Source organism: Camellia sinensis, chromosome 4 (genome assembly GCF_055761805.1).
Source record: "Camellia sinensis isolate YWXY chromosome 4, ASM5576180v1, whole genome shotgun sequence".
NCBI lineage: Eukaryota > Viridiplantae > Streptophyta > Magnoliopsida > Ericales > Theaceae > Camellia > Camellia sinensis.
Window position 1 is genome coordinate 20,604,789 of NC_138964.1, and position 72,089 is coordinate 20,676,877.

The 72,089-nt window shown below is 37.5% G+C and overlaps 1 protein-coding gene across 2 annotated transcripts; it reads right to left on the bottom strand.

The window, feature by feature from the left end:
- Nucleotides 1–13,082: 13,082 nt before the first annotated feature.
- LOC114259723 (uncharacterized) lies at nt 13,083–22,134 on the bottom strand. 2 transcript variants are annotated; one of them, XM_082924400.1, is made up of 7 exons: nt 21,746–22,134; nt 21,397–21,530; nt 18,506–18,719; nt 17,935–18,009; nt 16,936–17,018; nt 13,483–15,788; nt 13,083–13,351 (listed from the first exon to the last, which is right to left on the bottom strand). In XM_082924400.1, exons 2-6 carry the CDS (start codon nt 21,458–21,460, stop codon nt 15,472–15,474), a joined length of 753 nt encoding a protein of 250 aa, XP_082780526.1. In that variant the 5' UTR covers nt 21,461–21,530; nt 21,746–22,134; the 3' UTR covers nt 13,083–13,351; nt 13,483–15,471. The 2 variants fall into 2 exon arrangements, with proteins under 2 accessions (XP_082780526.1, XP_082780527.1); XM_082924401.1 differs by having other exon boundaries at nt 13,483–15,779; nt 21,746–22,131.
- Between the last annotated feature and the right edge of the window lie 49,955 nt (nt 22,135–72,089).

Below are 72,089 nucleotides of genomic sequence, written 5' to 3' on the forward strand. Positions count from 1 at the left end.
GTAATCCCAGGTAACTCTTCTTAGTATTTTGACTCTACCTGTTGTAATCATATGACCTCCAGTTCTACTATCTTTTCTTCCTTATCTTCATCTCCTCATATTCCCTCAATACATACTGCTGATGGTTCCCTCATGTCTGTTCGTCATGTTGGTATTGTTTCCACCTCTTCTTTATCTATACCTCAAGTTTATCATATCTCTGCTCTTACCTTAAACCTTATTTCCATTGGTCAATTATGTGAACTTGGTCTAACTGTCACATTTTCTGCTACTGATTGTTTGGTACAGGACCCTCAGACGGGGCAGACTATTGGGATCGGCCGTAAGCATGGACGTCTCTATGAACTCATTTACCTTTATGTTCCTGCCTCTCCTCAGATCGCTGCTCCTACATCTACTTCCTCATTATCTCCCTTTCATCTTTGGCATTGTCGCTTAGGGCATATTTCTGTTAATCGCTTAAGGTCTTTGGTTTCTAGTGGACAGTTGGGTCATGTAATTCCCGATAATTTCGATTGTATACCCTGTCAACTTGCCAAACAACTTGCTTTATCCTTTAATAAAAGTACTTATGTTTCCCTTGCATCTTTTGATCTTATACATTCGGATATTTGGGGGCCCTCCCTTACTACTACTATGGGGGGATCCCGCTATTTTGTTGTTTTTATTGATGATTTTTCCCGGTTTACTTGGCTTTTTCTCATGAAAAATAGGTCTGAACTTAAACACATTTATTATCGATTTGCCCAAATGGTCCACACCCAATTCTCCAAAACCATCAAAATTTTTCGCTCTGACAATGCTATGGAATATCGGGATTCAGATTTCCTTTCCTTTCTTCAGCATCATGGTACACTGCCTCATCGTTCTTGTGCTGGCACGTCCCAGCAAAATGGTCGCGCTGAACGGAAACATAGGCATATTCTTGACACTACTCGCGCTCTCCTTCTCTCTTCTTCCTGCCTTGAAAACTTTTGGGGGGAAGCTGCCCTCACTGCTGTTTACACTATCAACTGTGCTCCTACCCCTGTCATCCATAATCAAATTCCCTTTGAACGTCTGCATGGCACTCCCCCTCCTTACGCCAATCTCCGGGTTTTTGGCTTTGCCTGCTTTGTTCTACTTCAATCCCATGAAAACACCAAGCTTGAACCTTGTTCTCGTCTTTGTTGCTTTCTTGGGTATGGAATTGAACATAAAGGCTTTCGCTGTTGGGATCCTCTCTCTAAACGTCTTCGTATCTCCCGCCATGTCGTTTTCTAGGAGCACCAAATGTTTTCCTCGCTATCCTCCTTTCACTTACCCGGACTTTCCACTACTGTACTGTTTACTAATCCTTCCATAGATCTTTTCTCTGCTGATTTTGATACAGGTTCCTCCTTCATCGAGACGCCCTTGCTCACTCCTGATCCTGTCCAGCCTGCTCTCCCTGAAGGTCTACCTCTTATTACCACACCTCCTTCTCCACCGGTTCTTCCTCCCACCGATCCTCCTACGGGTCGACCACGCCGGGTAACTCAACCTCCTATCCATCTTCGTGATTATATTGTTGGATCTGCTGCCTTCTCTACTTATGAACCTACCTCCTATCGTGAGGCTTGTACTAATCCTCTTTGGCAGCAAGCTATGACTGATGAACTCCACACCTTGGACAAAGCTCATACTTGGGATCTTGTTGATCTTCCTCCTGGCAAGACTGCAATTGGCTGCAAATGGGTTTACAAAATCAAAACACATTCTGATGGCTCTATTGAACGCTACAAAGCTCGTCTTGTTGACAAGGGTTTCAACCAAGAATATGGCATTGATTATGAGGAGACATTTTCTCCTGTTGCTCGGCTTACCTCTGTTCGCAGTTTATTTGTTGTTGCTGCTGCTCGCCACTGGGGGCTCTTTCAGATGGATGTCAAAAATGCTTTCCTCAATGGTCATCTTCTTGAGGAGGTCTACATGCAACCTCCACCTGGGTCCACTTTTCAACCTCATCAGGTTTGCAAACTACAGCGTGCTCTCTATGGCCTCAAGCAAGCGCCTTGTGCTTGGTTTGCTACGTTCAGTTCTACCATTCATGACTTCGGATTCACCTCTAGCTCCTATGACTCTGCTCTTTTTATACGGACTGCTTCTCATGGTACTACTCTTCTTCTTCTGTATGTAGATAATATGATTATCACTGGAAATGATGAAGCTGGTATTCTCCACCTCAAACAGTTTCTCTACCAACAGTTTGAGATGAAGGACCTTGGTACTCTTAACTACTTCTTAGGCCTTGAAGTCTCTCATGATTCTACTGGTTCCTATTTGTCCCAGGCCAAATATGCATCTGATCTTCTGGCTCGTGCTGGTCTTACTGATTGCAAAACTACCTCTACTCCGGTTGATCCTCAGATTCGTCTCATTCCTCTCGATGGGACTCTTCTCTCTGATGCTACTCTTTATCGCCAGCTCGTCGGCAGTCTTGTCTATCTCACAGTCACTCGTCCTGACATTGCCTATGCTGTTCACATTGTCAGTCAGTACATGTCGGCTCCTCGCACTCCCCACTATACTGCTCTACTCCGCATCCTTCGCTACCTCAAAGGCACTCTGTTCCATGGCCTTCACTTCTCTGTTTCATTCTCTCTTGACCTGCGTGCCTTTTCCGATGCTGATTGGGCTGGGGATCCTACGGATCGACACTCCACCACGGGATTATGCTTCTTCTTAGGGGATTCTCTTCTTGCTTGGCGTCGCAAAAAACAATCCCTCACTGCCCGCTCTAGCACCGAAGCTGAATACCGAGCTCTTGCTGATACTACTCAGGAACTTCTCTGGCTTCGCTGGCTCTTTGCTGATATGGGTGTTTCTTCGTCTGATCCTACCCCTCTCTATTGTGACAATCAGAGTGCCATTCAGATTGCTCACAATGATGTTTTTCATGATCGCACCAAACATATTGAGATTGATTGTCATTTCATTCGCCAGCATGTTACCTGTGGTACTGTTCATCTTCTCCATATTGCTTCAGTCGATCAACCCGCTGATATCTTCACTAAGGCTCATCCTCCTGCCCGCTTCAATGATCTTGTTTCCAAACTCAACTTGGTTGATGCTTTCCCTCCTTGAGTTTGCGGGGGGATGTTAGTGTATAATTGTTAATTGTATAATTGTTAATTGTTAATAGCTTTACTTATTACTAACTTTAGCTTAAGCTTTAGCTTTATCTTTATTCTTTTAGCTTTAGTCTTTATACTTTCGGTGGTGGTGGGCTTTGGCATCCAATGCACCATATGTCTCTCTATAAAGAGAGAGTTCATTCTCTTTGTAAAACACATTATAATTGACAGACAAACATACATTGTCTCTCTCTCTCTCTCTCTCTCTATCCTCTCTCACTTCCTCAAACTATTATTTCAGGACCTATATACACGTCTCCCTAAATATAATATACCTATCATATATTTGAATGAATGTTCATGAAAAATTAAAAAGAAAAATTGCAAATACAAAAGGGGAAAAGAAAATTTACCTGGGGCAACGTAGCCAAGGGTACCCAAAGTCTGGGTTTGTGTTGCAATCCTGTTTTCAACTAAAATTTTAGAAATGCCGAAGTCACCCAAATGAGCAACCATGTCTTCATCTAACAGAACATTGCTTGGCTTCAAATCACAGTGAGCAATAGGCTCGGACTGACCATGATGGAGATATTCCAAAGCTAGTGCTACATCAAGCATGATGCTTACCCTTTGAAAGAAATTCAAGCAGTAGTTGTGAGAATATAACCACTTCTCAAGGCTTCCATTGGGCATGTACTTCAAAACCAATGCTCTTACCTCAGGGTTAGAGCATGAACTTATGACTTTAACAAGATTTCTATGACGGACTGTTCGCAACACTTGACATTCTGCATCAAAACTTCTGAAAGCTCCGTCAACTTGCAAATTTAGAATTTTTACTGCTACATCTGTCTCATCGGAAAGCATTCCTCTGTAAACAGAACCAAAACTTCCTACTCCAACCAAGTTTGCTTCGCTAAAATTACTTGTAGCAACACAAAGCTCCTGATATGAAATCAATCTATGCTCCACGGTCGATAACAATTCAACAGAATCAGGAGTCTGAACTTTACTTTGTTGATATTTTCTCAACATATATAAGAATCCAATAACTGCCACCAAAACAGTGGCTGCTACGACACACGTGAGCACAATTTTTTTCATATTTGATTTTTTGGTACCATGGTTGCACGGTGGGACTTGTAAATATGGGCTTCCACAAAGTGCTTCATTATGCAAGAAAGATTTTGCAGTGAAATTTGCAAAAGGTCCTCCACTTGGAATCTCTCTAGAAAACTTATTGAATGACAAGTTCAAATAACTGAGATACCTAAGTTTCTCAAGAGATTTGGGTATGCTGCCAGATAGATTATTGCAAGAGAGATCTATAGATTCCAATGCTATCAAATCACCAAAAGATTGTGGAATGGTACCTTCAAATGAGTTTCTTGACAGGTTTAGAGAGCTAAGGCGCTGAAAGGCCCCAATGAATGGCAATATGTTTCCCGAGATTTTGTTCCAAGATAAATCCATGTTTTCTATGACTTCCAACTTTCCTATATTCAGTGGTAAACTTCCTCTGAAATCGTTAGAAGATAAATTCAAGACTATTAGATTTTCAAGGCTCCAAAAGTTTGCGGGTATTGATGAGTTGAGGGCATTAGAACCTAGTAGCACCTTCTGTAGAAGACTAATATTTGCTATGCAAGGTGGGATTGGTCCAGAGAGGCCATTGTTTTGGAGTGACAACTCTCCTAACTTTTTCAAAAGACAAAGCTCTTTGGGAATGATTCCCTCCATCTTGTTTCCATCAAGATACAATCTTTGTAGGCTCTGTAATTTCCCAATTGTTGATGGGATGGTTCCTGTCAGACCATTGTTGTCCAGAAAAAGTGTATTCAAGTTTTCAAAATAACCGATTCCCCTAGGAATGTGACCCATTATTTGGCAATTAGATGCAACAAAAAGTAGAAGGGGACTTGTGCGATTTCCAATAGAATTTGGTAAGATGCCATTGAATTGGTTGTATTCAACAACCAAATTTTCCAATCTTCTACAATTTGTCAAAGAAGTGAGAAAATGAAGTTTCTGACTTCCAGGATCTCTTGTTAGCTGATTGTCTCCAACATTGATCTCCTGGAGTAGCTGCAAATTTCCAAAATTTGTCAGCATCGGTCCAGTAAATAAGTTGGCTTCTAGATTCAACCTTGTTAGCCTGGAAGAATTAGACAAATATGCAGGAATGTTTCCACCAAGTTGGTTGTGTTGCAGCTGAAGCAACATAAGATTTGGAAGCTGAAGCCCAGCAGTTTCCGGGAGTTTTCCAGAGAGATCATTAAAATCAAGGCAAATATATTGTAGGAAGGAGATGTTAAATATTTCTTGAGGTATTGCTCCAGTGAGGTAATTCACTTCAATATTAAATTCAATTAGTTTTGAAAGGCGACCCAAATCATTAGGAATGTTTCCATGAATATGGCCATCCCCTAAATACAGTTGCACCAAACTTGAAATGTTGCCCAGAGAAGGTGGGATGGTTCCAGCAATCTTGTTATTTCCAATATAAAACTTCTCAAGCTTAGGAAGACTCCCGATTCCTTCTACGATACTTCCATTTAAACTATTATTAAATAGAACTAGTTGTGTAAGCTCTTGACACAAGGGTAGCATAGAAGGGAGTGGGCCACTTATCTGGTTGTAAGCAAGAACTAACTCTTCAAGATTTGGACAATTGAGGCAAAGGTCATCAGGCAGAGTGCCAGAGATGGTGTTTTGTGGAAGAAAAATGTACCACAGTGAGGAGAGATTAAAGATGGCAAAAGGAATTGAACCTGTCAACCCGCTTCTCTCCACTGCCAAGTACTCCAATTTTGTGATGTTGCCAAGTGATAATGGAATGGTACCCAGAAGGTTGTAATTTTCACCTAAGGATAGATAACGAAGCTCAGGTAACATGCCCAACTCTGCTGGTATACCACCAGTGAAGTTGTTATCTGCCAGATATATCACTTGTAATCTTCGGCACTGGTGTAAACTTCTTGGGATTGTTCCTTCCAAGTAGTTGTATTGCAACCACAGTCCTTTCAGGCGATGTAAATGGCCAAACTCGTGTGCCAGGCTGCCATGGAAACTGTTGTTTTGTAGTTCTAACACCACGAGAAATGAGAGGTTAGAGAGGTGTGGGGAGATGGTGCCTTGAAGACCCATGTGTCCTAGGTCCAAAACAGTAACCCGTTGTCTACGGGTACTACAGGTGACCCCAATCCAATTACAAAAACTGGTTGAAGTGGTCCAATTGTGAGCCAAGACATTTGTGGGATCAAACTTGATTCCAAACTTGAAGGCAAGTAAAGCTGACTGATCTGTGGTGTTGGAAGAAGACATGGCCAACCAAACCATGAATGATTGTATTAACAACAATCTAAAGAGAGAGACTGGGTTATGCCCTTCCATAACTGGTTTGAGTTTCAGATAGAAAGCTAACAAAAACAAAACAGAATTAGAAGGTTGTTGTGGTTACTATTGTTATTAATATTCACTTTATAGAATTGGTAATGCAGTCATAGGATAGCACAAGAGTTGACTGACTTGACATGACTGAGCTATATAATACAAATATTCACACACAACAATACTTCCTATTCCTAAATAACTGTGAAATCAGGTTGGTGTCCATTATTGAGATTTTACGATCTTTCTTGGTTGTAATTTGGGAACCCTCAATTTTAGTTAAAAAGTCAAAAAGTTACTAAATTAGTCAAAAAGTCAACAATTCATATCAAAAAGTTAAATATTCTTTTTTCTCTCTACTTTTTGCACATCTTTTCGTAAAAAGGCAAAAAGTCATCCCAAACATATTAGTTTTTTTTAGCTCATATTTTAGAAAAATAGCCAAAAAGTTACTACATTAGCCTGTTCCCAAACGAGGCTTTAAGTTTACTTTGGTTCTACATGTATTAATTAATATACCAATTAGTATGTCATATGCTATGACATTATCACTTCAACACTATGATCTCACCCATTATACAAATTTCAAAAATTCAAAGCCTCTAAAATTATGCCATATCATCCATTAATACACTAATTAGTATACCAATTGATGCATATAGGATTATTCTTTAGTTTATGCTCGCAATGGTTTTTGGTTGGCTATGTAATTTGAATCTCAGAGTCACTTAGATTTAATTATATCTATCTTCAAAAAATAAAATAATATTTTTAAAATTGTTGGTCATCTATTTTTTTTTTTTTTAAATTCAGTGTATGTACGTATGAATATGTGTACAGACATACAGATGCATGTATAAGAAGATGTATATGTATGTGTGTACTCAGCATTTGAAAAAAAATTAATTAAAAAAAAAATAAAAAATTGATGTATGTAATAAAAAAATTCACTAAAAAAAATATTAAATGAAAATTCAAAATCTAATTTTGAAAACTGTATAACCAAACGAATTTAGGACTCTTTTTTTTAAGTCAAAAAAAAAAAAAAAACTTTTAACTACTTCTCTTACTTGGTCAAACTTGGTTGGATGTCAGGTTAGGAATAAGAAAAATGCTTGGGAGCACTAATTAGTGCTCCCACTAATTAGGTGGCAGTGGGTCCCGCCATTAATGATGTGATGTTTTGGTTTTGGAGTTGTATTTTTTTTTTTTTTTTACTTTTTTAATACATTAGTGCTATTAGTGGTAATGTTTTTAGTGAGATGAATCATTGTTGTAGGAATAAAATCCCACTCCAGACCCAATTTGGTCCACATATAAAGATAATACACCTTTTTTCAAACAGGCACCCTTGTTTTATTAAGCTCATATGAGTATCAATAGAGTGGGTAGTAAAAAAAAAAAAAAAAAAAAAAAAAAAGGAAAAACTCAATATAAAGTGACACAAGAAAGAATATATAATTGTATTTTTCGTAACATTACTATTCAATTAATAGGTCCATCAAAACATCTATTTGCAATAATAATGCAGCGAGCACTATAACATAATTAAATTTTTATAACTTGTAATGTATGCCGTAAAAACTTTTTTACGGCATGCACACAAATGTTGGTATATGACATGTTGTGAAAAGTTGATCGTCATTTACGGTATGCAGGTAAAGATGTAAAAAATAATAAATTAAACATTAATAGCATACTTTGAATGTCGTATATAATTTTTATGACATTTTTTTCATGCCATAAATAATTATATTTTTTATGGTATAATTTTATATGCCGTAGAAAGTTATTTTTAATATATTTATGGCATACTATGTATGCCACATATAATTTTTTACGGCATTTTCTTGAATGTCATAAATTATTACACTTTTCACGACATAATTTTGTATGCCATAGAAGGTTATTTTTAATATATTTCTGGCATACTTTGTATGCCATATATAATCTTTTACGGCATTTTCTTGCATGTCATAAATCATTATACTTTTCACAACATAATTTTATAAGTCATAGAAGGTTATTTTTAATATATATATATATATATATATAGAGAGAGAGAGAGAGAGAGAGAGAGAGAGAGAGAGGAAAAACAAATTCAAAGTTCATTACATGAATAAACTCAATATATGAACACATGATATCACTGAAGTTTCCACTTTAGTACTTGAAAAGTAAATTATAAGATCAAATAGCAAATTATATGTACAAATGAAAGGAAAAATTATACACAGAAGTCGGTCAAGTCTAATTCATTATTAGGAGTAGTAGAGAGAGTTAAAGAATCGATTAACTTGGCCACTATAGAAAGGCCCTGCCCAATACCAATGGTAGTGGTTTGAAGAGCAGAAGTTGCAACAGTAGCAACAAGTGCAAGCACACATTCCAGAATAACAGAAAAGCACCCAGCTTCCTGCAAAGCTAGGGCAAACTCAACAATTTGCGGAAACCAAGCCAATTTAGCATCACAACACTAAAGCCAAGTTTGGGAAGACTAAATAAGTGCATTTTTTACTTTTTATGAAATATGGGTTGGGTTTGAAGTGATGTGTTAGAGAGGTGATGTGACTTAAATAAGATGATGTGATTTAAATAGGATAGTGACTTTTTGACTTTTTGAATTTTTTAAGAGTTGCCAAACTTGGCCTAAAATAAATCCATCCACATGAACCCAGCATAAATAAACAAAGAAATAAAAACAGTAAAATAACAGATGCAAATGCAAGGCATCAACTTAGCCCAAATCCACTTTTTATAGCTTACTTTTACATGCCATAAATATATGAATTAACAACTTACATGACATGTATGTCGTTATTGAAAAAACATTAATGGCTTGCAACAAAAAAAAAAAAAAAAAAAAAAATCCGTAGAATGTATTAACTATGACATGCATTTGATGTATGCCGTAAACATGAAGCCGTAAATAGTTAACCAAGGATACCGCAACTAAGATTCTTTTCTAAACTTGTTGATTCATGAAGAATATCAAGAATAAAGGCTTAGCAACGATTGATTTCAAAAAATACTTAAAGTTGGAACAAAGAGTATAAAATACTGAATAACTCTAACGTTGTATTTGGTTGAAAGATTTAGGAAGGGATTTAAAGAGAAAAGGAAAAAGATAGGTGAAATGTGAATAAAAAAAAAAAATATATATATATATATATATATTACCTAGTTTCACATATCTTTTCCCTTTTCTTTTCTAAATTCTCCAACTAGCGTAAAGCTTACATCTAATACTTAGCCTTCGTTTGGGATGTGAGTTGGTTTTTTGGCTTTTTGACTATTTTAGCCTGGGGTTAAAAAGACTCGTTTGGGATAGGCTTTTTGGACTTTTGTGAGAAAAAAAATGAAATGATTATGGTTTGCATGCGACATTTTGTCTTATTAGGCTAAAAAGCCTATTTCGTTTTTTTATGGCTAAAATAACCCTAACCCAACCCAAACCTTTTTGCCAAACGGACCTAGCCTAGTAAGAAACAATCAGAATTAGCAATTTTGTAATGAGCAAAATAGAAATAAGAAAATACAACGAAAATAACTAAAAATAAAAATATCACAATAAAATAAAGAAATTAAAGTTGACGGAATCGAATTCCAAGATTTATGCTAGGAGTAATTAAAGTTGCAAATCTTTAAAAAAAAAAACAAATTCTCACAATTGAACGCCCTAGGGATGGAATTTGTTCAAAATCCCCTAGGGACCATGAAAATTCCATGGATGATGCTTAGAATCGCATTTTCCATCAACCCACAAAATTTTACACAATTCCGAACCTGGCCCATCTTTTGCCTTGCTTGTCCGTTTACTACAAGGCTTGGATGGCCAGCATGCTACATCAAGTAATATTTTTTTTAATTTTATATTTATTTTTTAAAGGGGACTACATCAAGTAATGTTAATGATTGAAAGTTCAGGCACAAAAAACAAATAAATAAAAAATAACGTGTAGTCTAAATTTATTCTAAATCTGAGTTTCACCGTATAGGGTTGAATATAGGGGTGAGCATGGTCCGGATTGGACCGGATTGCGGTAAAACTAGGACCAATCCGTTAGCTACGGTTCCTGAAAAATTGGAATCAATCCAATCCATTTAAATCGTGGAACCAATCCGAACCAATCCATTTAAACATGGATTGGATCAGTTTAGGATCACGGATTTATATAATTAAATAACAAAAAAATATATATAACACTTTAATTTCATAAAAATATAATTATAGCACCATATTAGTTTCACAATAACAACATGTCTTTTCATAATAACGACATACTGTTCTAGAATTTAAACAACTATAAGAAAACTAGTTCCACCATAAGTATTTAGACCATTACAAATTAATATTAAAACTAGCAAACAAAAATAATAAAAGAAGATACTATGTGAGTTTAGGTTTGGATTTAAGTTTTATATAAAATAAGAGAAGATACTATGCAGGAGGGTGTATAATAAAAATATAGACTATTTATATACGGTTCGGATCGGTTCCAATCCGGAACCGTGGGGTTCAATCCGGAACCAATCCGTGAACTACGGATTTTTAATTTTTCAATCTGGAACCGAACCACGGATTCAAAAAACCAATCCAAACCTACTGGATTGGACTGGACTGGATCGAATTACGGATTTCACGGATTTCTTGCTCAGCCCTAATTGAATATGGGCTACACTATTTTTTTCTCAATAGTTTTCTATATCTAAATTCGTAATTTCTAACAATGCTAGTCCACATGCTTCATAAGACTGGGATCAAGGTTCTAAATATCGGCCAATACGTGCCGTACCGGCCGGTTCGTAACAGAAAATGGGAGTGCCGAGTCGGATACTCACTGGTATATCGGTGAGAATGAATTTCACGTCCGTCGCGGCCGATTCCCGACACGTATCGGCTTGAATCCGATACGTGAGCGATATAGTTCCGATATAGTCCGATTCAACTGAAAACGAGTAAAGCATCTGGAAAAATAATTGAGGAAAGCAAATCACCTGGAAAAGCATCGTTGAAGGTTTTTCTCTCATGCTCTGTTTTTTGTTTTGGCTGAAGACTTCTTCAAATGGTTTTGCTTGGTGTTTGGTTTGTTTATAATTATGTTTTTTTTTTTTTTTTTTGTGGTTATTTTTTTATTTATATTATGGTATGGGATGGTTTTGCTTGGTAAGTTGTGTTTGGTTTGTTTATAATTTGTTTTTTTTTTTCTTTTTTCTGTGGTTTTTTTTTAAATTTATATTATGGTATGGGATGGGAATGAGATATATTTTAATATATATTTATAATATATATTTTAAGTTATATATTTTAAATTTTAATTTATATATTTATATTTTAATATATATTTTAATATGGGATGGGAATGAGATATATTTATATTTTAATATATATTTATAATATATATTTTAATTTATATATTTTAAAAGCTTGAGACTAAAATAAATACATATCATTTAGTTGAAAATGAGTCAAAAGTGCCTCTACATATTAAAATTTTGATTAAAATGTGATAAATTAAGGCTAAAAGAGTCAAAAAATACATAAAATTGAGTTTTAGAGGGATTGCTAATAATTTTTGAAATTTCACAGCCGCGACGCCCGATACCCGATACGTACTGGTCAATACTCCCGATACTGATACTCCGCGATCGATACCGTTACGTTACCCGATACCGCGATTTAGAACTATGACTGGGATTATATTGTTTTGATTGTGTGTGGTATGGAAGCCCTTATCTCGAAGGGTGGTGGGGAGTGCATGAAGACTGTGGAGTCAAGTCCAGCTCTTAATTTCCTATTAATAATCGAGAGTTAATTAACTTTGATCCCATTTGGCATTTTTATGATGCCATTGAAGTGAATTACAAGTCCAACTTTGAATTGCTTGATGTTGCTGTCATTTATTTTTAGTCTTTGATTGAAAAAGAAGGCTTTGTTTGCCTTTCAATTTTTGGTCGGCAAAAGTTATCCGCGACTAATATTTTTAGTCGCTACTTTGGTTGCCAATTGAGGGTCGGCAAAAGTAATTCGTGACCAAAATTATAGTTGGTCGGCAAAAGTTGGATTTCGCGACTAAATTTTTGGTCGCTAAATATTTAATTACCGCGACTAATTTATTTTGTCGCCAAAACACTTTGGTCGCGAAAAGTGATATTTTCCCGACCAAAAAGTTTGGTCGCCAATTATCACATTCAACGACCAAAAAGTTTGGTCGCCAATTGTGACATTCCGCGACCAAAAATTTTGGTCGCCAATTGTGACATTTCGCGACCAAAAAATTTTGGTCGCCAATCGTGACATTCCGCGACCAAAAAGTTTGGTCGTCAATTGTGACATTCCACGACCAAAAAAGGTTTTGGTCGCCATTTGTTACTTTTCGCGACCAAAACTTTTGGTCGGCAAAAGTGAGTTTCCACGACCAAGAATTGTTTTGGTCGGCAATAGATGTATTTTTTGCGACCAAAACTCTTGGTCGGCAATTGTCATTTTTTGCGAAAAAAAATAATTTATTTGTCGCGACTAATAAATTGGTCGCCAAAGCAGGAAAACAATACACCTGTAATTCCTAATAATTCATTCAATCCATAATAAACCTATAATTTTAAAGCATCCTTCAAATTAACTGAATCATTAACATTCGACACAATACATAATTCATTAACATTCGACACAATACAACTATTCTAAGTTTTCATTCACAAGTTACATCCATCTAGCATAACAAATTGAAACAATACATAATTCAGATTTACAGCATCAGGAAAATTGCTTAATCCACTAAGTTGCCTTGATAGCCAATCAAAAAATCCTTGCGCCCTTCCGTGCCACGCTTCGCATCCATCAAAGCAGTAGTGATGTAAGGCACCTAATAAAGAAATAGAATTGGAAAATTTATCAGAGAAGCATGATAGTGGCAGCAACACTGGATTGCAAACCCGTATCTTTGCAAAAATCAATTAAATCCTATAAACATGTACATCGTATTGAGACAACTACCTGGCATAATAAAACTGTACCTATTGTTGTACCTGCAAATTTCAGTACACGATGATTAATAAGCTAACAACCATAACAAATACAGGCATAGTTAACTATCAAAGCTCCATTGATTCAGTTCACTTTTATATATGATTTTTTAATAAAGTTGGTAAAGTTTATTTTAACGAATAATACCACAGATTAATTAAAACATGAATGATTCTGATGGTCTTAGCTTTAGATTAAACTTTGGGTTGTAGATGAGCAGCTTGAGCAGACATTCAATCAGCACTGATGATCAAGGCCCCTAATCTAAGTAATCACACACAAAAGATTAACGTGTACCAAAAAAAAATATAAATTTGCAGTTCACATAAATAAGGTGGCATAACATTTGTGCCTCCTTTCCGTTCTCTTTCCCAAGACATCAAGGGAAAGCATATTCATCCATTCTGCTACCCTACCTACCAGATATGATATGAATGAATACATCTGACGAGTTTTCCTTAAAAATAATAATAGAGATAAAACAAACTTCTCTCTAGTGGATGCATATTTGTGGACAGGGAGTGAGTTTAGGTACTATAGTGCAAAAGTGAAGTGGATGCATATTTGTGCACCAAAGGCTGAAGAGGGCTTGGGATTCAGAAATTTGAGAGAGTGGAATAAGGCCACTATGCTAAGACAACCTTTGTGGGCTTTAAGTAAGAAAGCTGATTCTTTGTGGGTTAAGTGGGTCCATACTTGTGTAATTAAGGGTAAGTGTCTTCCTACTGAGGCATCTTGGACTGTCAGGAAGTTTTTTGAACTAAGAGCTGTGGGGCAGCCTTTGATCAAGCATATCATTGGTGATGGGACTGTTACATTTCCGCGATTTGATAATTGGCATCCCTTGGGTCCTTTGAATAAGAAATATGGGGAAAGGGTTGCTTTTCATATGGGCATGGCTGTGAATAGCAGAGTTTCCTCTTATCATTAATTTTGGGAATTGGAAGTGGCCTAGAGGTAGAAGAGTGGTTATTACTGAGATTAAAGCTAATACCCCCGCTAGCTTCGTATCGAATCCTAATAGGCCTGACTCAGTGTTTTGGCTACCCTCTAGTAATGGTGAATATACTATGGCTTCAGCTTGGCAAGCAATTCAAATGGTATTCCCTATCGTCCCTTGACATAAATTGGCATGGTTTCCTCAAAATGTTGCTAAGTGGAGCTTTGTGCAATTGGTTGCTGTTCTGAGATTGAAGCTAATACCCTGCTAGCTTTGTATTGAATCCTAATAGGCCTGACTCCGTGTTTTGGCTACCCTCTAGTAATGGTGAATAGCTTGGCAAGAAATTCAAACACTATACCCTATCGTCCCTTGACATAAATTGGCATGGTTGCCTCAAAATGTTCCTAAGTGGAGCTTTGTGTAATGGGTTGCTGTTCAGTGAGGACTGGCTACAATGGATAGAATGTTTAAGTGGGGGATTGTTTCAGAAAACAAGTGTGTATTGTGCAATGGGTTTGATCACGATCATTTATTTTTTTGTTAATATTTTTCAGCATATACTTGGACTGTTCTTTTGAGGAGAATTCTTCCTGGTAGAAGAATGCCTGACTTTTGCTGAAGAGTGTGGAGGTAAGGCTATTACAGATTATGTTTACAGGTTGACCCTTGCTGGTACTATGTATCATGTTTGGAAGGGAAAGGAGTCAAGAAGATAGAAATGGGTGATATTAGAGCTAATCTTAGCTCATTAAGGAATGTAAAATTTTGTCCTAGTGCTAGAAACTGGAGTTGTGTCATGTGAAGTTTGTTTTATTGCAAACCATCCCCAGCCCTTCCCATCAATGTTACGGGAAGGACTTGAGAAAGCTCCTCTTGGAGATTTAACTTCTCTCTAATGCAAGCAGTTAACTTCTTTTGACTATTATTTGAATGAGGTGTCCAGATAAAAAAATTGACTATTATTTGAATGGAAGAATTAAATTGAAATTGGACATAAATTGTAAAGATTAAATTATTTAAATTGAAACTATAGAGACTAACGTGATTAAATTTAGGTCAAAATATATAAGTGAAAAGTATAATTTATCTAATATAAAAAAAAAAGTTTTAATAGTGCAAACCTTGTGAATAAAATTTTTGGTCATTTTAGCATCCTTGGCAGTGGCAGTGGATACCTTTTCTACAAAGAGAGCTGCTCCTTTCAATATTTCATTATCTGGAAGCTTCTCCGCCATGTCCGCCGACACCTTCTCCGCCGTGGTGGCGACCTTTTCCACTACCTCTGCCACAATTTCAACTTCTTCAACAACTGCTTCCACCTCTCCTACAACACCTATATTTACAATTGACTAACAAGATTAAGGTTTTTATAAGACTAATTCTCATTTTAATTCTCATAATTTTAATTTTAATTTTAAATTTACATTTTTTTATTTTATTGCTATGTGGTCCTTCTGTAACCTATCGTTAGAATTTTAAACAAATAAAAATCACGTGCAAAAAAAGAGGGACCAACATGAAATTAAAAAAAATAACTAGGAAACACCGACATAATGGATAAATTATACCAGTGGTCCCTGCAGTTTGTTTTTTTAATTTTTTAATTTCACTTTAGTTCCTTTAGTTTTTTATGTATTTTTTTTTTATTCAAAATGTTAATGACACATGATAAAGGAATCACATTGTAATAAAATTAAAAATGTAAGATTCAAATTATTCCAACTGAAAACTAAGAGTATCAAAGTGAAACTTCCACTCAAACTATAAAGTGGACCAATAATCTAATTTACCCAAATTTAAATCTGGAAAGCACATCCCTTTTCAAAAAAAATTGTAGACAATTTTTAAAGTTCCTATATTTCTGATCAAATCATTTCAAATCTTTGCCAAGAAAAGAATATGCCAACTGAGAAAAGAATATTCCAACCATCTCATGCAGAAGAAACCCAAGCCTCAATTTTCTAAGAAACCAAGGGGGGATTGCTCAGTTGCATATTAAAGAGTAATGTTTTTTAAACATAAAATATATCAGCAATGCTAGGTGCCCATAAATTCTGTGGCTCGAATGGCTCGAAACACCAAAAACGACGTCATTTTGGGTGCAAAACGACGCAAAATGATGTCGCTTTGACAGTTTCGGGCCATTTGAGCCACAAAATTTGTGGCCCTCAAACATTTTTCAAAATATATACAAGAATTTAAAACATAGAATATGTACGCAATAAATGAAGATGACTTTTAATTTAATTAATTATGAAAATGCCAAGACAACATCATTCAATTTTAAAAACGAATGTTGTATCAAAACAAACGGACTCAAATGTGAATTGCAAAAAAACAATATCACAATTATACCAATGACTTTATTTTGTTTGTAAGTCTGATTCTATCTATATATATTTTCCAAGGCAATAATATAACCCTTGCTTCCAAGAAAAGCATAACAGATGCAGATTAGTGTGAATTGTGAATATATATACCTTCTAACAATAGCAACTTTTCCCACTTTTGCTTCCAGAAAGGCAATACTAAAGTCAATATAGAACCCAAAAGCCATTTTACCCTGCATACCAAAAAAAATTAAAATTTAAAAAAATTAAATCTTCTCAGATTATTATTATATTACTTTGCTTAGTTATCATATAATTCAAAGTTTGACCGTTTGGATAGTTCAAGTTGAAGGATGGAAAGAAGGGGAACATTGTTGAAAATTATTTACTATTGTGTACGGCAACATTACAAATGGATTTAACATTATTCATTTGGTCCGTGTTAGATTCATTTATATCATTGTTGCACGCGATAATAAAAAATTACTCGACTTTTTTTTTTTTTTTGATCAGCAAAGTAAAAATTTCATTAAAAATATGAAATTACAGATACAGAAATACAAACCAACCCCTCGGCCTCACAATTTTTTTTGGATGAAAACAAAAGAAAACCAAAACAAGACCAAAACAATTAACTGCTCCATTTTCATGCATTACTTTAATTAAAAGTAAATAGAAAATGAATTAATGTGAACATAACAAAGTAGTGATCATTTCATTTTTGAACAAAAAATTATTTTTTGATTTATTTCAACAATTCCATGGCAGGAATAATTTTGAATCAAAAGAGAGATTTCAAAAAATGACAGATTAATTCACACTCTCAATAATTTGCTGAACTCAACAAATTTGTCCCTTCAATCATATTATTGATTATATTACCAACCCTAGCTAGTTGTTCAAAATTCAGATATAAGCCATCAGAGCTTTGGTTTTTTCCTTTCCATTGTTGCAAAACCTTACTATAGACTATCATAAAATCACTTGTGCTTCTTTAGAATTGTCAGTTGAGATAGTCTATGGTACTAGAAAGCAGCCTAAAAGATTGTAAAGAATTTCAAATTTATAGTACATATTTAAAGTTCCTGTTGTGAAGGTCACACCTTAAATGAATCTTCTTGTTGTCATTTTAAACAGTTGAGCACATACCAGGTTGGGAAGCTGGGTTTACTAGGAGGAGGTGGCACTGATGGTTGAACATTGTTGTTTTCATGCTTTGTTACCCTGAAATGCAAAAAACAAAAATAACTAACTACTTTACAATTTGGCATATATATAACTAAGGAACTGGCTGATCTCCATTTACATGGAGTTTTTTTGTTTTTTTTTTGGTCCTTCTAATCCAGGACATGATCCAATTCAAGATATATTAGACATTCAAATCTGAAGATAATGAGATGCAATGCACCACTTTTAATCACTAGACGAAAAGCAAGAGCATTCGCTTCGCCAAGAGTTGAATTAGTGAACTAGAGGTTATAACCTCCACGTCTTACCAATTCAACTACACCCTCGAGTGCAGGTCTAGTTGGATTTATAGGCTCCTTCACGGATTCAACTCAATAATTTAAGTAGTTTATTTCGTAAATTCCTACATAGATGATCTATGAAAAAATTATATTGATCCGATAATATTAGCTATATGATTTCATCATATTTGAATAGCTTTTTTCAGACCGGGTGATATTATTGAGAGAAGAAGGGTAGAAAAAATAATCACATATCAGTGTTAGCCGGTGTGCTGCTGATTTGACTATCGGTGGCAGTGATCATTGGCCTCGAACCATGATGCATAGAACGATACCCATAACTGAATTTCGACAACCAGGCATCACGGTGGCGAAGTTGGTGTTGCTGCTGAGGCTGAGACAGATTGGGAGTGAAAAGCCGATAACGATAAAGCACTGTAACCAAACTCAGTAGTTTGTAAGACCCTGAAGAATTTGACATAATAGGCATCGTGAAAAAATTTGTCTTTCAAAACAAGAGCTTGAATGATCCAAATCCAAAGCCTCTATACATTTATTAGTCATATATAAATATATGAGTTTGAAGCTTTTTTTCTAAGTTTGTAATGGATTTTATGCATTGCGTTGGGGAGTGTTTTGCGCGCAAATTGTATGAGAAAATGCAGCAAAGAAAGGTCTGGTTTGAAAGACTCCCAACACGCCAAGCAATGATGTGTGCTATGATATGCTATGTTAGACATGGCCTTTTAAGGGCTATCTTTTATTTACCTAACAAAATGATCAAAAGTACAAGTCACCTAGAGCAGAAAAATCAAGTCATGAATCTAATCAATACTTAAACAGGACAGATACTAAAAGGGATAATTTCTATTGCAAATTTCTTTGTAAAACTATATCTTGTATAATGAATTATATCTCCATTCTCACTAATTTTTTTAAAAAAACTTGCATCAAAATGCATCAATGGGCAAAAAGTACATGTTTTTTTGGCCCTAGACTCCTTTTTTTTTTATTATCCTGTGTTGCTTCCTCTCCACCACCTCCACCAGACCATCTATCAGAGTTCTTCATATCAAAATCTGAATACTAGAAGAATCAAGCCAAATATAAGCATGGTCAAACACAGACAGTTCTAAGCTTTATTATCCAATTCAAAGAAATTAGAAAAATATTACTTCTTCTAGATCAGTTTTTCAGATAGAAAACTTATCGTAGTCCATCAAAAATTCCAAGTCCTTATTCATCCATCTTCTTTTGTTGAAATATGGTTATAGAAATACTCATATAATGAAGCCTTTTCGAAAAATTATGGTAGTCAATCAAAAATACTAATAGATGTTTTCTTTCCCTTCTCGTCCAAAAATTTCAAACAAATTTTTAAGGTCTCTTTCACACTTTCAGGACTTTAAAAATCATCCATTAACCAATGACATCAAGATCCATAACCCTCAAAACAATTTTAGGAGAAAGCCATTGCTACGCTATCACGCCTATGGGCTATTCCTTCAACTATACAAATGTGAACAAACTTTATGATCTCTTGGGCTTTCTGAACCACACTTCAAAATGAATGATGCAGCAAATTCTGCAAGTTTGTACTTTTAGAAGAAGCTTTAAGGGCAATGGTTAGTTTAAAAAGGAAACTTAAGCTCCTTTAAGCATAACCCCATCAACCTCCCATCTCCACCTAGATAAAATTAAATGTTTAAACCTTAATGCAGGTGATGGTAATCCTATGATTTAGGGATCTCATGCATATTTTATTTCCTCTCTCTGAAATTGACTTAAAGATTTCTTAAAGCTCCCCATCTTTAAAAAATAAAAATAAAGAAGGAAAAGGACAGTTTAAAGATGAGAGATCATTAGAAACAAGTGTGAGCACTTTTTGGGTTATGAAATTACATGCATTATTCCTTCACTGAAACAATATATACAGTTTTATCAGTTGCGACATGAAATGCCCATGGACTGAAATTCCTGCACAACCACGCATTGTAATGCCATCCAAGAGAACCACCCAAGCAAAACAAAAAATAGAACTTGCATTTCAAATATGTGATGGGAAAACTAAAACTGTGTTGATCTTGCATAAAAGCCCACAGCAAAAAATGCCAACAGCTATATTCTCATAACATTTCAAGTATTTGTACAACCAACATGTATTGCAAGTACTAGAGGAACTAATTTCAAAATTTGATACGGTGCTACAGAGCACATAACTAAGCATGTGGTATTTACAACTAAACATAAAATAATATTTTATGGTATTTATATACAACATTTAATTAAGCATGTGGTTCATCAGTTGTGAGCATCAACGGTGAAGCTCAAGAGTTAAGAGAAATTCTAAATCAGATAACCAAAATCTTTACCTTTAGAATCAAACCCAGAACTAAGTTTGTCAATCAAATTGGCACACTTCAGTAACTAATATATACTCTTGAGATGGCCGCGCAAGGTGCACGATCTCATGCCCATTGCTGGTGCCCATTTTTTTTTAATATAAAAAAACCCATAATTTAAATAAATAAGGAACACAACTCTATTAAAATTGTTTTTTCATAACTGTTTGTTCTTATTATTACTAATATCTTAGTCGAATTCCTGACACAAGTTGGAAAAATATTAACAGTTTGATGCATATATAGAGGAAAATGTTGAATTGTAGAAAATCACACACTTAATTCTAATATGAGAGTTCAACATAACCACACAAAAAACAAAAAAAATATATATAGATTCCTTTTTGGAAAGAAACCAAAAATCAAATAACATAAGCTGTTAGATTAACAAACAAATAAATACGAATCAGTAGGGTGAATGGGCATAGGGTCTAAATTTGTGTTCCCAGAAAATACTAATACCCTAGCAAATTATATATTAGTATACACGTTTTGAAACATGACACACTTCCATTCGACAACGGAAAATTTAGTGATCTCAAAAGTTTTATTTAGACCATTCTCTAAATGAAGAATGATCTGAATAAAAATGTAACAAATCTGATGCATAAGTTAAGAATATGCAACTCCGTAATTAGATGTCAAAAACTACTCTAGGTTCAAAATCACACAATCCATCCTATTGTGTTAATCACTAAAATTACACAAAATTAACAACTAGCAATGTTCAAAAGTCGTACCAATTTCGACACCGAGGCCTTGCATCCCAGAGACAAGGACGTTAGAGGTGAAGAGCCGCCTCATAGTCTCGCGTCCGTACGCAGCTAGCTGTCTGCTGTGCAGATCTTTAGCGATATCCCCCACAAAACCCCATCTATACGATCAAAAACATAAATGAATTGAACAAATTAAGATCAAAACAGTGGTTATACACCAATCCAAAAGCGATCGGTGCTGTGACTACAAACCCTAACCCTAACCTCCTAAATAGTGTCATATTGAAATCGACTCGAGAGGAGAGTTGGGAAGAGAGGAAGATTAATCCAGAGAGAGAAAGGATGATTAAAAGAGAGGGATTAAAGAACTTACCGATTGGAGCTCTGGCGCGGAAAGGAATGGAATCTGGGAGAGAGAGATTGAGAGATTGACACAATAGTGTTTAGCTTTTGGTTTTGGCATTGATCGAACGGTGTTTTTACTTTTTTGACAGAATTTTTTTCAAGCGTGTTTTGTGGTCATTTGTAGAGAGAGAGTTCCATGTCAGGGATCAAGTTCCACCTGTTCATAGCTTCATCAAAAAATTCTCCACAGGTGAGTTCGCCATCTTCGTTTCGCCCACCAATCACATAGAACTTGTTGTCCATGTAACACCCTAAGAGAAAGACAGAGGGCGATGGCGATTTGCGGCGGTGGCGATGTGCGACGGATGTGAGCAACGGTGGTGAGGGACTTCAGTGAGCCAGAGAGAGTGGGCACCGATTGAGAGAAAGAACATAGAGAGGGAGTGGGCGGACCGAGACACAAAGAGCGAGATAGAGTCAAGGAGATTAGGGCTTTTTTTTATTTAATTTTTTTTTCTGCTTTCATGGTATTAAACGACGTCGTTTTAAAATTGGCGACCAAATTTATTTGTCGCAAAAAAATTTCAATTCCTGCCCTACTAAAAATCAAATTTCCCTCCCAAATTTTTGGCGACCAAAAGACCATATTAGTTGCAGAAAAGGTACCTTCGCCGACAAACTTTTTTAGTCGCCAAATCTCAATTAACGGCGACTAAAATATTAGTCGCTAAAAGTACAAATTTGGCGACTAATTTTTTTTGGTTGTTGAAAATAAGTTTTTGGCGACCAAATTTTTGGTCGCCAAAAAATATGTGACCTTCCGCGACCAAATTTGTAGTTGGTCGGCAAAAGTATACCACTTTCTGCGACCAACTCATTTTTTAGTCGCCAAAATATAACCTTCTGCGACCAATAATATTCGGTCGCCAAAAACAATGATCATTCGCGACTAATTAATATTTGGTCGCCAAATGTAATTTTTTTGCGACCAAAATTTTTTTGGTCGGCAAAAGTGGTCGCAAAATGTTAGAATTCTTGTAGTGTGAAGAAGAGAAACACTATCTCTTAGAGCTGAAGCAGAAGAAACCTTGCAGTTGGCCAAGAAATTACAGATTGATTTTTGTGGCAGAGAAGATATCATCCTTAAGGATTTCATTGAGATCGAGCTGAGCAATAAAGTCAAACTTAGCAAAAACTCAAAAACAAAGAAACGAAGAGCTTGGTTTGAAAAAGATGGAGAATGAGCAGGAGAGAGCTAGTGGGGATCAATCGTGAGGATAGAAAATTGAGTTTGGTGGGAGGCTAGAATTACAATTATTATTTTCAAAGTTAGGGGAGACGTTAGTGGGTCTCCAAGGGATTGCCATCAATGAAAGGAAATTAAGGGATGAAATTGAAGGAAATACAAAAGGAGTATTCTAGTCTCTCTCTCTCTCTATATATATATATGAAAAAAAATTCTTTAGTCCTAACAACTTTAAAAGCATTTTCTATTTTCTATACAAATAGAATTAATTATACTTCATTTAATACTTTTTAATATATACTCTTAAAAGAACATGTTTAACAAAAGTCTTTAATTAAAATAGTCTATAGACAAATAAGGTGTAAATTGAAAGTTTGACCCATTTGACATTTTTATGAAGTCATGATAGACTGACTGTGGAGTCAAGTATACCTCGCTGGACTCCATTTGGCATTTTTATGAAGTCAGGGTCTCGGAGACTGATTGTGGAGTCAAGTCCGCCTCGCTTGACCCCAGAAAGTCATTGAAGTGAATTACAAGCCATGGCTCTCCTTCCAAGTTTCTCCACAAATTTCATATGCTAACTGTTGTCATTGAAGTTTTGATTGAAAAAAATAGCTTAGTGACCTCTCTTGCATAATTTTCCTAGCCTTTATTTTCTCAAACTTATCAATCCCACTTTGCTTGTCTTCAAGGGGTGAGTGCCATTACTATGGTTATAGTAACATTATTATTTTAAATAATAAAGAAGTAATTTTTTAGGACCATATTCAAAAATTATTCCCAACGGTTAGATCTAGATAAAGGGAAAAAATAGCATTAAAGGAAAAAAATGCAACTTTAATTAGTAATGAATAAAATCGGTTAATGAGATAAATTTATCAAAATATGAAATCATTTTTGTGATTTTATTTATCATTGAAATTAATTCTACTTATTATACAATTTGACCCTATTTATTAAGAGATCAAACTGTGCTGATCACACAATGTGATTGTTTGAACTGCTTAGAAATTTCTGTTGCCATTGAAGAAGTCCTACGGGTGTGAACACTAAAAAGCTTGTTGATTAAATGCAGGCGTGCTAGAATTTGTAAACCTAGTTCAAGGTGTAGGAGTTGTTGAACATTTCTAACCTCTAACACAAAGAAATGACTGTGTGTGGCTAAGAGGAACTGCCATTGGGTTAGATCTTACCCAAATGAAGAGGACTTTCAAAAAATTTATAGGTGCCAAAGATAATTAGACTAAAATTGTGACTTGCATTGATTGAAAATGAAGTACAATTGATAATTTTAGATAACTAAGTTATGAAACTAGAGGAACTAAGTTATGAAACTATGATAAGTAAGCTATGAAGCTAAGTTAAGATAATTAGCCTATGAAACTAAGATAAATAGGTCATGAAGTTAAGATAAATGTATTGAAAGACTCTTGGTTGAATGTTTGGTCGGGGATCCCTTGAATGTTGCACTTAGAGCCCTTTATATAGTGTTGGGGAAGCCCCCATTTCTACTCAACTGCCAAGAACATGGCAGCCCTTCTTGGGAACATGCGTCATTGATCCTCAACTTAATCCCCAAGACTAGGAAATATTTTTGACTTGCAACAGCTAAGGCCTATCCTTGTAGCTTTGACTTTATCCACCAAGCTCTAGAAAGCCGCCACGTGTCCCAAGAATCAAGTTTGAATTTATTTTGCATGATTTAGGGAAGAGAGGCTTACTTAGGTTAATCCTTCAAGCCTCTTCTTTTGTTGTGCAAGCTCATCTTAAGAAATTTAAAAAACACAATCATGCTTTATTTGGAAAAATAATTCCTTAATTGTAGCAATTTTTGATGTTTCATATCTCCACCAATTGCCATGTGTCCATAAAAAATTCACTTGCCTTGACCTTGGGAAAAAATTGTTCCACATTTGTAGCCTTGTTGTCGACATGTAAGATCTTCAAATCCTTTGTAAACCTCATCATTAGCAATATTTTTAACAAACCAACTAAAAGATAAGGCACTAAAATAGGGGTTAAGGCCTCAAATTAAGGAATAAGCCTCCAAAATATGAGAGAATGCATCTAATTAGGGGATAAGCCTCAACAACGTCCTAATTCTTAGGAGTGGTTAAGGCTTGCCTTATTTATCAAATCATTTTATTTAATTAATTAATCAACCAATTACTTTAGTTAATTAATTAAATAAAATAAATTCTCTTTGCTTAGCCGCCATTTGACATAGGTAGGTCCCATAAAATCTTTGTCCCTTCATCTTCCATTGTCATGTGACACAAATAATTTGGAGAAAATGCTATGTGGCAAATTTTTTATTTTTCTAAAAAGGGTACAAACATTAAAAGGATGTACTTGAATATTAAAAGAATGTACTTGGATATTAGCTCCATTTTTTGCCTTGATTTGAGTTTTCCTTAATGAGTTGGACCAAAATCCCTTGAGAAATGAATCCTTGGAGAAAGGACTGTGAAGAATGAGTTGGCGACCATCATCACACCTATTATCATTATGGTGGTGTCTCTTCGCTACTTAGGACTGACGACATCTCTGCAGTTGTGATAACTCTGTTTGGTATTATGCTAATTGATCTTTATTATGAATGTAATTATGTGTTTGATATGATTCTGTGTGCCATTATGTGAAAATATGCGGTTTTAAATTTCTATCTGTTCACCATAGGAATATCTGTTTGATTATCTGCTTTGGAATTCAAATTGAAGGCCTTATCAAAACCCGAAATTGGTTACGCCATTGTGATTAGCGTAATTTTTAGAGCCTACGGTGAAACTTAATTGAAAATTGATTCGGATCAGATTAAATAGATTAAATTAATGAATTAAGTGCTCAATTATTTTATATTAAAATAATGTGATTTAGAGGGGCTATATATGGGCCATTATAAGTTCAATATTTCTCTTTTATTCAATTTGGATGATGAGAAAAGAAAGAGGGCCGGCTAGAGATGGAGAAAGAAGAGAATTGTGTGTTTGGGCTCAAGTTTGGGAAATTGGAAGGTTGAACTCAAGGTTCAACTAGAATTTGAGAAGATTAAAGCCTCTAGGTAAGTAATTCATGGATGTTAACTTGTAATTTTGTGAATTCAAGGTTGAATATTGATCAAGAGCATGAATTAAATTGGTTATGATGAATTTGAGTTGGTTTTGTTGAATTGGAAGCCAATAGACGCATGCATGTAGGAAATTGCCATGAATTTCCATGTTTGAGCTTGAAATACATGATCCATGTTGAATCTCTGATTGAAGTTCATGTTTTTAACCACCTCTTCATCATTTAAGTTGAGAATGAGGGTTATATCTCACATGCATGTACAATTCATAAGAGTATAAATTTTGAATGCATGAGTTTGTTATGTTGGGTATAAGTTTGGTGTAAATTGGGACATGCATGTGATTAATTTGTGAAATTGAGCTTCATAATGTAATGAATTAGGTGTTAGATCATGTTACTACAAGTATATGTGAAGTTTGGGTCATAAAATGCAAGATATGTTGATTTGAATGTTGAATTTAAACTCAAGAACATTGCTGGAAAACCCAGAAATTTTGATGTTCGCTCGAGCGGGGGAACTGCCGCTCGAGCGGGAAATACGAACTCCCAGCATATTTTGCAGACATGGTGTCCGCTCGAGCGGGGAAGTTCACACTCGAGTGGGGAGCCATGTAGTGAGATTTTCAGCTTGAGCGCCCGACTTCACGCTCGAGCGTAAATTTGATGTATCTAGTACTTTTGCAGACCTCATGGGTCCGCTCGAGCGAGGAAGTCCACGCTCGAGGGGGACCCTTGTTTCTGAAATTTTGTAATTAGGTTCTGTGTTTCGTTTTCCATTCTCTTTCACTTCTAAGCACTCTTATGCATTGAGCATTGTAAATGAGTTAAAAGGATAAGAAAGAAGCCTAAAGAGGAATATATGTGAATTAAGAACGGATTGAACTGTTTGCGACCCATTGTTTTCATGGAATGTGTAGGGTCGAGCTCCAGGGCAAATCATCCGGCCGATCAATGTGAGTAATATCTTAATAAAGATATTTGAAGTATGTTATTTGTCCTATTGCTTACTTCTATGTAAGTCTTATAAGTCTGTTTATCTGAATGGTGGACAAATGTTTGCTATGCCAAATGATGGAATGAATGGGCCAGAGGCCAGTATGATCTGAATGATAGAATGAATGGGCCAGAGGCCAGTATGATCTGAATGATGGAATGAATGTGCCAGAGGCCAGTATGATCTGAATGAAAGAATAATTGGGCCAAAGGCCAGTTTGACATGAAAGAATAATTGGGCCAAAGGCCAATTTGAGATGAAAAAATGAATTGGCCGAAGGCCAGTTTGACATGAATGAACGAATGAGCCAGAGGCCGTATGACACGAATTTGGCCCGAGGCCGTATGATGTGTTTGGAACCACAGTCACTTGACCTGTATTTATATATATATACTAGATAGAAAATGAATTGGGCCCAAGGCCGTTTGAAGCACGTTGTTCTAAATACCGTTTGTGTAGCTTCTTTATTTGATATTATTCACTGGGCTTTCCCTCATGCATATTCATGTATTTGTAGGTGAGCCAAGAGAGGTCCAAACCCAGCCTCAGTGAAGTTTGTGTGGAACAACCGAAGTTTGAAGAGTTAGCCCTTACGTCTCACTCACGAGACTCATCTTCACCCTTTTGCCATCTTATTTTATTTTGTCATGTTAGCGAGGACTTTAGATACGTTTGTATATAGTTTTTGATTGGCTGACTTAGACTTGAATGATCCTGTATGTACAGAGCTTTGTGTCAGTACATTTTCTGATGTGAGTTATTGACATGTATATGTATGGTTTGTTATGATGTGCCATGTAAGCACAGCTCTATGGACAAAGTTTTAAAATTTGCTTTTGTTTGGCCCCTCTACTCTGATGAGTTATGTTTGGTTTGGTTTGAGGCCATCGGTAATCCCTTGATTACTAGCCAGTTATTTTCTAAACCCATAGGGGCGGGTTCGAGTCATGACAGAGTGGTATCAGACCACGAGTTAATAACTCACACACTTGTCCAAACGAGCAATAAGCGTCTAGAAAAGATCTAGGATGCATTCATGTGATAAGTATGAATTTGAAAGCATCTAGAATACGCTTAAATGCTTTAATGTGTTACGAGTTTGTGATTTAGTTGCATTGTAAATTATTTGAATATGTATGCTCTTTAGTATAGGCATACTTTTGAATCTTTTGTATGATGTATAATGCAAGTTTAATCAGATGGTGAGAACAAGAGGTGAGAAGATAGATGAGTCTTCTACTACCAGAATGGATAGACTGGAAAGACTGATTCAGGAAATGGCAGAGACATTGAGGAAACAACAAAAGTGGCAACAACAGTGGCAGCAGCCACATCCTCCACCTCCACCTCCGGCACCACCCGTGCCAGATAATCAGAATGATGACCGAATCATAGCTCTCACCTAAGAGTTCAAGAAAATGAAACCATCTCAGTTCCATGGGGGACTAGATCCGTTGAAAGCCGAAGCATGGGTTCTCGGCATTGAAAAACTGTTTGAAGTATTCCCTTGTTCGGAGACACAGAAGGTGATTCTAGCCACTTTTATGCTAGAAGACGAAGCAAGAAGATGGTGGATGTTAATGCGTGAAAATCATAAAGATGTTGATTGGACGAAATTTTTGGAGATTTTCTATGATAAGTACTTCCCGTAATGTGTACGGGATAGGAAAGTATCAGAGTTCATGGAACTTAGGCAAGACAATATGACTGTAGCCGAGTATGAGGCCAAATTCACTGAATTGGCCAGGTTTGCACCACATGTGATTGACACTGATTATAAAAAGGTGAGGCATTTTGAAGGTGGGCTTCGAAGCGACATTTTAGAAAGGGTGAATGTCTTGAAGCTGGAAACCTATATTGGGGTGCTAGACCGGGCCATAATATCAGAAGCTAACATAGCTAGACAGACTAAGTCAACAACTGACTGGAAGGGCAACAAAAGGCAAGGCTTCTTTTCAAAGAAGAAATTTTCGAAAAAGCAAAACATGGGTTCATTGAATACTTCAAATTCTTCTTGAGATACATCTCCTATGTGCAAAATTTGTAGTAAAAGGCACCGTGGGGTTTGTTACTGTGTCAGGAGCCTGTTTTAAATGTGGGAAACAAGGGCATATGACCCGAGATTGTAATCAGAACAGTGGGAAGATAGCTGCTAGTTCCACTGCATCGATCCTAAAACCGGGAAATACTATGAGATCTACTACCACCGGAGATACTGTGAGGCAAGGGAGAGTTTTTGCGCTTGTTTCGGGCGATACACGGAATGCCAACGCAGTTGTCTCAGGTACTATTTCTATATGTAATCAGGATGCTTTTGTGTTAATTGACTCTGGATCAACACACTCTTTCGTAACATGTGCATTTGCATCTAGACTAAGTAGACCTCTAGAATTATTGCCATATCTGCTATGTGTATCTGCTCCATCCGGGTAATCTGTATTGTGTAAATCTGTGTATCATTTTTGCGACATGCGTGTTGGGAATGCCATTCTATATGTGGATTTGTTACCCTTGAACTTTAGACATTTTGATATAATTCTGGGCATGGACTGGTTAACTAAATATTGTGCCACCATTGATTGTGTGACAAAACGGGTTGTGTTTAGACCACCAGAACAGAAGGAAATTGTGTTTGTGGGTAACGGGGTAGTACCTCTACCTTATTTGATATCTGCAATGAAAGCATGTAAACTGATCAGGAAAGGGTGCCAGGGTTATTTATGTTATGTGTTGTCTGAACAATCTGTAAATGTTGAATTGAATAGTATCTCTATTGTTAGAGAATTTCCAGATGTGTTTCCAAATGAACTACCAAGGGAATTGGTGGACAGGGAGATAGAGTTTACAATTGAGACTATGCCAGGCACCTAACCTATTTTTAAAACTCCCTACAGAATGGCTACCACTGAAATGAAAGAACTGAAAGAACAGTTGCAAAACCTGCTTAACAAAGGGTTTATCCGACCTAGCACTTCGCCTTGGGGTGCACCTGTGCTGTTTGTGAAAAAGAAAGATGGAACCCTACATTTGTGTATTGATTATCGAGAACTGAACAAGGTAACGATAAAGAATAAATATCCCTTACCTCGTATTGATGACTTATTTGACTAGTTGCAGGGATAACAAGTATTTTCCAAAATTGATTTGAGGTTCGGGTACCATCAGTTGAAAGTAAAGGCAGAAGATGTTGAGAAAAACACATTCAGAACGAGGTATGGTCATTTTGAATTTCTTGTTATGCCATTTGGGGTGACTAATGCACCTGCAGTATTTATGGACCTAATGAACCATATTTTTAAGACCTACCTTGATGAATTTGCTGTGGTTTTTATTGATGACATTTTGATATACTCTAAGAACAGACTTGAACATGAACATCATTTGAGAACTGTCCTGCAAATACTTAGGGAAAAGAAATTATTTGCTAAACTAAAGAAATGTGAGTTTTGGTTGGATGAAGTTATCTTTTTAGGACATGTGATCAACAAGGAGGGAATTTCAGTGGACCCACAGAAAATAGAGGCAATTGTGAATTGGCCTGCACTAACAAATGTGACGGAAGTCCGTAGCTTCATGGGCTTAGCCGGGTATTACAGGAGGTTTGTGAAAGACTTTTCAAAAATAGCAATGCCTCTTACCCAATTGACACGCAAATGGCAACCACTTGAATGGAACAGCGAAAGAGAATCGAACTTTCATGAACTGAAAGCGAGACTAACCACTGCACCAGTATTGACATTGCCCACATGTACGAAAAATTTTGTAATTTTCAGTGATGTGTCTTATAAAATTTTAGGTTGTGTATTAATGCAGAACGAAAATGTTATTGCTTACGCCTCCCGACAGTTGAGACCGCATGAGAAAAACTAGCCAACACATGATTTAGAATTGGCCGCAGTTGTTTTTGCTTTGAAGATCTGACGACATTATTTGTATGGGCAAAGTGTGAAGTCTACACGGATCACAAAAGTCTGAAATACTTCTTTACGCAGAAGGAGTTGAATATGCGACAGAGGAGATGGCTCGAACTGATAAAAGACTATGATCTTGAGATTCAGTATCACCCTAGGAAAGCTAATACAGTTGCTGATGCCTTGAGCAGAAAATCAACGGGGAGTATGGCTTGTTTGCTTACTGAACAGAAGGAAATCTTGCAAGATTTTGAAAAGTCTGAAATTGAAGTGGTATTGTGTGAACATGGTGGATTGATAGCCGCTATTTCAGCTAAACCGGCAATTATTGATGAAATTAAACAGAAACAGAGAAATGATGAATTCCTCAAGAAAGTGATTGATGAATTTGAGACAAGCCCGAAAGCAGAGTTCAGCATTGAAAGCGAAGTGTTGAGGTTTCGAAACCGAATGTATGTCCCAAATATTGCGGAACTAAAGAAAAGGGTTTTAGATGAAACCCATAAATCAGTGTTTGCTATGCATCCGGGTAACAATAAAATGTATCGGGATTTGAAACAAAGCTATTGGTGGCCTAAAATGAAGAAAGAGATTACAGAATACGTGTCCAAATGTCTTCAATGTCAGCAAGTTAAAGCTGAACATCAGAAACCGGGCGGTCTACTTTAACCCCTCCCTATTCTTGAAAGGAAGTGGGAACATGTGACTATGGATTTTGTTGTTGGCCTACCTCGGACTTCTCGAGGTATGGATTCTATTTGGATTGTAGTTGATAGACTGACTAAGTCTGCACATTTTCTACCTGTTAGAACTACATTTGATGCTTATAGATTGACTACAATATATGTTGATGAGATTGTCCGTTTACACCGAGTTCCTGTATCTATTGTGTCGGATAGAGATCTGAAATTTGTTTCAAGATTATGGAAGAGCTTGCAGGAAGCTATGGGGATAGAATTGAGATTTAGTACTGCATTCCATCCATAGACAGATGGGCAATTAGAATGGACCATACAAACTTTGGAGGATATGTTGAGAATGTGTGCCTTAGATTTTCAGGGGAGTTGGGAAGAATATTTGTCACTTGTAGAGTTTGCATACAATAACAGCTTCCACTCCAGCATCGGTATGGCACCATACGAGGCTTTATATGGTAGAAGGTGTAGATCACCAATTTGTTGGACAGAAGTCGGGGATAGAGCTTTACTTGGGCCTGAAATTGTGCAAGACACTTTTGAGAAGATCAAAACCATTCAACAGAGGCTCAAAATAGCTCAGGACCGACAAAAGAATTATGCAGATGTTCGGAGAAGACCTCTTGAGTATGAGGTTGGTGACCATGTGTTCATCCGTGTGTCTCCGATGAAAGGCCAAGTCAGGTTTGGAAAGAAGGGCAAGCTGTCGCCCCGTTACATTGGGCCGTTTCAAATTCTAGAAAGACTTGGACCAGTTGCTTATAGAGTTGCTTTGCCACCGAGATTTGAGCAAATCCATAATGTGTTTCATGTGTCGATGTTAAGGGGTTATCTTCGAGACCCGTTTCATGTGATTGATTATCATCGGGTAGCTCTCGATAAAAATATGGAGTACACCGAATGGCCGGAACGAATCGTTGACCGGCAAGTGAAACAATTGAGAAGCAAGTCCATCCCAATGGTGAAAGTGGAATGGAAAGAACACTACGGGACGGATGCTATATGGGAAAAAGAGGAGGAAATGCGACTACGCTATCCACATTTGTTTCCCGACGAAGGTAAATTAAGTTTGGAGGACCAAACTTCCTAAAGGGGGGAAGACTGTAATAACCCTGTTCTGTATTATGCTAATTGGTCCTTATTGTGAATGTGATTATGTGTTTGATATGATTCTGTGTGCCATTTTGTGAAAATATGTGGTTTTGAATTTCTATCTGTTCACCGTAGGAATATCTGTTTGATTATCTGTTTTGGAATTCAAATTGAAGGCCTTATCAAAACCCGAAATTGGTTACGCCATTGTGATTAGCGTGATTTTTAGTGCCTACGGTGAAACTTAATTGAAAATTGATTCGGATCAGATTAAATAGATTAAATTAATGAATTAAGTGCTCAATTATTTTATATTAAAATAATGTGATTTAGAGGGGCTATATATGGGCCATTACAAGTTCAATATTTCTCTTTTATTCAATTTGGATGATGAGAAAAGAAAGAGGGTCGGCTAGAGAGGGAGAAAGAAGAGAATTGTGTGTTTGGGCTCAAGTTTGGGAAATTGGAAGGTTGAACTCAAGGTTCAACTAGAATTTGAGAAGATTAAAGCCTCTAGGTAAGTAATTCATGGATGTTAACTTGTAATTTTGTGAATTCAAGGTTGAATATTGATCATGAGCATGAATTAAATTGGTTATGATGAATTTGAGTTGGTTTTGTTGAATTGGAAGCCAATAGACGCATGCATGTAGGAAATTGCCATGAATTTCCATGTTTGAGCTTGAAATACATGATCCATGTTGAATCTCTGATTGAAGTTCATGTTTTTAACCACCTCTTCATCATTTAAGTTGAGAATGAGGGTTATATCTCACATGCATGTACAATTCATAAGAGTATAAGCTTTGAATGCATGAGTTTGTTATGTTGGGTATAAGTTTGGTGTAAATTGGGACATGCGTGTGATTAATTTGTGAAATTGAGCTTCATAATGTAATGAATTGGGTGTTAGATCATGTTAGTACAAGTATATGTGAAGTTTGGGTCATAAAATGCAAGATATGTTGATTTGAATGTTGAATCTGAGCTTAAGAACATTGCTGGAAAACCCAGAAATTTTGATGTCCGCTCGAGCGGGGGAACCACCGCTCGAGCAGGAAATACGAACTCCCAACATATTTTGCAGACATGGTGTCCGCTCGAGCGGGGAAGTTTGCGCTCGAGCGGGGAGCCATGTAGTGAGGTTTTTAGCTCGAGCGCCCGACTTCACGCTCGAGTGTAAATTTGATGTATCCAATACTTTGCAGACCTCATGGGTCTGCTCGAGCCGAGACCCTTGTTTCTGAAATTTTGTAATTAGGTTTTGTGTTTCGTTTTCCGTTCTCTTTCACTTCTAAGCACTCTTAGGCATGCATTGAGCATTGTAAATGAGTTAAAAATGATAAGAAAGAAGCCTAACGAGGAATATATGTGAATTAAGAACGGATTGAACTGTTTGTGACCCATTGTGTTCATGGAATGTGTAGGGTCGAGCTCCAGGGCAAATCATCCGGCCGATCACTGTGAGTAATATCTTAATAAAGATATTTGAAGTATGTTATTTATCCTATTGCTTACTTCTATGTAAGTCTTATAAGTCTGTTTATCTGCATGGTGGACAAATGTTTGCTATGCCAAATGATGGAATGAATGGGCCAGAGGCCAGTATGATCTGAATGATAGAATGAATGGGCCAGAAGCCAGTATGATCTGAATGAAAGTATGATTGGGCCAAAGGCCAGTTTGACATGAAAGAATAATTGGGCCAAAGGCCAGTTTGAGATGAAAGAAGGAATGGGCCGAAGGCCAGTTTGACATGAATGAACGAATGGGCCAGAGGCCGTATGACACGAATTGGGCCCGAGGCCGTATAATGTGTTTGGAACCGCAGTCACTTGACCTGTATTTATATATATATGCTAGATAGAAAATGAATTGGGCCCAAGGCTGTTTGAAGCACGTTGTTCTAAATACCGTTTGTATAACTTCTTTATTTGATATTATTCACTGGGCTTTCGCTCACGCTCATTCATGTATTTGTAGGTGAGCCAAGAGAGGTTCAAACCCAGCCACAGTGAAGTTTGTGTGGAACAACCGAAGTTTGAAGAGTCAACCCTTATGTCTCACGCACAAGACTCATCTTCGCCCTTTTGCCATCTTTTTTTATTTTGTCATGTTGGCGAGGACTTTGGATACGTTTGTATATAATTTTTGATTGGCTGACTTAGACTTGAATGATCCTGTATGTACAGAGCTTCGTGTCAGTACATTTTCCGATGTGAGTTATTGACATGTATATATATGGTTTGTTATGATGTGCCATGTAAGCACAGCTCTATGGACAAAGTTTTAAAATTTGCTTCTGTTTGGCCCCTCTACTCTGATGAGTTATGTCTGGTTTGGTTTGAGGCCGTAGGTAATCTCTTGATTACTGGCCGGTTATGTCCTAAACCCATAGGGGCGGGTTTGGGTCATGACAGCAGTAGTGGAACTAACTTGGACTCTTTGGTTAGATGAGCATCTGCATGCTTAATTTCCCTAAATTTCAATCTTGCTGCCAAAACTTGGCGCCAGTTTCTCTAAAACGCCATCCCTTCAAGCACTAGGGTTATAAATACCCCCAACCGTCTCTTTAATCCTCACTTTTCACTAAAAACTTCTCCCACATCTTCTTCATTGTCTCACTCAAAGCTTTCCTTTCCCCTTTTGTTTACTTCCATGGCTTCCATAAAAGTTGCCACCCCTGAGACTGGCTTTCCTTCCTACTTGAACCAATATTATCCATGCCTTAGCATACTTGAATACTGAAAATATGCATAAAATAGGTACTGAAATACAAAAGGTAAAGAAGTTTACTTGTTGGTTTTCTTAAATCAAAGAATATACCAAGAAAGGTGCAAGAAAATTAAGCTTTTCTTGCTTACAAACCTCCCTCAAGCAAGGGTTCTGAGTTTGGTTCAAGTTTGTCAAGTCCTCAGATGATTTTCATTGTTTAGAGTTGCTTTGCGGTGTGGAAATTTCAGAGTTAAAGAAAAACAGAGGAGAATAGTGATGGGTTTACTCTCAAATTCTTACAAAAGCTCTAAAAAAACTTAACCCCTTCAAAGGAAGGGAGAGGGCTCTTTATACAGGCAGAGGGGAAGGTTCTAGAGCCCCTCATAGGGTTCATCGCTTTCTCTCTCCACCACCCTTCAAAAATGCACAATGATTGAGTTAACAAAAATAACTCTGTTATGATTGAATGTGCTCACGTACAACTAATGTGCACACTCACTACTAATGTGTGCACTCACATCTTTGCCTTAGTACAAGTGTTATGCATGCATGCACAAGTATGGTGTCTCTTACATTGGCCTGCTTGTGGCTTAAGTGTGCCTGAATTGCTTTCTAATCAATATTTTTTGATAAAGCTAGTCATTAATTTAAAAAAATATGTTCAATCAAAGGACAACCAAGCCTTTCTCTTTTTCTCCAGTTAAAATTTTGGTTTTTGGCTATAAACAGGTCCAGGGGTAAAAAGGTCATTTTCGCAAAAAGTTGATTTTTGGCCAAAACGGGTTTATACAACAACTCCAAACAACTTGAAATATTCCAAGGATGAAATAATTATCATTTTATCATTGGGCTTGCAAACGCCCAAAGTCTTAGGATCAGTCAAAATGGAGTATCTACAGTGTTACACACACACACACACACACACACACACACACACACACACACTCTCTCTCTCTCTCTCTCTCTCTCTCTCTTTTTCTTCTCTCATTTTTCTTACGCAAAAGCTCTCTATCACCGCCAAAAAAATGGCAATCGAGCACTGTTGCTGCCGCTGACATCCCTAGTTTATTAGTCGACTCGAGCAGTGGTTGGAAATATGATAAAGAAGAAGATGGAACGAAAGCAAGATCAAACCCAGACATCAGATTTCTCTCTCTCTGTCCCTCTCTCACACACACACACACACACACACACACACACACTCACTCACTCATTAGTTCCTGAACATTCATAGTTGCAGCTCTGTTTAGGGTTTGTGTTCTATCTATCTATACACAAGAGTCATCAACTCCGTACTCTACAAGTGGAAACCACTTCGTCTCTTTAGCGATCTAGGGTTTCTTAACAAATTCTCTATGTGAATGTGTATTTAGTTTGAGATTGTTTTAATTTTCTTGGATTAAATTGAATTGAATTTCATAGTGCTTAAATCTTAGATCTGTGTGGCCGATGATCTCAAATCTATGGCTGACGAATTTGTTGGATTTTCAACAGATAGTAGGTATTTTGTTAGATTTGAACATAGATTAAACACAGATCAGTAGGAATATTTTTATTTTTATTTTTTTGATTGGGCTTATTGTTGTTGATGATTTGAATATCTATTTTTTCTTTTGTTGTTGTGGTTGTTGTTGCTGCTGATGATGATGATGATGATGAAATAGATTGCAACAAATTATTTGTTCAAAATTTAAACAAATAATAGGACAGATCTATTCAGATAATAAAATTTGGAGAAAAATGTAATGAAATTAAACAGACCATAAAATTAAACATATAGTTAAAAAATTGAACATATAACAAAATTTGGACAAATAGATTTAAACATATAAGTTAAAAAAATTGAACATATAATAAAATTTAGACAAATATTTGAACAGATAAAGGGAAAATTTTGAACGATAGTAAAAAAAATTGAACAAATAAATAAATTTAGACAGATAGATATAAATTTAAATAGATTGTCAAAAAAAGTCAACAGATAAATTAAAGAGTAAAACTAAAAATAAAATGTCCTTCAAAACTAACAAAAGGGCTTCTCACTAAACTATTTCACAAAATGTGGACTTTTCAGCAACAAAAAATATCAATTAGACCTAATGCCTTAGATAATTGTTAGAGTTGACTTTTCAACAATTTTTTTTAAAAAATATTTTTTACAAATATTTTACTTTGATGCATCTAGGTTAGGTGCATTTAAAAAGTAAATAATTTACTTAAAATATTTTTAAAAATCCACAAAAAAAAAATGAAAAATAAAAAACTTAATTGTTAGAAAATTTGAGTTCAAAAATTAAAACCAAACAAGGGGACTAAATTTTAAAGTTTTGAAATCACTTAAACAACATAAAAAGTCACAGGAGAGAGAAATGACATTATGAGAGAAACAACGTGAAAGATAAGATTTTTAAGATTATAAAGGCATTTTGGACCATCAACGAAACTCATATAAATATTTCCAACAAAGAACATAGAACACTTTGGACTTTTCCAACCCTTTATAATCTTAAAAATTTTAAGATGTGAGTGGATGAAAGGGTTAATGATATCCAATTAATTTGATTTTTTGTTTGTATGTTATACTTAATGTATTCTAAAATGTGAACGGTTCAGATTATCGAAATATACCCGAAATAGATCCATTTAACCACACAACAATAATTACTGTAGCCCCACACAACAGCCACCCCAAATCTGTGTCGTGTTAGGAATCAAAAACCCACTCCACCCAATTCGGCCAACATATAAAGATAATACACTTTTTTTCAAGCACACAACTTTTTTTTAGTAGCCTAAACATGAGTAACAGGACTCATTAAATCAATATTGAGTGGCTAGAAAAAAAAAAAAAAAAATTCAATATAGAGCGACACAAGAAAGGATGTATACAAAATTATATTTTTTATAATATTACTATTTGGTTAATAGTTCCATCAAAACATCTATTTGCAGTAATAATATAGCGAGAAATGTGAAATAATAATAATTTTAAAAATTGTCGATTCAACCAAAAATATTGAAAGTAAGATTCGTCTCTAAACTCGTTGATTCATGAAGAATATCTAAAATAAAGACTCAACAATGATTGATTTTCAAAAAAATACTTAAAGTTGGAACACAGAGCATAAAAAAATTAAAGAACCCTATAGCTTACAAATAGTATTTATAAGTAAAAGCAAACCAAACCTAGTAAGAAAGAATTAGAATTAGTAATTTTGTAGTAAGCAAAATAAAAATAAGAAAATATAACAAAAATTATCATAAATAAAAATATTACAATAAATAAATAACTTCTAATATATGCTAATACGATAATGGCAGAATTGACAGAATCAAATTCCAAGGTTTACGCTAGGAGTAATGGAAGTTACAAATATTTTCAAAAACCAAAAATTCTCAAAATTGAAGGCCTAACAATGAAATTTTTCCAAAATTTGCCGAGGACCGTGAAAATTTGATGGATCATGCTGTGAATCGCATTTTCCACCAACCCACCAAATTTTACTCAATTCCAAATCCGACCCATTTTTTTCCTTGCTTGTGTATTTACTGCAAGAATAGGAAGGCCATGCATACTACATCAAGTAATGTTAAGGATTGAGAGTTCAGACATAGAAAAATATCAAAATAAATAAAAAAAATAGTTTGTAGTCTTAATTCATTCTAAATTTGAGTTTACCATATAAGAGTTGAATACCGACTACACTCCTTGTTTTTCTAATAGTTTTCTGTGTCTAAATTCTTAAATTGTAACAATACTGGTCCATATTCTTCATAAGACTTGCATTAAATTCTTTTGAATGTATGTGTGGTATGGAAGCCCTTATCTCAAAAGGTAGTAGGGAGTGCAAAAAATAAGGTGCCCGAACATTATTTTTATTTTGTTTGCACACTACAAAAGCGTGAACAAAAAATAAGTCTTGATTGGTTTGAAATAAAAGTATTTATAATTTAAGTGAGAACAATAAAATTTGTAATACAAAATTGAGAAAATTACAACACAGTGGGAAGTCAAAAAATTATGTATTAAAATGTTGCATAGAAAAATACAACTCCATGTATTTATGATGATTTTTGATCTTTTACACTGATTTTTATTTTTTTTATAATTTATAATTTTAAATTAATCAATTTTTTATTTTGTTTATAATTTTAAATCAATCAAATCTCGAGTCAAACGCTTTTATTAATCAAGCTCGAATTGATGAATGAGTTTGGAATGCAAAGCCGAACAAACTCGAATGGGTTGTAAATTGTAATACGACGTACTCGTATTGCCAAGGAACAGATTAGTTTATTTAATAAAATAAATAAATTACAATTATATTTTTACAAATAAATAATTTTTTTGGATAAAAAATGATAAATTAAATAAGTTACGATTATCAAATTAATTTAATTTTTTTGTGTAGATAATATACATAAAGTGTCTGACAAAATGAACCATTTGAATTATTGAAACGATGCTCATGATGAACCTCACTGACCAAAACAACGCCCTCCTGAACTGAAGGGAATCCACCTCCTAAATTTGGAACACTTTTTCACAGTTTCTAGCATTTTTAAATCAATAAAATATCAAGTTAAGACGTTACATGGATTTACCCAAAATCACTAAATAATTTTTTTATAAATATGGAGAAAATTGTATCAATGGAACGGGACTAAAGAGTCAGGGTAAAAGTGTCCTTTTAAGTAACACATGCTTGAAATAATAGTGTTTGTATGGTTTGATTTTTCAAAATTTACTTTAGATGAGTTATCATTTATTCTTAGTGATTTTTTTATATATATTTTTATTTATTTTTAGTGAATTCTTTTCTTATTTCAGTTAAACTGTTTTACTTTTTTAAATGTATCTAATCTTGATGCATTTTTAAAAAAAAATGACCAAAATATGAAAAAAAAAAAATTCAATAAAAACAAATTAAAACTAAAAACTTAAACCAAACAAACCTATAAATTTTATGTCGTGCCATTGACGGCTTTTGTTTACATTGTTAATATTTTATTTTATATAATTTGACCCTATTAAATAAGAATCTATACCTATTAAAAATTCATTGACAGCCTGGCCCTGAGATTTTTGGGGTCCAAAGTCAATTATCAATTAATAAATTTTTGGGCTCTTCACATTTTTTTTTATTGAATGAAAAAAAATGAAAAAAAAAATTGAAGATAAAAGACAAGATTTGTGTCAAAATCACAAAAAATATTTAGTATTATATTACAACAATTAATAAGTGTCGTTTGATCCTCGTTCTTCTTGCATTTTTAGAAGCAAATAAATCGATCATACTTGCATAATCTAGTTTTTTTGCAAAATATTTTCAATAGATAACAATGCTAATTATTTTAAATGGGTTTTTCAATTTTTTAATGAGCCAATTTATTTTAAGTTAGTTTGGGTTTTCTTTAATTTTTTTTTAGATTTAAAAAATTCCTAATATATTAGAATAAACTATAATAGGAGGGGATCCTTTTTTTTGGAGTCTATTTTTAATAGATAACAATGTTAATTTTTTTGAATGAGCCTTTCAATTTTTTAATGGGTCAATTTATTTTAAGTTAGTTTAGGTCTTCTTTAATTTTTTTTAACTTAAAACATACCTAATATATTACATTAAACCATAATAGAAGGGGCCTTTTTTTTTTTTATCTATTTTGAGGGGCCCTAGGCCATGGCCTTGTTGGCTCATAGCCAGGGCCGGTACTGTTCATTGCTTTGAGAAGTTTAAATCACTTTGTTTGGTAACAATTTTTAAAAACAGTTTTTGAATTTTTTTTTAAGCAAATTACTTTTACTTTTAATATCACTTACTCTAAATATAATTAAAAAATAAAATAATTTTGAATTTTTTAAAAAAAATTCACTAAATACAAATATATATTGAATACATTTTTATTTTTTAAATTTCTTTTATTTGTTGAATTTTTTTAAAAAATTTCCGTTTAGGTGTATTTAAAAATAAAAAAAATGACTAAATTATGAAAAAATTCCATGAAAGACAACAAAGTACAAAAAATAAAATCTGAAACTATTTTTTTGAAAATTTAAAATCATACACACCGAAGGTTGTTTAGTGCAAAAAAAATTATTTTTCTTATAAAATTTGTGAAGTGACTTTATTTATAATTTTTTTTTAAGTGGTCAAGTCTATCTGTTTTATATCCTTAATAATTAGACTTCGTTGGAAAATTAATTTTTTTAATAAATTTTTAATTTTTTACTAAGAAAATATAAAAAAAATAAAATAGAATGATGTAATAATTTTTAATGACTTTTTAACTTTTTAATTAAAATAGTCTATTGACAAATAAGTTGTTAGTTGAAAGTTTGAATCCATTTGGCATTTTTATGGGGTCATCAATGGAATGGGTTGGACTTACATGGCCCGCAATTATTATGTTCACATTCAATATATTAATGAGTTTTTCGAATTTTAATTAGACAACGGGTTAGTATGGACCGGGCTTATTTTTAAAAAAAATTAAAATCATATCCCACCCTTAAGTTCAAATCTTATGAGCCAAAATCAAACCGAATGGGGTTCCACATTTTTTATTAGACTTATATTATTAATTTATATACATTTTTATTTTATTTTTTTAATAATTCACCTTATCAAATTAATTAATACTATTAAAACAATCAAATTAAAGAATAAATTCACCAAATTAACACATTATGACAATGTTATATGTAAAAAATTGAGAGTTAGAAACATATCACTGGTCACTATCAAATTCAATTTTAACAAATTGTATTTTGTGTATTTTTTTAAAAATTAAATTTACAAGGATAATATTGTTTGTCAAGTGTTTTTTTTTTTTTTAAATGGAACAATATTAATTTTAAGGGATTAAAATTAAATTTAACAGTGAAGTATTTTTTTAGATAATATTAAAAATTTTTGGGCCGAATAGTTTGAGTTAGGTTAATGGAATGATCGAGTTGGATTTATCTATCCGAGCTTGTGTGAGTCAAGTTCTTGAGAGGATTCGGATTTCAAACCTTTATCCAAACTCTAAATGATTTTTGCTAAGTTAGAAGAAGTCATAAAATGATTTAAACGAATCAAATAATTAATATCGATTTTTTTTTTTTTTTTTCACAGTCCATTTAATGACCCCATAGACGGGCTATGGAGTCAAGTACCCCTCCCTTGCCCCTTTTGGCATTTTTATGAAGTCATTGAAATGAATTACAGGCCATGACTCTCCTTCCAAGTTTCTCCCCCACGACTTTCTTGTGCCAACTGTTGTCATTGAAGTTTTGATTGAAAAAGGTGGCTTGATGGTGACCGCTCTTGCATAATTTTGCTAGCCTTTATTTTCTCAAACTTATCAACGTCTTCAAGTAAAATAATATAGGATTTGGGTAAGTGCTATCAATATGGTCATTGTAATATTGTTATTTTTAATGATGAAAAGGTAACCTTTTAGTATCATATTCAAAAATTATTTCCAACTGATACTAAAAATTATTTCCAACTGTTAGATCTAGATAAAGGGTAAAAATAACATTTAGGAAAAAGTGTAACTTGAATAGTAAAGAATAAAATTGGATATAAAAAATGAAATAACTTTATCAAAAAATGAAATCATTTTTGTAATTTTATTTATCATTGATATTAATTCAACTTACAATTGGACCCTATTTATTAAGAGATCAAATTTTGCTCATTGCACAATGTGATTGTCAATTAAACAATGATCACTACAACAATGATATATTGAATTATCTATCAACACATCTAAAAATTCTCATATTAATATACAATATTGAATTATTAATTACTAATACATCTAAAAGTTTAAATTATTAGAAAGTGAGAAACTCTATAATACAAATGTGGTTTGTATTATATGTCCCATTTATGATATTTGAGATCTTTGCTTATGACCTATTTTGGTGTTAGTTATATTTTCGTTGTGATTCATTGTGATATTAGTTATAATCTATTGTGATTATTATTTTAGTTAGGATAAAAAAACGTTTTTGGTTAGGGAAAATTAGTCTAGGGTCCCTCTCCCACTTTTCGTAATGGAAGAGATCCATAAAATTATTTTTTAATGTCTAAGGTCCCTAAACATATATCAGAGAAATTTGACTCTTTGTCTCTCCTCCTCTACTGCAAAGCAGCACTTCCCCTCTCTCTCTCTCTCTCTCTCTCTAGAATACATACACACACACACACACATATATATATATATATATAGCTTCAATGGCGGTGGAGCTGGATTGAAAAGCATGGAACATCTGATCTCTTCGAAGAGGCCGGTCTCAAGCTCCTTCAAAGCTTCGGCAACGTTGAGTGTCTCAATGATCTCTCTCCCGAAGATTTGTGCGCGAAGATCTCACAGTTCGATGCGTTGATCGTGAGGAGTGGAACGAAAGTGACGAGGGAGGTTTTTGAGGCTGTGAATGGCCGATTGAAGGTGGTGGGAAGGGCTGGTGTTGGGATCGACAATGTCGATCTCCAGGCTCCTACTGAGCTTGAATGCCTTGTTGTGAATGCGCCGACTGCGAATTTGGGTCATCTTGCCCAAGTTGTTAAACATAAATATGAATTACTCTCCAAGAAATTTCAGCAACATATATTATTTTAGTTCATTTTTTTCACTATTTTCTTCACCTGGTTTGTTTGGTCTGGCCACATGGCAGTACTCAACTATGCATTCAAACACAAGTTCATTTACTGTCCTACTACTATATCATTTTTTCACTATTTTCTTTACCTGGTTTGTTTGGTCTGGCCACATGGCAGAACTCAACTATGCATTCAAACACAAGTTCATTTACTGTCCTACTACTATATTTACAAACTTGTTGTATCCTTAGTCCAAAACCAGAGAAATTTTAATTTTCTCTGGATTTCTATGTGCTCTCTCAAAAAAATTTGTGTCTGATTTTATAATGCTTACATATCTCCAATACTAGATATTTAATTCATACATGAATGGAGAACTCTACAATTGTTCTAGAAATGTAACTTGAAACGTGTATAGAAACATGCATATTCATCTTCTACTCTTTAACTTCCCTGTAGGATGCATGAATCAAGTTTAATTTTAAAAATAAATAAATTTGGTGAGGTTTGAATTTAAAGCAAATTAGATTAATTGTTATTAAATAGGACTAGATATGTGCAGACTTGACAGTCAATTTTGATAATCTATCATTGTTTCTAGTTAATAAATTTTTTATTTATTTATAGTTGTTCTTGAAAACCCATCATTGGACCTTCTTCAGTTCAAGAAAAACATTAGCTCCATTTCATACAATCCATGAAAGCCTAGCTACATATGCTATAACAGAATCATATAACTTTCCCATAGTGGATATGCCAATTAATTCTTTTCACTATATACTATGATTCAATTTATGATTCTGTTGATTGTCTTCAAACTCAGAGAAATTTCAATTTTCTCTGGTTTGAACCCAGAGAAATTCTCTACATGTAATTTTGTGAATTTTCTTTGGATGTGGTAGCGGAGGAAGAGGAGGAAGAGAGTCGTCGTCATCATCGACAGCATTGAGATCAATCAAACCACACATCTTTGTAGGGAAATTTTCTAGAAGAAAAGAAAATGTGGAATTGAAAACAAAATGGATGAGAGATTGAAATATGTTCATATATACAAATATAGATATACTGTGAGCAAATCAAATTAAATTTTCTCTGGATTGTGTGAATTTTTTCTGAATATGGGAACTGTGTGAATGTTCTCTAGTTGAGATCATTGTTTGTAATTTTGTGAATTTTCTCTGGCTGTATAAATTTTCTTTGCCTATGATCACTTTGTGAATTTTCTCTAGTTGTGATCATTGTTTGTAATTTTGTGAATTTTCTCTGACTGTATAAATTTTCTTTGCCTATGATCACTTTGTGAATTTTCTCTGGCTGTATGAAATTTCTCTAGTTGTATGAAATTTCTCTGGTTGTATGAAATTTCTCTGGTTGTGATCACTGTGTGAATTTTCTCTGTGCTCTCTCTCAGATTCTCTTCTTTTTTTGGAACTACAACCATCTCTCAGCATGTTTGGACCCTTTATTTATTTATTTATTTATTTATTTAATATATCATCTTTTATATCACTTTTTTGGTAGCAAATGGATTCTGGAAACAGTGTGAATATGCAATCTTCAAGTGGTGGAGATGAAGATTATGATTCATGGACCAAGTCAATCTTTTCTTTCTTGAACCACAGTTTTGGCTCCATCTCTAACCACCCACAACCGCCTCCTCCACAACCACCACCACCTCTCTTCCACCACCAACAACCCACTTTGTTTGACTCTCAAGCACACAATCTCAGGCCTTTTTTCTTTTTTTAAATCCAGAGAAATTCTTGCAAAAACCAGAGAAATTCTCTGAAAATCCAGAGAAAATCTCTAGACTGGAATCTAGAGAATTTCTCTGGATCAAATTTTCTCTGGAGAGAAATTCTCTGGACCGAATTTTCTCTAGGCTGAAATTTCTCTGGGCTGGAATTTCTTTGGACTGAAATTTCTCTGGTTCAATGTTGAGGGACCTTAGACATTACGAAAATATTAAATGTCCTTTATACAATAAAATTTTAATATCAGGGACCCTAAAAAAAAAATCCCTTTTGGTTATGTGTGTTTGGTTATGACTTAATATTTTTTTAGTTATGACTAAAAAAGATTTAGTTATGAAATTTGTGATAATCAACATTACAAATGTCATAACTTGTATATGGTATAGATCTCAAAAAAGATATATATGTATAATAGTATGATCCCTTTATTTTGTATATATATATATATATATATGAGTTGTTCATTTTGTCGAGCACTTTGTGTATTTTATCAATACAAAAAATTAAGTTAATTTGATAATTATAACTTGTTTAATTTATCTCGTTTGTCACTATAAAAATTGATGATTTATTTTAAAAAATACAATTGTTGTCTATTTTTTGTGACAAATTTGATAATTTAAATATGCTACAATTAACAAATCGACTTAATTTTTTTTTTTGAATGAAATGCATAAAATATCCGACAAAATAAATAGTTCGAATCATCAAAACGAACCCGGGATAAGGCTCGCGGGCCCAAATAACATTATAAATAACCCACAGGACGTCACGTGGCCAATGCTAAGCCACAAAAGAATAAAATCTGTATTGAATTCTTCAGGCCATTACACTGATACATCCCTCAGGTATATACACTACCATAACCATCTAACCTGACTCTACTTCTAACTAATTCTAAACTCAATACAATCTAACTATAGTTAGTTATTGCCGAATAGATTAAATGGAAAACTCTATATATAATGCATGGATATGACGATGAGCGTACATTTTCACAAGCTTAAGCTTAAGCATTCTCTCTCTCTCTCTCTCCCTCTCTCTCTCAATCATGTCCGTGAGGAGGCTGTACAATGCTTCTCTTATGGGAGCTCTGGCACTGTTAGTGCACTTATGCATGGTTGATTTGGCCATTTGTTCCTCGAACTTCACAGACCAATTAGATCTCCTCAGCTTCAAATCATCCATCAACAATGATCCCAACAATGTGTTAAGAAACTGGACGAAAGAAACCAATTTTTGTGGCTGGGCCGGGGTCTTATGCAGTCGACGTAGGCAAAGAGTCACGGGCTTGCTCCTTGGCAACATGAGTCTCGAAGGCACCATTTCTCCTCATGTTGGTAATCTCTCTTTCCTCTAACTACTCGATCTTGGCAACAATAGCTTCTACGGTCATCTGACAGATGAAATAGGCCATTTGCGTCGCCTAAAAACCCTTCGTTTATTTTTTAATATGTTAGAAGGAAACATCCCACTGGGTTTACACCACTGTCAAAGGCTTGAAGTGATATCTCTTGCACGTAATAAATTTAGTGGTAGAATTCTGAAAGAGTTGAGCACCTTACCCTCTCTAAGTTTCCTTGCTCTCGGGCAAAATGAACTTATAGGTACTATTCCACCTTCCTTTGGCAACATTTCAAGCTTAGAAGTGTTTGGACTAGAACATAATCACATTTATGGAAACGTTCCAACTGAATTGGCACAACTTCCAAATTTGAATGTAATTGACCTTATATTCAATTATCTCACAGGTCCAATACCTCCTGCAATTTTTAACAAGTCTTCAATGGTTAAAATTGGCTTGAATTTGAATGCCTTTTCTGGAAACCTTCCAACAAATAATGGCATTTTACTTCCTAATCTTGAAGTCCTCCTTTTGGGTAGCAATCAACTAACTGGAAACATCCCTTCATCTCTCTGCAATTCTTCTAAGCTCACTATGCTACTTCTACCGACCAACCTGTTTACCGGACCAGTACCAAAACATTTAGGCGATCTAAAATACCTAGAACGTTTTTATTTATATCAAAATCAACTGACAAACGAACCAGGAAGTAATGAACTTAGTTTTCTCACAGATTTGACAAATTGTACTTCCTTGGTGGAGTTGTTGGTGGGACAAAATAAATGGAGTGGCACCCTACCCAATTCTATTGGAAATCTTTCAAACTCTTTGCAAGAACTTGATATATCTGAAAGCCAACTAATTGGTACAATTCCTAAAGAGATTGGTTCTTTGAGGAATTTGAATCTACTTGCATTGGCTAACAATAATCTGAATGGAAACATCCAATCAACTCTTGGAGAAATTAAAAGCTTGCAAAGGTTGTATCTTGGCGGTAACAACTTTCATGGATCAATTCCAAATCAGATTTGCCTTTTGAGCAACTTAGGGGAACTTATTGTAGAACAAAATAAGTTATCTGGATCGATCCCAAGTTGCATTGAAAATCTTAGAGGTTTGCAAGTGATGAAGCTTTCTCATAATAAATTGACCTTCATACCGTCAAGTTTATGGAACCTTGAAACTTTAAGGTACTTGAGTCTTTCATTCAATTCATTAGGTGGAAGCCTAGATCCAAACATAAGACCATCGAGAGTGATGGAAATCATGGATTTATCTTGGAATCAAATCTGAGGAAGCATTCCAAGAGTTATTGGGTCATTTCAAAGCCTAAGTTCTTTGAACCTGTCTAGGAATTCATTCTCGGGACCCATTCCCAACACAATGGGCAATTTGATAACATTGGATTTCTTGGATCTTTCACACAACAATCTATCTGGACAGATACCTAAGTCTCTTGAGACACTTTCACATATATAATACATGAATTTCTCTTGCAACAAGTTGGCTGAGGAGATTCCAAATGAAGGGCCGTTCATGAACCTCACATCACAGTCTTTAATGGAGAATGAAGCACTTTGTGGGAATCCTATTTTGAAAGTGCCACCATGTGCAAGCAATAGTTCCAAGAAGTCGGTGATTAAAATTAGTCTTCGATACATTCTTCCTGTCATTGCATTGATGCTAATCTTTTCTTTTGGTGTGTATATTGTGAAAAGAAATCATGGAAATAATGTCAAAAGTCAAAATCTGATAGATTCATAAGCAACAACGGAGCACAAAATGATTTCATATCTAGAGCTTCTACGAGCCACAGATGACTTCTGCGAAGCCAACTTGCTTAGAGTAGGAAGCTATGGCTCAGTATACAAAGGTGTACGAAAGATGGGACAATTGTTGCTGTTAAGGTTTTAAATTTGCAACTTGAAGGAGCTTTCAGAAGTTTTGATGTAAAATGTAAAGTGTTGCGAACAACTCGACATAGAAATCTCATTGAAGTTATAACGGCATGCTCTAATCCTGAGTTAAGAGCATTGGTTTTGCAATATATGTCTAATGAAAGCCTTGAAATGTGGTTATATTCTCATAACTCCTGCCTTAATCTCCTTCAAAGGATTGGCATCATGATTAATGCAGCATTAGCTCTGGAATATCTCTATTATGGTCAATTAGAGCCTGTGGTTCACTGTGATTTGAAGTCGAGCAATGTCTTTCTCGATAAAGACATGGTTGCACATGTTGCTAACTTTGGCATTGCAAAAATTTTAGCTGAAAACAAGATTGCAATGCAAACCAGGACTTTAGGTACCATCGGCTATATTGCTCCAGGTAAATGTTTTAATTACCTTTATTTACTTTATGTTTCTCATTTGACAGACTTGTTACAAATCAATTTTCTATGTATTTATTATTAATTTGTTTGGCATGCATGTCTTGAATGTAAATTTTATGTTTTAAGTTCATCAAAGAAATACCGTGGATGGCTTATGTTAAGTGTCAATATATTCAAGAACATAATGTCAAGTTGAGATAGGTTTAGCCTTTTTCAATGCAACTTTAATGTTGAACCACATGCCTAATATTGACACTAATTACTAGATTAATTAGATTACTAGGTTAAAGGATTATCTAGCTAACAACAAAAAAAGAAGAAGAAGAAAATACGAGGCAATGAATCGTTTTAGAATAAAATACACTAGGTTCCTAAAATATATGTTCTGTCATGTTATTTTCGTCGCTCGAGTTTTAATTTCAAAGGGATTGTTTAAATCATTAAAATAGTAATAACTACAATTATAATCCTCAAAGTGTGTTTCATGTCACTCATTTTCCAGAAGTCTTCAATTTTGTTGCTTTGGTCACTAAACACTAATTAAGAGGACAAAGCATAGCCTTATAATGCTATCGGATAAATTTGATAAATTTAGAACTTTAGAGACTCAAGTGATATGACACACATACTATTGGCACCATAGATGAATTTATATTATTATTTTGTTAATGTTTAGACTGTTGGGTGAAATTGGAGAAGTTTGACTCAAATTTAAAAAACTTTATTGACAAAAATTCAAATTTGGTATATTAAAGTGACACAAAATGCATATTTTATGGATCATAGGTGTGTATGTTATCCATCATTTTAACCAATTTTGAAATAAAGTATTTTGCCTAATTGAGCTACCTCAAAATGCTATATATTATCTATTTTTTTCACCGTTTATATGAGCAGGATACTTGGCAAGATATTAGTTGTTTTCATTAATTTTTTCATAATCATCTTCAAACAAGGAAGTCAATTATAAGTATCCATATTGATGGTAATATAAAATGGTAGTAAAGATCAGTAATATATAACAATTTTCATATTTTATACAGAGTATGGCTCCGAAGGACGAGTCTCAACAAATGGTGATATATATAGCTATGGTGTGATGCTTTTGGAAACATTCACAAGAAAGAAACCCATAGATGAAATGTTCTCTGCAGAGATCAATTTAAGACAATGGGTGAGCGCATCACTTCCCAACAAAATTATGGAAATAGTGGATGGTGGTTTATTACGGATGCAAAATGGCAGTGACATGGTTACCTCACAAAGCATTCTTCTTGCTATTTTAGAGTTGGGTTTAGAGTGCACTAGTGACATACCTGTGGAGAGGAGTGACATTAAAAAGGTTCTTGTCAAGGTGAACAAGATCAGAAAGCAACTCCTTCACATCCAAAGTATTTGACATGCTGATGCAGAGTGTTTGGCCATAGAGTTTTCTAGAACTCATGGACAAACATAGCAAAGGCAAAAGACACTAGTAGATGTGAGTTAGTATGTGCTCGGAATGATGTAGAATTCAGTCAAAACACTGAAAATGACGTCACAATCAATATCCATCTATTTGCCATGGTGTACAATGGATTTCGGTCAAATTCTAATATTTAGGTCTCCAATTTCACGACTTCACTGTTTTTTAAAATAATTGATTCGTTAATTACTTGGTGTAAACAAATCCGTTTGAGGTTAGGTTTTTCCCAAAATATGTAATTTTTATTCTAGTTTCTAGATTTGAGATTAACTCAAATCTTTCTATTTTTGGTAATTTTCATATTCTCTTAAATTTAGGCTTGATTAGTGAGTATTACCTTAGCTTATCTCCTATTGTATTGGGGCTTGTTCGCTATAAATAATGGTAGTGAGTCTTAGGGTAGAGCATCTTATTTTGAGAGAAATAATATATGCTCAAGAGAGAGTATCTCTTTTATGAAATTTGTAGTTAATCTTTGTATTTGAGTTTCATCTCATTATTCTACCTTGCATCACATGCACATGCACATGCACATGCAATATTATATGTGTATGCATCCTATTACAAAATTTCGTAACATCAACTGCAAAATATGTAATCTCGTTACAAAATGGCATAACAAAAAATTTCGTAACCAAACCACAAATTTTTGCAACATCAACCGCAAAATTTTGGACATATTATAAAAATTTATGGTGAGATTACACATTTTATAGTTCATATTACAAAATTTTTTGATAAAATTGCACATTTTTGTGTTGGGGGTGCATACCATAGGATTTATCACTTTTTTTTTTTTTTTTTTTTTGTGATCAGCAAAGAAAGAACTTTATTGATGTAAGAGTAAAGTACAACGTACATAAATAACAAACATCAAAAAAGAAAGGGGAGTGCAAAAGCATTACAATGAATTAAATCATTCCAACTATGTTAGCACCAAAAAATCCATTCTATCATTTGCTAGCACCCCCAAGGTTGGAGAGCAACCAACCAAGAGATAGGAGAACAAACAAGATAAATACAACATATACCAGACATCATATAGCCTATACCAGACAACATACATCATATACCAGCATAGAGATTGGAATCAATAGATACGTTATGGTGGAAATCTGACCCTACAGGTATGTTCACTGTCAAAAGTGCTGCTAAATGGTGTGAATCTTTGAATGGTCCTAATCTGGTAATTCCTGATTTGATATGGCACAACCCCTCCCCTCCTAAAGCCCAATTCTTCTCTTGGTTGGCTTGGAAAGGTTAAAGGACATGGTACAATTAATCCTTTGTTTCAGTTGTTCTATCCCTCTTGTACCTAGGAAGGCCCTTTCAAACATTTATGAAAATATTTCTCCTGTTGATTCTAGTAGTGTTTTTATTTTTTATTTTTTTATTTTTATTAATTTTGTTTAATGAGGTGATTGCTAAATTTAAAATATTGATAAATTCTCATAATTGTTTCACAATTCTTAGATGATATAATAAAGATCTTCCTTTATAAAAATGAAATGGGGAGGATCTCCGCCTGATTCATGACGGGAACTTTCGCATCAAAGTTTTACCATCCTAAGCAAAATCTTGTACAAAATACCAGAGAAGTCCACTTCAATAATGCTTTTGGGTACCAAAGAAGTCATACTTTGAACAATGAAGACAATTTGTTTAGAGATGATCATTTACTGTACCCCTTAAAAAAGTATTATTCAAAGGTTGTGCTGAAATAACAAAAACATAAAACTTAAAATGGACATTAACACAACATTTTTTCATAATCAATCCAAAATATTTTATGACTTCACATCTCATAAGATTCAATTGAGAGCATTCAAACTATTTAGAGCAAAAAAAGGTAAGCAACCAATTTTCTTACATCCCTAGAAGATTACATCCCATAGTAAGCTGCCAAATTTCTTGGTCTTTTGCATTATCCAACATCCAATTGATCAATGCAGTTGAACCAATATAATGAAAAAAAACATCGAGCAGTTTCAGAGCTTAAAAACAGTTAAAAAAGATATTGTTTTAAAATATAAGTGTACGGGGAGCAAATATTCGACACCACCCGTACTCCTCGTGTCAAAGCTACGCCTTCCTCCGATCGTCCTGCGAACACAATGAAGGTGAGCTACCCAACGGTGTGTTGCCGGAAAACCCCTCTGATGGTCAAGTTAGCACACACTCAGAGAGAGAGAGAGAGAAGAGAAGACAATATGCTAGAGTTTCTCTCACCAGCAGATTTTTTTTTTTTAGTATGGGGGGTGCAGTCATGTTTATATACTTTCTGCGCTCACCTTTGCATCCATTCGCCCAATGACACGTGGACTTGCTCTCCTATCACATTCTCCCACGTGTCAGCGCAAATTCAGCTAAACGCCACCTAATCGAACCGCTAAACAGCGTTGGCGCTAACGGGCAGCCCGGCGGCACTAACCCAGCCTCCTACAACCGTGTTACTAAACACGACGAACAGCGCTCCTCGCTGAGCTCCATTACGACCGAGCTTAGTAGCCTTCCGCTACAGCCGAGCTCTTGCTCTGTTGAGCCGATCCGTAGAGGGCCTTACTCGCCGAGCTGAACGAGTGACCAATGGTAACTGTCCATCAGAGAATTATCTCGGCTAAGTAGGGCCTGGAACTCAACCGAGCAAACTTCCCCTGGAACGGCCCAGCTTTGCTCGGCCAACATATGCCCGGTCCAATAGCTGCCCAGCCACTATCATGACTTAAGGCCATATTATGAAATCTCTCTCTCAATTGCCCCTTAATTCCGTACGCGCAAGCGTGACTGGGATTAAATGCTCTGACCGGGGTCGATTCTTTAGCTCGGCTTTCCTTCGCAAGATATTTAACCAAGTTAATCCTCATGCTCGGTCTCTTCAATAGCTCGGTTGACGCCTCGACTTGCCAACCTGACCCTTCAGTACTGACGCCACCGTAATTGCAGACACGTGTCATTCATTCATTGGCCCCGTACGGCGAACCCATCCGTCACGCACCATCTTCACAAATTCGAATTTCTTGCGCCTTTTCTCCTCTCACATATAACTCGCTTGCCCCTTCACATTTCTTTCTTATTGTTCATTTTCCCTTCCAGACGACCTAGTGACCCAGAACTACAGTGCAACCCCCTCTATCGAACACTATTCTTGTCCGCACCTTAGCATCCATCTGGTGGATTTGGCTTCGCTGTTGTCGCTCAGGAGTGTTTTCGCGGTTGAAGATTTGATTCTCACCCCCAGACCTGTAAGTTCCTCGAATCTCTTCTTCTCCTCCTCCGTTATTCGTGTTTTTACTGCACAACTGGGTCTGAAATTTCATAGTTGAGGCTAGGGCATGGTAACAATAGGTTTTAGGACTACGAATGGTGTTTCCCTTAGAATGTAGCCCCCAAAAACCTCACATGCCCCTTTTTCCTCAACTTTTCATCACTATCTGTGATGATTATGCGAGGATCTGGGACGGACCGAGCTCTAGGTCCTCATTTGATCTCTAAAAAATACTGGAACCGGGCAAGCTGTAAATTTGTGAGACTTGGTTGGGAACAGAGCTAACAGAATGCTTGACCGCTAGACCGGGCCAATATCTGGTCTGCTCGAGCGACCGAGTTTCTGGTACCACACTGACCGAGATGCTGATGCACTTCCTGTGACCGAGCTAAAGTCAAGCTCGTTTGCGCGACCGCGCTATCATTTATACTTGACTTTTACTATAGAGTCCTAGGGGACCAGACACCAACACCAGGGCTCTCAAAGGCCAAGCAACCTTCGCTCGAAACTTTGCCAAACCAAAACCGACATGCTGAAGCAAGCCGGCTTCACATGGGGCGTTACCGCTTCCTAGTTGACACGTCGAGCGCACTAGCCGTGTTCTGGGAAGAATATGGCGTCCCTGCAGACGTACATCTTGAGCTCGGTGTAGAGGACACCACCCCATGGGGCAGACTGGACCAATGCCCCTTCACCGTGCTTTCCATAATCGAAGGTGGCCTGCACTTCCCGGTTCAGCCTCTAATGTGTGAGTTCTTGAGGCGCACCGGGTAGCGCCAACACAAGTCTTAACCAACACCTTCAGAATAATAAACGAGGCAGTCGTGCTAAACAACCGGCTTGGCCTGAACCTAGGATTGGCCGAGATTTTATAGCAATACACCCTCGGTCATACTGGCGACGGGCTTAATTACTACTTGAAGATTAGACCGGGCAAGGAAAAGCTTGTCACCGGCACCCTAGATAAAGATATGCACGACGATGACTTTTTTTGGATATCTGGGAATTATGAAACGGCCGATGTGCTTGGCTGGTACATCAGCAAGAACTTTGGTTCGATATGTAAGTCGTATTCACTGACCGGTCAAGTTACTTTTCTTTGCTATTTTGTACTAATTGCCTTCTTCCCTGCAGCTATCGAGGCCTTGCAAGTGAATTACTTCAATCCAAACGAGGCAGCCGTCAGAGCCGCGCTGCGGTACCGTAACCGAGATTTCCACAATCTTCTTGGTTATGTATCGAGCTACCGGTACTCGGCTCCCCGTAGAAGTAGAGTCACAGATTTTCTACGAGCACCGTCCCCACCGTCCGATCCAACACTACCGGACGTGCCATTAATCCGGCTAACCGACGAAAAAGAGATGGCCAAATGGAGCCGAATCAAGAATCTTATCACCGCCACATCTACTGAGTTGCCGAGCATCCCTCCCCCGTGCGCCTTCTGCCGGTCAAACATCTGGAACCGTGATCGCACTAGTGTCGACGACTACGGCGCAAACTAGCAAGAAAAGTCGCTGAGCTGGGAAAAGGCCTTGGTCTGTCGACCCAACAGCCGAGCTCGTTGCAGAGTTGAGCACCGAGCAACCCGCGGATGCTTCTAAGCCAACGCCACCATGGTAGCCGCAGTTGAAGCACCGGGGTAAGGAGATCCCGACCAACACCTCAGTCAAAGGTGACAAAGAACATCTCCTGGCTTTCAGCCTGACAAAAGCTCTACTCTTGCCGAGTGACGTGACCGACAGTGACCACGTGCTTGACACCCGGTTCGTGGAGTCCTTGGTTAAGTCTATGACCCGGGCAAGAATTCCGCACGTTTTATTCAAATTTGTTCAAGTGTTTTCACGGTTATTCTTATCTGAACTCTGACATGTCCTCTTATAGGCCATCCAAAAGCAACATCTCATGATGGACCGGATTTATAAACTCCGGCAAAAGGTGACCGAGGCCACCACTCAAGTCAAACATCTGGAAACTGAGCTGGGATGGTCAAAGGCTTCTTTGGATATTGCAAACGTGGACAACTCCAAATTACTCGGCCAACTTGGATCCGCTGAGAAGGAAAGAGACGCTCTGCAGGCCGAGCTCGAAGCTTTAAGGCAATCGAGGAAAGACGAAGTGGACACGGCAAACAATCTTGGTTTCAAGGAGGCCGAAGACAACTACACCAAGAAAGTTGAGGCCACCAAGGACATATTCTTTAAGTCCGGTTGGAAGGCCACTTGTGAACAGCTCGGCCAAGGATCTGGAACCGAGGTGTTTACCTCTCCCTCTGCTGCCTTTCTTTCGGCCTACATGGCGCCATACGCGAATGAAGTCTTCAATGCTCTGTAATAGGAGGCCGAGGAAGAGGTAGAACATGACACAGAGGAGAATGTCGAGGAAGCAGGCCGCACAAAGGAGGCCGGTCAAGTTGATTCCAGCGCCCGTGAAATCTCCTCTACGGTTGATCTGAAGGCTGGCGCGGAGGGCACCGGGGACGATTTCGCTGACCTTTCCCCCCTAGTTTAGTTCTCCTTCTTTTTTTTTTTTGGAAATGTAACCGGGCTGTCTGCCCTACCATATGTACTACATTTCATCATCAATGAAAAGTTCTCATTTCGTTTATACTGTTGCACTGCTTGTCGTAGTCTTTCGGTTAACCACACTACGCTTGCCCCGGTACAAACAGATTAAACCAGGAACATTATCTTGGTCATTAAAGATACGAAAATTATCCTTGAGGAAATCAATCAACTCTTCTTGGCAGAGTAAAACATCTCGGCTAAATCTTCGAGTTTGAGCAAATTATCAACTCTTTTAGTCGGGTAAAGCATCTCGGCAAGAACATTAGAGTTGAGCAAATCATCACTTTTTTAGCCGGGGTAATTCATCTCGGCTAAAACCTTTGTGTTGAGCAAATCATCAACTCTTTTAGCCGGCGTAAAGCATCTCGGCTAGAACATCAGAGTTGAGCAAATCATCAACTCTTTCAGCTGGGGTAATTCATTTTGGCCAAAACCTTTGAGTTGAACAAAACATCAAACCTATTAGCCGAGGTAAAGCATCTTGGCTCGAACATCAAAGTTGAGCAAATCATCAACTTTCTTAGCCGGGGTAATTCATCTCGGCTAAAACCTTTAAGTTGAGCAAAACATCAACTCTGTTAGCCGGGGTAAAGCATCTCGGCTAGAACATCAGAGTTGAGCAAATCATCAACTCTTTTAGCCGGGGTAATTCATCTCGGCTAAAACCTTTGAGTTGAGAAAAACATCAACTCTGTTGGCCGGGATAAATCATCTCGGCTAGAACATCAAAGTTGAGAGCAAATCATCAACTTTCTTAGCTGGGGTAATTCATCTCGGCTAAAACCTTTGAGTTGAGCAAAACATCAACTCTGTTGGCCGGGGTAAAGCCTTTCGGCTAGAACATCAGAGTTGAGCAAATCATCAACTCTTTTAGCCGGGGTAATTCATCTCGACTAAAACCTTTGAGTTGAGCAAAACATCAACTCTGTTGGCCGGGGTAAAGTATCTCGGCTAGAACATCAGAGTTGAGCAAATCATCAACTCTTTTAGCCGGGGTAATTCATCTTGGCTAAAACATCAGAGTTGAGATAACCATAAACTCTTTTGGCCGGAATAAATCATCTTGGATTTTGGAAGCGTATGCCCCTCATTCACTACATTACTTCAAACACGCAGACTTCCTAAGCAGAAATAATTCATTTCCATTACGTTGCCAAATGGAGTATTACATTCATAAGTATGGGGGAACAAGTCCTTTCACAAAAACTTACACATAAAAGACAAGTACTAAAAATAGTACAATTTGAGGTTAGCTGCGTTCGACAGTCGGGGTACGCTTTTGCCGTCCAAGTCCTCCAAGTGATATGCCCACTTGCCCGCCAGATCGATTATCCTATAAGGCCCTTCCCAGTTTGCCCCTAGCTTGCCTTCGCTTGGCACCAGTGTGTTGCCCATCACCTTCCTTAAAACCCAGTCCCCGACTTTAAACGGTCTGGGGTGCGCCTTTTTGTTGTACTTCCTGGACAATTCTTGTTGGTACACAGCCGCGTAGATCAACGCCTTTTCTCGGCGCTCGTCAGCTAGGTCCAATTCCAGGGCGATTGCTTTAGAGTTCAACTCGGGCTCAAAATTTTCACTGCGGATGGTGGGCATGCCGATTTTCAATGGAATGACCGCCTCCATGCCATATGCCAAGGCAAAAGGGGTTTCCCTGGTTCAGCGTCCGATATGCCCAAAGGACACTAGCGAGTTCCTCGGCCCATTTTCCTTTGGCTTTCTCTAGCCTTTTCTTCAACCCATCGAGGATGATCTTGTTTGATGCTTCAGCCTGGCCGTTGGACTACGGGTAGGCCAGGGTGGAGCTGTAGAATTCTATCTTCAATTCCTTACAAAATCCTCTGAATAAGCGTCCATCAAATTGGGTGCCATTATCAGAAATCAAAGCTTTGGGAACGCCAAACCGCGTTATAATGTTCTGCTAAACGAATCATTTGACATCCTTCTCTTTGATGGTGGCTAGGGGTTCAAATTCAACCCATTTGGTGAAGTAATCTGTCGCCGCAATGAAGAACTTCCGGTTGCCTGGCGCTGTTGGGAGTGGTTCCACTATATCTAGCTCCCAAGTTGCGAAAGGCCAAGGACTTGTGAGGGGGAGTAGTTTCCTGGCTGGCTGGTGAATTTGATGGGCGAACTTTTGGTATTTTTCACATTTTCTAACATATTTCTGAGCGTCAGCTTGCATGTACGGCCACTTCTACCCTTACGAAATTGCGCGGTAGGCCAAAGATCTCCCCCCGATGTGGATTCCACACACCTTTGTGGATCTTGTAGAGGAAAGCTTCGACGCTGTTTGGATGAACAAACTTGAGGTATGGACCGGTGAATGACTTTTTATATAGAGCGCTAGATGGAGAGAGCTAAAACCGCTCTGACTTCACCCGGACTTTATGTGCTTCCTTCTTGTCGGCCGGAAGGGTCCGTTCTTTCAGGAAAAGGATTATAGGGTCTATCCAAGAGGGACCCAGCTTAGTGCAAAATACTCCCGTCTATTCCAAGTCCTCAATACTAGGTCTTGGAAGAAACTCGATCATGAGAGGATTGGGAGTTGAATTGTCAAACATGGAAACTAGACCGGCCAACTCGTCTGCTTGTCCGTTTTCTTCACAGCCAATTTGTTGGACCCTTATCGCTTGGAATGCCTTGATGTGTTCTCTCACTAGAGCCTAGTACTTGGCCATTCTGCCATCTTTGGCCTCGTACACTCCAGACACTTGGTTGACAACGAGTTTGGAGTCGCTGTAGACCATCAGCTCGGATGCGCGCAACTGAAGCGCGCTTTTGAGTCCGGCCAGCAGAGCTTCGTACTCAGTCTCATTGTTTGACGCTGGGAATCCGAGTGTGATAGAATGTTCGATGGTTAAACCGTCTGGCGAGATCAAAACTATGCCCAGGCCAGCGCCATGTCGATTTGAGGCGCCATCTGCGAAAAGTTTCTACATTTCACCGGTGAAAAGTTTCCAACATTCTGAGGGATCCGGGGAGGCTTGAAGGTTGATGGGATCAAGATCGCTCGGTTGTCCGGCTATGTCTGCTACAGGCTCGCCGCTGATTATCCCAACGGACAGGTCTTCATCCCCCCTCGACGATGCTGCGCCGGACCCGACAGGTTAACCCATCATTCCCAAGTCCATCATCGCATCACCGGTCTGAAGTATGCTTTTGACCATAAGTTCTGTGGACGGGCGCGCAAGTTCCGCATTACCGACATCATTTTGCTGTGAAATTTCTGTTTGGCTTACGTTCGCCTCTCGGGGCACATTGGCAAGATCCACAGGGCACATTGGGTGAATCCTAGGCGAGAATTCAGCGACAAAGTCGGCCAAGGCTTGGGCTTTGATGGCGGTTCGGGGCTGAAACTTAACGTCAAATTGCCCCAGCTCGACTGCCCATTTCAGGATTCGATCGGAGAAATCTGCTCACTCAAATAAGGCTTTTAGAGGGAATTCGGTCAACAGCACGATCGTATGAGCATGAAAGTAGTGCACCAATTTCCTAGAGGCCATCATTAGTGCCAAAGCAAGTTTCTCTAGTGGCAAGTACCTGGATTCTGCCGGTAGCAAGGTTTTGCTCACGTAAAAGATAGAGAGATGTTGGGTGCCTTCTGACCGGACAAGAACTGCACTAATCGCATGTTGAGAAACAGCCAGATATAGGTAGAGCTCTTCGCCGAGCTTGGGTGTCACCAAAAGTGAAGCGGAAGACAAATATGTCTTGAGCTCAGTGAAGGCCCTATCACATTCTCCGTCCCATGAAAACTTGGACTTCAAAGCTCGAAAGAAAGGTCGGCAACGATTTGATGACCGACTTATGAATCGATTAAGTACGGCTGCCATACCGGCAAGATGTTGGGCCGCTTCAATTCTTGTATGGCTCTAATTCGTGAAGGGTCCGCTTCGATGCCTTAGTTGGTGACTAGAAAGCCAAGGAATTTCCTTGACTCCACACCGAAGGCACACTTCGACGCATTTAGGCGAAGCTTGTGTTGCTTAAGAATGTCGAACATCTCGGCTAGGTCGGACAAGTGGTTGGCCTGCTGCTTGCTCTTGACCACCCTGTCGTCGATGCAAGCCTCCATCGTGCGGCCTAGCAGAGGGGCGAACATCTTGGTCACCATCTTCTGGAAAGTTACCTTGACGTTCTTCAAACCAAAAGGCATAACTCTATAGCAGAACAATCCCCTCGGAGTTGTGAAAGAGGTTATCTCGCGGTCGGGTGCATGCATGGCGATCTAGTGATAGCTGCGATAGGCAACTAGGAAACTGAGCCGATTATGTCCGGCTGTAAGATCCACTAGCTGGTCTATTCTGGGCAGAGGGAAGCTGTCTTTAGGGCAAGCTCAGTTGACCGTCTTGTAATCAACGCAAACTCGTCACTTCCCATTCTTCATGGGTACTACGACCGTGTTTGAGACCCACCGAGGGTAGTGCACTTCCTGGATTGCCTTAGCTTCCAGTAGGTTCTGGACCTCTTCTGCAACTACCACGGCGTGGTGAAGGGCGGATCTCCTCGTCCTTTGAATGACAGGACGCGCATCCGGGAAGACATTGAGTTGGTGGCAAATAAAGCTAGGATCTATGCTAGGCATATCGTATGGCGTCCATACAAAGACTTCGATATTTGCCACCAAGAACTCCACCATCTCGGTTCTTTCTTGGTCGGTCAGGCTAGATCCCAGCAAAAAGAACTTGTCAGAACTTTCTGGGTCAATCCGCACCTCCACCAACTCTTCAACAGCCTTTTCTTCGGCCCTGGTGCACACATCATCAAGGACACTTTGGTCTTCCGGTCCTTCGATCATTTGCACGAAGCCTTTGGTAGGTTGGCTCTTATTCACTACCACGAAACACTGCTTCGACATGACTTGATCGCCCCAAATCTCCTCAACTTCCCCCGTAGCCGAGGGGAACCTCATGACCTGGTGGTAGGTCGACGCTACTGCTTGCATGGCGTGAAGTCATCCCCTACCTAGGATCAAATAATATGTGAACGGCACCTTCAATACCCAAAACTCCACCTGCTTGACAACGGACCCAGCTTTGATCGGTAAGATTATCTTTCCCATCGGCCACTCAGGTTGTGAGTTGAAACCAACCAGCGGCGAGGTTGCCGGAGCCAAGTCTGTATCCCGGAGCTTGAGCTGCTTGAAGACATTGTAGTACATGGTCTCGACCGAACTTCCTTGGTCGATCAAAATGCGCTTAACATCAAAGTCCCTGACACGAAGGATGACCACTAGGGCATCGTTGTAAGGCGTTTGAATGCGCTCAAGGTCCCTACTTGAGAAGCTAATCACATTTTTCTCCTCGGTCTTGCCCCTTTTGATATCGGGCTGGACTGACAGAACCTCCCTCATATGTTCCGCCTTTTTTTATCATCTCCCGGAGCTCACATACCCTCGCCGGCTCCACTATACCATGGATCACATTGACTATTCCTTGGGGTGGCGCCTCTAGGTCATCTGAACCGCTTGGCTCAGTCGGGGTGTGGCACGCGGCCCTAACGCCCCCATCGATGTAACGGTCCAAGTGACCGGCTGCGACTAACTCCTCTAGGTGTTGCTTCAAGGGCAAACAGTCCTCCATTCGCTGCCCTCGCTCTCTATGAAATGTGCCGCGGTACTACGGATTAAAGCCCTTTTGCCCATCACCTAACTTAGCGGGAAACTGGACGTAATCCTCGTCGCGGATTTCACTAAGTATGCGATAGATTGGAATCTTAAATATCGTGGTGATGCCCGTCCGAGCATTCAACTTTCTGTTCGCATCTGCTGCGTCATCACGGGGGTATTTTGCTCGGTCACCACGACGACCTTTATCCCGATTTCTACGATCAGGGCCACGGTCTGACTTTTTTGCGCAGTCACTCAGACGGTTTGTCTCATGTTCGACCGCATGTACTTTCCCTGCCACCCCTTTATCCGTTGCCACTGGATTTGCCTTCACGGTGGATGCCACCGCCGCATCATCCTCTACTCGGATGTGCTCATTGATGCGTTGCATCAGTTGCTCCATGGAAGTCGGTTGATTCATCGTGAGCGAATCCCTCAGTCTATGTCTGACCGAGAGACCGCGCTTATACTGGGTGATTGCCAGGTTGGTTGGGCAATATAGGATCTCGTTGAAGGTTTCCCAATACCTGGCATTATATGCTTGGAGGGTGTCGCTTGACTCTATCTTGACGCTTAGGAGGTGGTCCACTTCGTTTGGCGTTTTGGTGTTGGTTTTGAATCGAGTCATGAATGCTTCCGCCAACTGCTGCCACCTGTCGATGCTCTCCTCCGGGAGCCTCTCAAACCATTTCAAGCCCAACTCGCCCAAACTCGCCCAAACTCGATGGGAAAATAAGGCACATGAGAGCATTGTTGCGCTTGTGTCCAGCCATGACCTGCCGAAAGTGGCTTACATGCATGTACGGATCGCTTTTCCTATCATAAAGCGTAAACTTGGGTTGGTGAAAGCCCGCTGGGAGCGGTGTTGTCTCTATCTCAAGGGAGAAGGGGGTGGCATTCAGCCTCGCCAAATCCTTGTCCAAAGGGACAGGCACGGATGAACGTGGTGGTGGCATCATGACCTCCTCACTATCGTGACCTCCTTAGGATAACCACTGGAGCGCCGGCACCCTTTGAACCTCCCGTCGGCGAGCTCGCTCCTTCAAGATATCCCTCAGGTTCTCTGAACGAACGGAGTACGAATATCCAGATGTCGTCGATGGACGTGAGGGATGGTAGGTACTACCTTGCGTGCTAGACTTCTCCGCAGGAGGGTCTGAGTTTCTAACTCCATAGCTTCTGGTGATGGAAAGGGAGGGCGTGTGACGCTGACTCTGGCTGCCTGAGCAGCGGGGCTGGGTGCGCTCACTGTGGTCTCCCATTCCAGCAAGACCCTTTCTTTTGACTTGCCATTTGAGAGCTTCCATCTCTGCCGCCATTCTCTGGATGACGGCGTCTTGGTCCCTCAACTTGTGCTCCAGACAGCGAGCATGCAACTCCCTCCGCCGCCGGTGTTCGTCTGGGCTCCGCAAGTGACCAAAGCTTCTGGCACACTTATCTCGTGCATCTCTTGGAAGTCCTTTTGGGGAAGTCTCCAGGTCCACCATGTTCGGAACGGCGAGGACTCCGTCTCTCCGTCTAACTAACTCCGGTGTAACACCGTCGATGGCAGACAACGATATTTCGTCATTGTTTGCCATGGAAGGTGATCCGATGAGCTTGGAGGACAAGGTTGTGTCTGCAAAAGTTCCCACAGGCGGCGCCAATTGTACGGGGAGCAAATATTCGACACCACCCGTACTCCTCGCGTCCAAGCTGCGCCTTCCTCCGATCGTCCCGCGAACACAACGAAGGTGAGCTACCCGGCGATATGTTACCGGAAAACCCCTCCGACGGTCAAGTTAGCACACACTTAGAGAGAGAGAGAGAGAAGAGAAGACAACATGCTAGAGTTTCTCTCACCAGCAGATTTTTTTTTTTATAGTATGGGGGGCGCAGTCATGTTTATATACTTTCTATGCTCACTTCTGCATCCATTCGCCCAATGACACGTGGACCTTCTCTGCTATCACATTCCCCCACATGTCAGCGCAAATTCAGCTAAACACCACCTAATCGAACCGCCCAACGGCGTTGGCGCGAATGGGCAGCCCAACGGCACTAACCCAGCCTCCTGCAACCGTGTTACTATACACGACGAACAGCGCTCCTCGTCGAGCTCCATTACGACCGAGCTTAGTAGCCTTCTGCTACGGTCGAGCTCATGCTCGGTTGAGCTGATCTGCGGAGGGCCTTACTTCCCGAGCTGAATGAGCGACCAATGGTAACTGTCCATTAGAGAATCATCTCGGCCAAGTAGGGCCTGGAACTCAACCGAGCAAACTTCCCCTGGAGCGGCCCAGCTTAGCTCGGCCGACACATGCCTGGTCCAATATCTGCCTGACCACTACCACTGCTTAAGGCCATATTATGAAATCTCCCTCTCAATAAGCAAAACAACTAACGTACTTTTTACAATGCAATACAAAGCTAGATATTGGGTTACTTCTTCTCTCTACCACTTTTGAGAATGAAAAAAATGCAACAAAAATTAAAAGAAGTAAAATAAATTAGAAAATCTATATATTGATTAAAAAGCAATGTAGTTCGATAATCAAGCAAAACAACCAAACAAATGAAATATTTTTAACAAATTTATGGCTCAATAATGAATCTGCCAAGAATCAGCCAATTCACAACTTGATTTGTAAACTTAACTAATTGCCACATTTACGAAAAATTTGCGAACCAAAACCCAACTAATAAGCACTTCTAAGGTAAAGAGAGGGGATCATATGAGTAAATTAATAAAACAACCAAAAACCTGATTAAGGGGACAACCTAAAAACCACCTGCAACACCTACTACTCTCCCTCTTTCCACGTGCAAAAAACTTGATTACTGGTTTATAAACAAATGCAGTTTTGAGAAAAAAAAAAAGGAACCAAATAACATCAGAAAAAGTTTACATGTTTACAAAAAAAAAAAAAAAAAAAATTAACATCAGAAAAATACACAACAAAAAACATGATATACATTCAATATACCTTGTATCAAAATACAAAACTGTAGCCAAGTAAGAGTTACAGTCACACAATTTCAATAAAGACACACACACACACAAAGACAGTGACAATATAATAATAAATATCAAACACAAATGAATCAATTGCTAGTATCCTTGTAAGTTATTAGATTTTCTCCCATTTTTATAAAAGAGAGGAGAGACAATATTATAATATACCTTGCCTTCACATAGCATTAGGAGTTCAAATACAAACAAAATCAAAAAGAAAACAAAGAAAGGGAGAGATTAATGGTGCTTGCTTTGAGAGCTCAGAATTAATGAAGCCCTAAACTCGAGCCCCCACTTGACCAATTAAACTGTTCTTTGCACAGAGAGAGAGAGAGAAAGTCCTTTGGTAGGCTACAAATGTGCCGAGCCGACTTTTAATATATTTAGTCTTATTTTATTAAGATTTTAATGAGTTCGAGTTTAAGTCTAATCTCAATAAAAATTTAATGAATCGAACTTGATCTGAGTTAGTTTAGGTTTGACTTGAATTTGAGATTGTTCACGAGCCTTACTGAGTAGAAGAAATTATAAATTCATAATTGCGTATGACACTAAAGTTAAAATTGAAATTTTGATTATATAATAATATATATAATATATACAAACATATTAAAAAAAAGTCAATATTTTACCAAAATAATAATATCTACCGTTATTATTATATAAATGTATTATCTATAGTTAGCTATTATTTACATATATAACTGCAAAACAAAGTATAACGCAGCGAAATAAAAATTATAGTCATACCTTTAGAATAGAGTTTGAATTGAAGGATCTCGTGGGTTCACGTGCTTCCTGAATCTGATCAGTCAACCCAGCAATGGAGTGATATTACAATAGTGAATATCACCCACACAAATCACAGTGCAAATGGCTTTGATCGTTAGTTTTTGGGAGAGAGTCAGTATATAGAAAAAAACTCAAACATACGTTGTTTTTCTCTTAATCACCCATATCCCATATTATCAGATATATAATATGTTTATCTCAGTTATCCATATCAGTTATATGAGATAATATAAGATATATCATCTATCCATATCAATTATATGATATATATATATATATATCCTGAGTGGTTATCCAAATAGGTTTGAATTTGAATTCAAAACCCATTTGGATAAGGTTCAAAAGATTCAAAGGGTCATGCCACATGGGCGCCCATTTCTAACATCTCTCACTCGCACATGAGTTGGCATGACACTGCCACATCTCTATCTCAATCTCCCCAAAAATGAACAATCTCATACTAGCCAATGCACCGTGCGATCGCTGAGAACACCTGCATGTGGGAGCTCTATACTAGAAACTCAATATGAGTCAGTATAGAGACATCAACCCAAAAAGAACAGAAATAGTGTCTCATGTACCCAGACCCATCTAGCTACATCAGTCCAAAAACATCTCTAATCCCTCAAAGAGCATGTTTGACTCTCCTAGGTCCCGTATTATATTCACACCCAATCAGCATCCTATAAAGAGCGATGTGAGTTGTCGACAGTGAATATAGAGCAGAGATGTAAAACTAGATGATCTTCCCTTCACCCTCATATCATTCAATTTGAAATTGACCGCTTTCCCAGTAATGTCCCTTAAAGCCGAATCATACATGACCGCATGCAACATACCAAAGTAGCTGAACATCAACTCCTCATCTTATGACATAGTCAAAGGTCACAAAAGGCACAAAGTGAAGTCATTTAGGGAAAAATGACTTTTAAGACTCACACGGTGAAGAAGCAGGGATCCATTCTTTCACCTCGCTAACGGGTCGATAAGCACATGCAGTACGAATGCATGTTATAGTGGAGTAACTCTTCCAAAGAGTGATGTTAAACTCACACACCATACAGATCTTAGTCTAGTCGCTCTTAAGCGCACAAGTTGCTTCCTAGCGTCTAACTCGAATTCTCTATTTGCTCGTCTCTCAAGCATCAAATGAGATCTCGCATCTGGCTATCCATAACAGGCACATCATGGAAAAGTGGGTACTTTCATATCCATGGTCGGTCTCCAACAAGACCTCATCTTGGCTCCAACCAAGGCGACATAGCTAGTGGATAATTTTAGCTTCTTTATTTGCTCCAAATACAATAAGCCACTAGTCTCATCCTTACTCACTACCTAGCGCTAAGGGCAATTGCTCGTGTGAGTGAGCCAATCTTGCTTGTTAACATCAATTTAATTATTTTGTGTATGCTAATTCACAAACCATTGCAAAAGGTAGTAAACATAAATGTGTAATAGAAACAAATATGAATACTAATGGCATAAATATCCCAAAAATATGAGTTCAACTGAATACACATAAATATATCACCACCTACGTAGTCCTAAAGCCCTAACATGAGTAAGATAAACATCTCTAGCAATGGGCTTAGTAAAAGGGTCTGCAACCATGCGACTCGTAAGGATGTGCTCCAGGATCACTTCTTTCTGCGCCACAATGTCTCTGATAAAGTTGAACCTCACATCAATGTGTTTGGTTCTGCCGTGGTATTTAGGATCCGTAGCGTAAGCGAGTGCAGCCATGCTGTCACAATGGATAGTCATAGGGTCTGAAGTGTGTGTGATAACATCCAAATGCTGAAGGAATCTCCTCAACCAAATGGCTTCCTGAACGGCAGATGAACATGCCACAAACTCAGCCTCCATAGTCGATAAGGCGATACAGGATTGCTTCTTACTGCTCCAAAAAATAGCACCATCGCTAAGCATGAAAGCATATCCTGAAGTAGACTTACGCTCATCTAAGTCTCCTCTCCAGTCAGCGTCACAATGGCCAACTAGATGTAGATCTGAACTTTGGTAGCAAAGTGTGTAATCTGCAGTCCCTCTAAGATATCGTAATATCCTCTTAACTACTTTCCAATGAGCTGGTCCTGGGTTGGATTGGTAACGACTCACCAATCCGACTGCATAACAAATGTTAGGATGCGTACACATCATAGCATACATCAAGCTTCCAACAGCATTTGCATAGGGAACACGGGCCATCTTTTCATTTTCTTCTTGAGTCTTAGGACCCATATCAGGACTTAGGCTCTCGCCTTTTGCAACAGGAGTGTCAATGGGTTTGCAGCTCTGCATCTGGAATCGCTCTAGAATAGTCTTAATGTAAGTCTCTTGAGACAAACCAAGAAGTCTCCTAGAGCAATCCCTAAGGATCTTAACATCGGGCACATAGCTCGCCTCACCCATGTCCTTTATCTCAAATGTAGAGAACAACCACATTTTAGTGGCGACAATCATCTCCTTGTCATTTCCAACCAATAATATGTCATCTACATATAATGACAATATCAGAAAAATGTCCTTGGACCGCTTAACGTACACATAGTGATCTTCATCAATCATCGTAAACCCATTAGAAACAATGGCTCGATGAAATCTCAGATTCCACTGTCTGGATGATTGCTTTAAGCCATAAATAGATCGTTGAAGCTTGCAAACTTTGCGCTCCTAACCTACTGCCACAAAGCCTTCTGGTTGATCCATATAGATCTCTTCATCCAATTCTCTATTGAGAAATGCAATCTTAACGTTCATTTGATATAGCTCTAAGTCCAACTGAGCTACTATGGCTAGGATTAGGCGAATAGAGGCAAACCTTACAACTGGTGAAAAAGTTTCCTCATAGGCCACTAGGCGAGCCTTATACCTTTCTATGGAACCATCCGCCTTGCGCTTGATTTTGAGAACTCATTTGTTCCCAATAGTCTTACGCCCTGGCAGCAAATCAACCAAGTCCCAGACATGATTTTTCTTTATAGACTCTATTTCTTCATCCATTGCAGTACTCCATTCTTTACTAGCTGGGGATGAGAGAGCCTCTTTGAGATTCTTAGGCTCTATCTCATCACTTGGAGCAATCATGAATGCTTCCCGTTCAATCTCAAAACGACGACGGGGTATAGCTCCACGTTTGCTTTTATGTAGTTGAGAATCCTGAGAATCCTCATCCATTGGATCTAATCCATGGGCAGGTAGATCGCTCCTACTGTCCCTAGGAGCTTAAGGAATTGTCTCCTCATTCTCTACTAGGCTACTAGGTGCGCTTTCAAGTAAATCCTCCATCTCATAGAGTTCTACTTCTCTAGTTACCTCACCTCTGCTAGGGAAATCCTCCTCTAGGAAATCCACATCTCGTGACTCAATTTCAGTTACGCTTCCATCCGGATGCTCCCCAACAAACACATAGCCCTTAGAATGCTCACTATAGCGAATGCAGATACACTTCTTTCCTCTAGGGCCCAACTTCCCAAACTTATGAGAAGCATTGTGTATGTAAGCTGTCAAACCCCAAGGCCGCAAATTGCCCAAATCAGGCTTTTTGCCAGTCCACATCTCATATGGGGTGGAAGGAACTGATTTGAAGGGCACACGGTTAAGGACGTAGGCAGCAGTCAACAAAGTATCTCCCCAATAAAAAATGAGAAGATTAGCTTGCGCCATCATTGATCTAACCATGTCAAGCAATGTGCGATTCCTTCTCTCCGCTACACCATTTTGTTGCGGAGTCCTAGGAATTGTCAATTGCCTGATAACTCCTTTTTTCTCACAGAGCACTTTAAATTGCTCAGATAGATACTCACGTCCTCGGTCAGTCCTTAGAGCCTTAATGCTCTTATCTAATTGATTCTCAACCTCATTAACATACCGTCTAAAGCAATCCAATGCTTCTGACTTGTGAGAAATCAAATAGACATGACCAAAACGCGTGCAATCATCTATAAATGTGATGAAATAAGGGGCTCCATGCCTTGCCCTCACATTCATTGGTCCACATATATCAGAATGAATAAGTTGCAATGAGATAGATGCCCTTATGGCTTTCCTAAATGGTTTCCTTGTTGCCTTTCCAGCAAGACAGTGCTCACAAGTAGGCAAAGTGGCTCTGGCGAGTGGGCCTAAAAGACCTTCTCTAGCCAATCTAGTCATCCTGTCTTGCCCTATGTGGCCTAATCTAGCATGCCATCTCATAGAATCATTATCACAAAAAGATGCAATATTAGAAACAGAGCCATTGACATTTTTATTAAGACTAGAATCATCCACATCCAAAACTAAAAAACCATTTGAAAGATAACCAAAACAATAAAAAATTGTTCCCAAATAAATGCTAACACCATTATTCTCAAAACAAAAGCTAAAACCAAGGCTCATCATGCTAATAACTGAAACTAAGTTTCGCCGAATATCCGGAGCATAAAGAACATCATGAAGATACAATGTGCGCCCTCATCGCATTTCCAGCTTGAATGTGCCAATGCCAAGCACCTCCACATTGGACTCGTTCCCCATGTAAACTTTTCTACTCCCAGCAGGTACTCGGCGATACTCAACGAACCCTACTCTGTCCTTCGCGATGTGGTCTGTTGCTTCGGAGTCTACAACCCAAAAATGAGGAGAATGAGCAATTAATGCTTGACTTGACACAAAGCATTGAATACGAGAAATTAAGTAAGGGAGTACCTTCTTCTGCTTAGGGCAATCCCGAGCGAAGTGTCTTTCTTTGTTACAGTTAAAGCATGTCAATTTAGCCTTTGCCTTCTTACCACCTCTCTTGCCCCTATGCTTGAAATTTCTAGCGCCATTGGGCTTAAGCGCAGCTGCTGCTTGCTTCTTCGGGGCACCTTTTGCTTTTCCACGTTTGAACTGAGAAGTCCTACGTGAGCTTGACTCAACCACGTTTGAACTGGAATTTTTCTGGATAACTAATAAACACACATTAAATTAGAAATAAAAAATTCCAGAATCAGATAAACTGAAAAAATTATTCTAGTAAATAGTATAACATTTCAGAAGTCTACAATAAAAAATTCAACCCCAGAAAATAATTTATGCAATACCAGAAGCATTTTAGAGCATAAATAATGAATTATAATCATAAGAAAAATACTTTTTATTTTCATAAAATTTTCAAAATTTTACAGAATATAGAAAATTTAATTCTGAGTCTAACAGTACTAACCACGCATAAAACAAATCTATAATGAATTAATTATGACCATTTAACGCGATTCAGAATTAAAAAACAAAACAAACAGTGCCTTATGCATCAGCAGCCAAGCCAGCCAAGCCGACGGAGGAAAACGACGCGGCTCAGCGCGCGGCTCAGCACGCGGCGCGGACGGCGCGTGCGTGGACAGCGTCGCTGACACGCGCGTGAGGGCGCGTGCAGGCGCATCGGCAGGGCGTCTAGCGCGTGGAAATGCATGGCAACGCATGGGAGCGGCTCACGGCGTCAGGTGGCGCGTGAGGCCCACGCGCCGCCTTCCAGGGTGTTTTTCGGTCTAATTATTGTACTGCCAGACTCCATTTTTTTAAAACAAAACCATTTATGGTATTAAAAAAGACATTAATAAACATAAAAATAGGTATTTATGCTCTTAATCTAATGAAAGTAGACATTTTTCCTCCTTTATAAACATTCATGTATATAATGTATACATATACATATAAAAATATACACATGATTAAAGAAAAACACGAAAATACCCATTCATGCTCTGATACCAATGTAAAACAAAGTATAACGCAGCGGAATAAAAATTATGGTCATACCTTTAGAATGGAGTCTAAATTAAAGGATCTCGTGGGTAAATCACGTGCTTCCTGAATCTGATCAGTCAACCCAGCAATGGAGTGATATTACAATAGTGAATATCACCCACACAAATCACAGTGCAAATGGCTTTGATCGTTGGTTTTTGGGAGAG

What these genes read in the sequence shown, in the direction of transcription:
- LOC114259723 (XM_082924400.1), bottom strand. Translation starts at nt 21,460, where the DNA reads ATGAGGCGGCTCTTCACCTCTAACGTCCTTGTCTCTGGGATGCAAGGC. An exon ending in AAACCCAGCTTCCCAACCTG is followed by an intron (nt 17,019 to 17,934) that starts GTATGTGCTCAA and finishes TTTGGTATGCAG; the next exon opens with GGTAAAATGGCTTTTGGGTT. An exon ending in AAAGTTGCTATTGTTAGAAG is followed by an intron (nt 15,789 to 16,935) that starts GTATATATATTC and finishes TTGTAAATATAG; the next exon opens with GTGTTGTAGGAGAGGTGGAA.